Source organism: Nicotiana tabacum, chromosome 16 (assembly GCF_000715075.1).
Source record: "Nicotiana tabacum cultivar K326 chromosome 16, ASM71507v2, whole genome shotgun sequence".
Classification (NCBI taxonomy): domain Eukaryota; kingdom Viridiplantae; phylum Streptophyta; class Magnoliopsida; order Solanales; family Solanaceae; genus Nicotiana; species Nicotiana tabacum.
In genome coordinates, this window is record NC_134095.1 from 77,167,345 (window position 1) to 77,239,433 (window position 72,089).

Below are 72,089 nucleotides of genomic sequence, written 5' to 3' on the forward strand. Positions count from 1 at the left end.
ATGGTAGAAGAAGGGCTCAAGACAAACAAAATCATGAGTTATTCGGCTATTAAGGCAACCATCCAGGCCATTCAAAGCGGAACTGGAGGAGTAATTGGAAAGAAGAAGAAAGAGGATGTAGCAACGATTGATTCAGGAGCTTGGTTCGGACCCAGGGGCTCATCACATTACTATGACCAGCCTTGACCTCACCACCAAACCTCCCCTCATACCCCATATAATCCACCCCAACACTACTACCCACTACCAGACCCCCATTTTTCTGTCCACAATGCCCAAACATACAGCCAACCTCCGGCCCACGCACAATGGCATGCGCCAGTCTCACAAAATACATACCCAACTCCACAAAATACCTATCCACTCCCAAGAGCCTACCGGAACCCTCCTAGATCAGGTTTCCGGCCCAACCAAGCATTTAAGAACGAGAGGTTGCAAAAGAAGAAAACCTTCACTCCATTGGGAGAATCATATACCAGTTTGTTCCATAGGTTGCGACAATTAGGTATGCTGAGTCCGATCGAGCCAAAACTGCCAAATCCTCCCCCGAGGAACCTTGATCACTCTATGAGTTGCGAATATTGTTCTGGTGCTCCGGGGCACGACGCAGAGAAGTGCTGGCAATTGAAAATAGCTATTCAAGAGCTCATTGATACTAATCAGATTAAGGTCCAAGCTTCGGAGACACCCAATATCAACCAGAATCCGTTGCCAGCCCATCGTGAGACAAATATGATCGAGGTAGTGCATAGGGGAGGGGAGCCCAAAAAACCTTCACAGACTGTCATGATGATTCGGTCCAGTGAAGTCAGGCCGGTTGAAAAGCCAACAAGTGAGAAATCAGTGATCCGGTTGAGCGGGGCAAATAGTGAACCATTTGTAGTAGCCAAGAAGGGGACCCCAAGTGATATGGCAATAAAACAAGAAAGAGCAAAAGTGATTGTGTCAGGAGTGGCGAACAAGCCTATTGTAATTGTGGAGGGTGCCCGCACAGACCCTATCATTATCAAGCTAGTAACTCAATTACCAATAGTCAATAGCAAGGCAGTCCCGTGGAATTATGAACGAGTGACAGTGACTTACAAGGGGAAAGAGGTTAAAGAAGAAGTTTGTGAGACCCATGGTTTGACTCGATTGGGGAGTTGCTTTGCCCCCGAAGAGTTGAGAAAAGCTAAGAGCTCCAAAGACAACCCGGTGCTAGTGAAGAAAGTTGTGACCGAGGAAGAAGTAGAGGAATTCTTGAGAAAGATGAAAGTGTAGGACTATTCCATTGTGGAGCATTTAAGGAAGACACCGGCTCAGATTTCACTATTGTCATTATTGATCCATTCAGACGAGCATCATCAGGCTTTGATGAAGATATTGAATGAGGCCCACGTCCCTGACAAAATCTCAGTAAACCACTTGGAAAAGATAGCTAAGAAGATATTTGAGGTAAATATAGTCACTTTTTCTGATGATGAGTTGCCCATGGAGGGTACTGAGCACAATAGAGCCCTCTTCTCATGGTGAAATGCGAAGATTCTGTGGTTATCCGGGTACTGGTCGACAACGTTTCCAATGCGAACACTTGCCCTTTCTCCACTCTGAACAAATTGAAAGTGGATGACGAAATAATTCACAAGAACAGTATCTGTGTTCGGGGATTCGACGGTGGAGGGAAAGATTCAGTCGGGGACATAGTGCTTGAGCTTACAATAGGGCCAGTTGAATTTACCATGGAGTTCCAGGTGCTCGATGTGGCTGTTTCTTACAATCTGCTATTAGGTCGACCCTGGATTCATGCTGCAAAAGCGGTCCTGTCTACTCTGCATCAAATGGTCAAGTTTGAATGGGATAGACAGGAAATTGTTGTGCACAGCGAGGATAATTTGTGTGCCCACAATGATGCCATTATTCCATTCATAGAGTTTGAAGACGACGAGGGGCCATGGGTTTATCAGGTTTTTGACACGATATTGGTAGAGAAAATTCCAGAAGGGAAATGCGTTCCAACGCCGAGGGTAGCTACTGCATCAGTCATGGTAGCCGTTGAAATGTTGAAAAATGGTTTTGTACCGGGCAAAGGTTTGGGTACACTCTGCAAGGTATCGTACAGCCGGTGTCTCTCCCAAAAAACTTGGATACATTTGGTATGGGGTTCAAGCCCACAGTTGCGGACATAAAATGAGCTAGAAAGTTGAAACAGAGGGCAAGGGTCCTCCCAAAGCTCATACCACGTCTCTCCAGATCATTTGTCAGGGCCGGTACCAAGAAACGCCCAGCAACAACAATTCCCAGTTCTGTGGTTGGTCCTGATAAGGAGTTACTTGAAAGGTTTGAGAAATTATTCGACGAGGTGAACATGGTGGAAGCTTGAGAGGGTTCTAGCAAGGCGGATGTGCAATTTGTTGGGCCCAGTGCAAAGATTAACAATTGGGAAGCTACTCCTCTCCACACCAGGAAGGAGTTTTGGTAGTTTGCTTTGATTTTCTTTCAGTTTATCTGGATTATTCCAGAGTTGTAATTCAGATTCTATGTTTCGTCCGTTTGGATGTATAAACCTTGTTATCTTTCAATTTTAATGAAATGCAATTCCCCTTTTTCCTCATTCCTGACAGTTTTATTTTTGTTTACTTTTCTTCCTTGTACAACTCTTTTTATGCTGGTTTCAATAACATGACATGCATGAGGAATATCCGGCCCAGTCTTAAAAGCCAATCTAATTCTGAAATAGTAATTCAAGAAATAGAGTGTGATGATGAATCAGAATACGATAAGGATGAGGCATTTGAAGAGATTAGTAAGGAACTAAGTCATTTTGAAGAAAAACCCAAGCCTAACCTGAGCGATACAGAAACAATCAATTTAGGGGACCCAGATAATATCAGAGAAACTAAGATAAGTGTCCATCTTGAACCTCAACTCAGGGAAGAGATAATTAAAGTGTTACTTGAGTACAAAGACATCTTTGCATGGTCATATGACAACATGCCGGGTTTAAGCACTGACTTGGTGGTTCACAAATTGCCCACTGACCCGGCATCTCTCATGTCAAGCAGAAGCTGAGGAAATTTAAGAATGATATGAGTGTGAAGATCAAAGAAGAGGTCACCAAGCAGTTTGATGCAAAAGTCATTCAGGTCACTCGATATCCCACTTGGTTAGCCAATGTAGTACCTGTGCCAAAGAAGGATGGCAAGACCAGGGTGTGTGTTGATTACCGTGATCTCAACAAGGCGAGCCCTAAGGACAACTTTCCACTGCCAAATATCCACATTTTGATTGACAATTGCGCCAAACATGAGATTGGGTCCTTTGTGGATTGCTATGCGGGCTATTATCATATCCTAATGGATGAGGAAGATGCAGAGAAGACCATTTATCACGCCATGGGGAACATACTGCTACAAGGTCATGCCTTTCGGTTTGAAAAATGTTGGGGCAACTTACATGAGGGCAATGACAACCATATTCCACGACATGATACACAAGGAGATCGAGGTTTATATGGATGATGTGATCATAAAGTCTAGAAAGTAGTCTGACCATGTCAAGGATTTGATAAAGTTCTTCCAAAGGCTTCGCAGGTACAATCTTAAGCTCAATCCTGCAAAATGCGCATTTGGTGTGCCATTTGAAAAATTGTTAGGATTCATAGTCAGCCGTCGAGGTATTGAATTGGACCCGTCAAAGATCAAAGCTATCCAAGAATTGCCACCCCAAGGAACAAAACTGAGGTGATGAGTTTGTTAGGGAGGTTGAATTACATCAGCAGGTTTATTGCTCAACTTACGACAACCTGTGAGCCTATCTTCAAATTGTTGAAGAAAGATGTTGCGGTCAAGTGGACAGATGAGTGTCAAGAAGCATTTGATAAGATAAAGGGGTATTTGTCAAACCCACCTATGTTGGTGCCACCAGAACTGGGGAGACCGTTGATTCTATATTTGACGGTTTTGGATAATTTGTTTGGTTGTGTGTTGGGTCAGCATGACATCACCGGCAGGAAAGAGCAGTCCATCTATTATCTCAGCAAGAAGTTCACATCTTACAAGGTTAAGTACACTCACCTGGAACGGACATATTGCGCCCTAAGTTGGGTGGCACAGAAGGTGAAGCATTATTTGTCATGTTACACTACTAACCTCATCTCTCGTTTGGATCCGTTAAAGCATATCTTTTAGAAGATTATGCCTACAGGGAGGCTCGCAAAGTGGCAGATCTTGCTTACAGAATTTGACATCGTCTATGTGACCAGGACCGCGATGAAAGCCCAGGCATTGGCCGATCATTTGGCTGAGAACCCAGTGGATGAAGAATATGAGCCTTTGAAGACTTACTTCCTTGATGAAGAGGTAATACATATTGATGAGTTGGAACAAGTTGGAGAGCCAGGTTGGAAACTCTTCTTTGATGGAGCTGCTAACATGAAAGGCGTTGGGATAGGAGCGGTGTTGATTTCTGAAACAGGACATCACTACCCTGTTACTGCTCAGCTTCGCTTCTACTGTACTAAGTATGAGGCATGCATTTTAGGCTTGAGGTTAGCTGCAAACATGGGTGTCCAGGAGGTTTTGGTCTTTGGGGACTCGGACCTTCTGGTACACCAGATTCAAGGGGAATAGGAAACACGAGATTTGAAACTCATACCGTACCAGCAATGTTTGCATGATCTTCGTCAATGTTTTCGATCAGTAGAGTTCAGGCATATTCCAAGGATCCATAACGAAGTTGTTGATGCTTTGGATACCTTGGCGTCAATGCTACATCATCTGGATAAGGCTTATGTTGACCCGTTGCATATTCAGGTCCATGATCAACATGATTACTATAATGTGGTAGAAGAAGAACTTGATGGTGAGCCCTGGTTTCATGATATCAAGGAATATATCAGGATGTGGGTGTATCCAGTACAAGCCACAGTTGATCAAAAGAGAGCAATTCGACGGTTAGCGAGCGGATTTTTCTTCAGCGGAGGGGTTTTGTACAAAAGGACTCTGGATCTTGGATTGTTGAGATGTGTAGATGCTAGACAAGCCACAACTATCATGACCAAAGTATATTTTGGAGTCTGTGGACCACACATGAGTGGGTCATGCTGGCAAAGAAGATTCTCCGAACAGGTTATTATTGGCTCACTATGGGGCGAGATTGTATCAGTTTTGTGCGCAAGTGTCATCAATGTCAGGTGCACGGAGATTTGATTCATTCTCCACCATCTGAATTGCACATAATGTCTGCACCATGGCCTTTTGTTGCATGGGGCATGGATGTCATTGGACCAATCGAGCCAGAAACATCCAATGGGCACAGGTTCGTTCTGGTGGCCATTGATTATTTCACCAAGTGGGTCGAAGCTATAACTTTCAAGTCTGTGACCAAGAAAGCGGTGGTCGATTTTGTGCACTCAAATATCATCTGTCGGTTCGGGATCCCGAAGGTAATCATCACAGATAATGGTGCTAATCTCAATAGTCATCTGATAAAAGAGGTATGTCAGCAGTTTAAGATTACACATCGCAATTCCACCCCATACTACCCCAAGGCGAATGGAGCAGTCGAGGCAGCTAAAAAGAACATAAAGAAGATACTTCGGAAAATGGTGGAGGGTTCTAGACAGTGACATGAAAAGCTGCCTTTTGCATTGCTGGGTTATCGCACTACTGTTCGTAATTCAGTAGGGGCAACTCTTTATTTGTTGGTATATGGCACTGAGGCGGTGATACATGCAGAAGTTGAAATCCCATCCCTTCGGATTGACGTTGAGGCCGAAATGGATGACAATGAATGGGTCAAAACTTGATTGGAACAGTTGAGTTTAATTGATGAGAAGAGATTGGTAGCAGTTTGTCATGGTCAGTTGTATCAACAGAGAATGGAAAGAGCATACAACAAGAAGGTGCATCCATGGAAGTTTGAAGTGGGTCAGTTAGTATTGAAGCGTATCCTTCCTCATCAGGCTGAAGAAAAAGGCAAGTTCGCCAAAAATTGGCAGGGGTCGTTCATCGTAACGAGAGTGTTATCCAATGGTGCTTTGTATTTAACCAACATAGAAGGCAAATGTGTAGAAATGGCCATCAATTCCGATGCGGTCAAGAGATATTATGTATGATTTCTTGATTTAAATTGTATTTGTTTCTACTTGGCATATTTTGAAGATTGGAAAGACGAAGGCATTTTGTTCTGCTATCTAGACATTTTATCCTTTGTTCTCCCTTTGAACCTTGTTTATTTTCTTTCATACCCCTCTTTTGGAATCTGTAGCAAAGATCAGAAATGCAAGCATGAAAGACAAATAAAAGAAAAGAGAGAAAGGAAAAGAATGAAAAGAGAAAGAAAAGGAAGAAAAGAAAAAGAGAAAAAAAAGAGAAAAACAAGAAGAAAAGAAGATAACAAAACAACAAGAAGAGAAAAAGAAAACAAAAAGAGAAAGAAAAGAAAGAGAAAATCACAACACCAAAGCAGTTCTACGACATGAACTACGTTCGACCTGATTCCTTTTAAGGATACGTAGGCAGCCTCACGGTTCGGTCCCATCAAAACAAAAATCCAAAAGTCCCCAAGCAAAGAAACTGGGGTAGAAGTTGTAGTTGTTGCAAGAAATTTGATTCTGAAAGTTGTAATTTTGAACCCATTCGAATTGTTTCAAGCCTTTTGATACCCTTTCTTTCTAACCCTATCCAAAAGTCTACGTTATGGTCTAAAAAAAGACCTTCTGATCAGTCTTTGAGAGATGCCAAGTCGAGCAAGTAGAGGTGATTCATATCAGGGGCAACACTCTGGTCCAAGCAAGAAAATGAAAAATAAGAGAGTCTTATTGGTGAAAACCCTCACGGGCACGTAAGGCGACGGGAGCTGAGAGAAATAATAATGAGAGTGTCTTATTGGTGAAAATCTTCACGGGCACCTTGAGGCGAAAGTAAGTTGAGAGATGAACGAATGAGAGAGGTCTGTCGGTGAAAACCCTTCAGGGCACCGCAGGTCAAACAAGGTCAGGGTTTTGGCAAAGAAATTGGGTTTTGAAGATCTCAGAACAAAGTATGGCAACTGAAAGTTGATTGGTGGGACAGATTGGGCCGATTAATCCGAAATGCATGTCATGATCATTGGTGCCAGCTGCCCCACTCATATAAGTCTCTTTTCTTTTTCCCCTTCAGATAGTGTTCCAGTTTTGAATTTTTCTTACCCTTAACTCTACGAGTCATTGCATTTCATTTCTTTTGGGTTTATTTCTCTAAGATGTTCCCAATGTCAGTTCTGTTTAAGCAAATAAGAAGGAATTTCAAAGCTTACTCCCAACTTCCAAAGTTGCACAAGGCACAGGGCGGTCAAGGCATTGCTAGAGATAGTATGATGTGAAATGGGGTATAAAGGTCAGAGGAAGTTTCATCGGTGAAATGGTGTGGTAATTTTGTGGGAAATGCAGAGGTTCAAACAGAGATGTAACACAATGGTTTGGGTATAGAACACTCGGGTCATCCAATGTCATGGGGTTTGAAAGTCAGTCGAAAAGTCAAGTGGTTCTTGGCCAATTTAGGAGAAGTCAGCCAATACAAAGCACGACAGTGGAGAGGTCATTTTCAGCAAGAATGCCACAAACTAACCACCACATTTTAAACTGACAAGATTTTCATTTGATTGAAACAGGGGCAGGAAATTTCGATTGTTTCGGAGAAACCTACCGTAAGGAAAGGCAAGCACCAGACAGGTTTGACTATAAATTTTTAGGACCCTCCTAGAAAATGGGACCTAGTTTAAAATTCAAAACAATCATGAGTAGCAAAATCTAGCATGAATATACCCCAAGGAATATAAGATGGCTTTAAAGTTTGCATGTTGGAGATAAGATTCAATTAGGAGTTGTCAGGACCCTCCTGAGTAATGGGACCTAGCTTTAAGATTTCCATTAGATAACAAGATTTAGCATAAATATGTTATAGGGAAGTATAATTCAGCTGTAAAAGTTGTCACTCTTAAGATAAGACTTGAGTTTTGATTTTCAGGACCCTCCTGGATAATGGGATGTAATTGTAAGACCTTCTTAGATAACAAGATTTAGCGGAAGTCATACCTTTGGAAAACATAATTCTGCTTTTAAAAACTGTCATTTAACTAGGAGTTTTTAGGACCCTCCTGGATAATGGGATCTAGATTTCAAATTTTTAGTAATATTTGGTAACATGATTCAGTTTAAAACTCACAGATGTGCCCAGCTACCAAACTGGGGCAGAAAACTTTCTTTGTTTTGTCTATTTTTGTTGAAATCAGGCACCCACTTGGATAATAGGGAATACAGTTCAAGTTCAGCAATCAGGCGCCCACCTGGAGAGCACGGGAATACATTTCAAGTTCAGCAATCATAGCAGTCAGGCGCCCACCTGGAGAGCACAAGAATACATTTCAAGCTCAGCAATCAGGCGCCCACCTGGAGAGCATGGGAATACAATTCAAGTTCAGCAGTCATGCGCCCACTTGAGAGAACGAGAATACAGTTCAAGTTTGGCAGTCAGGCGCCCACCTAGAGAGCGCGGGAATACAATTCAAAGTTCAGCAATCAGCCGTCCACCTGGAGAAAAGGGAAAGCATATCAGATTACAATTCAAGTCAGCAACAAAGGAATTTCACGCGGAGAGTAAGGGTCGACAAAGCAACAGGAACTACAAGATCAAGTTCGAAGATATAGATAGGACTCTTGTAATTCATAGATCATAGTTTAGTCTAGCTTCTTTTATTTTGCCATGGTGTAATAAGGGGTTCAGTAAGTAGTTGCAACAGTAGCAGCAACAGTAAAATCATAGCTTCATGGTAGTCCCAGCTACCAAAACTTTCTGAACTACACTGACCTGATTCCTTTATAGCCAAAGATATGTAGGCAACCTCAAAAGCAGGGTGCGGTCAAATCTTTCAAAAATGCTTTCCACGGAGTATTCAAACGGGCAAAAATCGCTCGTATCCGCTCACTTTATCTTTGCACGAAAACTCTTCGTGTTTCCGAGCAAAGAGGGGCAGCTGTGAACACGTGATTTTTGCCCTATATGAATTATTCCCACAAATTCAAGATAAAATAATTTTTCCATTGTTTGCATTTTTGTAGATGTTTGTGGCATTTTCCGCCAATTGTTCGCATTTGTCTGTTCATGTTTATTTTATTTAATTAATGAAAAGATACAAAAATATGTTTCATTTGCATTAAGGATTTAATTTTACATTTTTGAATTAAGTAGTAAATCAGTTATTTTATAAGAATTGGAAAAATCACAAAAATAGTTATTTTTGCACTTTTAATTTTAATTTTTGAATTTCGGTAGTTTTTCTTTTAATTAGTTTCTTAATTATTTGTGGTAATTATTATTTGGATTTAATTAATTCACTTTGATAGGTCAATTTGATTTTTTATTTTAATTTAGGTTTTTATTTTTAATTGTGAAAAAAAGAAAAGAAAAAAGAAGAAGGATTTAAAAAAAGAGAAACGAATTAAAAGAGCAAATTGAAATAAGAGAAGGAAGTCTGGTGGCTAAATCCAATCAAGACCCCCAAGACCAATTGTTGAACACCCAAAAACTGACCAAAGCCAGCCCAAACCCGCCTTCACCCGGTCCGGTTCCCCCATACAAACCAAACGACGCCGTTTTGTTAGCTTTGAATCAGAGCCATCGATCTCCCCTTGATCAAACGGTTCGGAACTGACTCTTCCCATATATAAATATGTCTGAACTGTTGCCCCCCTCTCACTCACCTCGTCTCTTCAGAGACTCCTGCCAGAACCCTAACCCGCCGCCCTTTTCTCCACCACCTTAGACCCGGCGGCGCCACCTGCTCTCACCCCCAAATCAACACCACGCCATCTCCAAGCCCCCCCCCCCCCCCCCATTCCGAATCCCCACTTAGTTTCTTTCAAATACCCCCAAAACCTCTCGAATCTTAAATCTAGGGTTCGAGTTCTTGAGGTCAAAGTCAAGTTCATCCATGCAAGGTCATCCCCCAGTTCCTCCGAGTGTTCAAAGCCTGGTTCATCTCAGAATGGTGTTATTCGTGTGTTCTTAACAAAGAACAGGCGATTTATACCATTTTGGGATTAAATCAGAACTACCCGGTGATTTCAAGTTTAAATCGGTAAGTTTCTTGTCTTTCTTCGCCTTTTTGTTCATCTTTCTGCCCCGCCTCTTCTTCTCCTTTTCTTCTCTAGCATGCCCCGACTAAAATCAGCTTCGAGTTTAGTTCTCTTGTTGAGGAAGTTTGCTTTCGTGTGTGGCTGTGTATTTATTTCCGTTTCATTTCCTCAGTTTTTCTTTTAAAAATCTTAACCAATATCCTCTATTTCTCTTGATTTTATGATAACCATTAATGGTAAAATAGCTTAGGTTAGATTGTTAGTAAACTGGTAATTTAGTGTTAATTTCAATTTAGTATTTTTAGCTTAGGAAAAATCATCACTCGTAGCTTAGGTTCCATGTTCTGAAATCACTCAAATATTTCATTGTTCTGCTTATCATTAATTTGGTTGGGTTTCTAACTCCTTTTGGTTTGGGCCCGAGGTTCATTTGATTCGTTCATTTGGACCTGAACATATGAGTCATTGACCCATGACCTATACCCATAGGTTTCAGCAGTAAAAACAGGGTCAGTAAGGGGTAATTTGGGTAGTCCAGTCTAAGGAATCTTTGTATAACTGAAATGGAAGCTTCTTGGAAGCTGACTTTGGGATTGTTTTGAAAATCTGAAAACTAAATAGGGATATCTAGGCAAAAATGAAAACATGAAAAGGGCTTAAAGGAAAATTTGAGTCTCTATTAGCTGCCCTATTTTCTTGCTTATAAAGGTACATTGTCTTGCCTTTCAAGGCAGAGATCAGAGAGATAAAAGTCAGAAAAACAAAACGGCTGAAATTTTTTTAAAAAAACTGTTCCATTGAATTCTTTTGGTGTTTTCTGAAGTTTCTCTAGTTCTGAAGCAATTTCAGGTTAGCTGGGATTAAGATGGTTTGAGATCGAGTCTGGTTTGAAGTTTGCTGGGTCTTTGTTTGATTGAAACTGGTTTCTAGACAATTGTACAACATTTTCTGTGTTTAAATTGGTGCTGATTACTTCTTACTGGATTCTGTTGTTGTTGTTGTCTATTGCTCCTCATCTCTTTTTCTTCTTTGCAAATTTCAGGTATTATTCAGCCCTATGGACATCAGTTGATATATAATTTGAAGTATGGATTTGAAAAAATGAAGTTTGATGCCATGTTATCTAAATCGTCTGTTTTTCTTTTAAATTCATGATTCACATGTAATACGTGTTTTGAGAGATTCTGATGGGTGTATTCATTGAGGAATGGGTTGTAATTGAGTGTTTAAATCCTGTTAGTTAGCAAATGTGGCCCTCTTATGGTTTTGACATCATATTCTGCTAAGTGGTATTAGATCTAGGCCTGGGTGCTTGTCCTTGTTTTGCCCTTGAGTTTGGTTCTGTACTAGTGGAGTAAAGCAATAGTTTAGCTTCTTTTTTTGGTTTGTATGAGTTAGTCTTTGGCTCAGCAAGAGTGTGTCATTCTGAATTGTCAATTTGTTAGTTGGACTTTTGGATAGATTCTGAACAGATCATGTTAGCACATGAATATTTTTTCGAGATTGAGTTGTATTAGAAGTCAAGATGTTATGAATGTTTTGTTATGAAATTCAATGTTGATTTGAATGTCGATTAGGACAGAGATTTAAACAGGAAACTGGGATAGGGAGGAACATGTATTAAGTCATGTATGTTAAATGTGGGGATTGTGCTAATGCTTAGTTTATTGGTTAATATGCATGTATGTTGAATTTGAGGGAATCATCTTGCTATGTGAGTGAAATAATTATGCAGCAATTTCTGAAAATGCTCAATCAAATGGTTGCTTCAATTTATATGTTGAGAATTTCCAGTAGCTTGTGGCTCACTGTTTCACCGCATGACCAAGTGAATTGCTTAAGGATTGTACTATCATCCATAGCTAAGGGCCCTTGACGTCTAAGACGGATTTAGGTGTTACCCAGACTCGATCTTGAGTCCCGTTTTGCTCAAATTTCGGACTGGCCCCAGGCCCAATTCAATGGACAATCACAAAAGGGGGCCTTCGTTAATTGGGCTCAACATTTCTTTAGAATAATTAGCATCCTCCTTAGCTTTCAACAAGTCATTTAAGCAATATTTGAGTAATTAGAAATTCTGCAAATTTTTTTAACTAATTGGGATTTCACATAGTAGAAGTGTTCCATATTGGACAACATCAATAGTTCATGGCCCTCTTAAACCCAGTTTGAACTATCCTTTTAAAATAAATTGAGGTGCGCCGTGCCAAATAAAAATGACAATTGCATGGCCCTCTTTTAATTAATATTCTTTAAAATCCTTAGAAATCGAGGTATGCCGTTTAGCCAATTTCCATGGCCCTCGCGAAGTTGCAAACACATAGCTGCTTTAGGCGCGTCATTTTAATAATTTACTTTCCTAAACTCAGGGGTGCATTTCATGTGACCCAAATCCAAATCTCAACAACGTTAAATAAAATGTGTCGTGGACCGCTGGTGTATTTCATGTGACGTGGTTCAAGGCGTATTTTAAATAATGTTGAATTTTCCTTATAATTAATTAAAGCAGTTATAAAGTTAAAATTGAACCATAGGTTAAAACATGTATTAAAATCAGATAATAGGCCAATTATAATAGTTGAGCGACCGTGCTAGAACCACGGAACTCGGGAATGCCTAACACCTTCTCCCGGGTTAACAGAATTCCTTACCCGGATTTCTGTGTTCACGGACTGTAATACAGAGTCAATCTTTTCCTCGATTCGGAACTTAAAACCGGTGACTTGGGACACCATAAATTATCCCAAGTGGCGACTCTGAATTTTAATAAAATAATCTCGTTTCGATTGTCACTTTAAGTTGAAAAAAACTCCCTTATATACACCCTCCCGGGGTATAGGAAAAAGGGAGGTGTGACAAGTAATATGCGTGAAATTTTTTAAAAAAGCCTTTTGGAGTTTTTCAAAATTTCGAAAATTTCCAAAATGCATATTCAAGTGAAAATTGAAATTTTAAGAACAAATATGTATTTCGAAAAAAATGATTTTTTTGAAGAAAAAAAAGGAGAAAAATTTCTTATGTCCAAATGGGCTCTAATTAATTGTTAGTCAATTATTCAGTTATTAGTAATTTGAGTATCAGATTCAGTTTCCTTTTTCAAATTAATCAGTCACTAATAAACTCACCATAATATCTTTCCATATACTTATTACGTAATCCAAATGTACTTTTGAGGTGTGATAAGCCAGTGATTCTTGGTTTGACTGTATTTAAGGCCTTGTTGGATGATGAGTTGGATAGATAGGAATAGGTTGAAAGCGTTTTGGTTGAATTTTGGAGTTGATTTAGAACATCTTAAAGTAAGAAAATGGGTTAAAATAAATTTACTATTTTTATGTTGAACATGGATATGTATGTGAAAAATATCTAAAATTTCTTTAAATACTATATCATGTAGTCATAATTTAAACAGCCCATAAGTTTAATGTTAAGAACTTTAAAAGTCGAATCTATCAAATTTAAATTTTTAATCCTCCTCGAATTACAATGAACTGTCCGTCCACCAAGGTCATAAGTTGAAAGATCCAACAATGTTTGTCCTACAACATTTCAAGTAATGCTGGAGAACTAGGAGTCGAATATTGTAAGAACGAAATCATAAAGAAAGTATAGAATAGAAAGTAGAGGAAAGAATTCGCTAAAAAAAATTAAAATGGAGTTCCAATGCACAAATGCAAAATACTAAAATAGTCAAAATAAATAAACACGTTCAATCCAATACGCTACTTCATTGGAGAACAAAATCTGAGGCGAATCCAAAATTTGTGGGACAAACTACATATACTAAATTCTCTACCAGTTCAGAGACGGATTCAAAATTTAAAGTTTATGGATTCTTATAATGATCTCAAGTTAATAATTGGATTTACAATCTAATATATATATATATATATATGGTCAGGCCAAAAGTTAATGAATTCGCAAAAACTCACTAATTAACCTCTAAATTCGCCATGCCACAATGTACTTGTGGTTGCATATGTCGAGTAGGAAAGAATTGCGAGCAATTCCAAGAAAGCAAGCAAATGTGAGAATTTCTTATGGTAAGATGAAGGATTCACACACATGGATAATTGACTTGAGAGTGCAGCCGATCATATTATTTGTACCAAAGAATGGTTAAAGAATAAAATTACTGACCTCATATTTGCCTCCAATTCGAATCCCAAAATAAGAAGACAGTTCGAGCAGAGGCAATTAAGCTCCATTCACCCAGGCTTTCAACTCTCTGAAGTTGTATTCGCGTTCACGGTTGAAATTTTGCGGTCCGCGTTACTCTTTCGTGGCCGCGCTTGTTTTTTCGCTCTCAGCGGTTTAGTCTTTGCAACAGCTCTTCATCAGGTATAAAATGCGGTCCAGGGTAGGATTTTACGGTCGCGTTCAGGTAAGTGAGTGGGGTCTTCATCAGGTATATGTCGCAGTGCCAACCTATGACCCCACAGATTTCCAGGGGAAATACCAATTGAGAGATGAAACTACATCTCCTTCAATCTCAATTATTCAAGAGTTAGTCTTCTTCTACACATCTCACAACTGGTATGCTCAAATACTTGTATTAATTTTATTCCTTTCTTTTCTTTCATTTTTCTTACTATTTTTTTGTAATTAGGGTTAACTAGCTGCAATTTTCTTTTGAGTTGATGCTAAAATTTCATGAGGATAGTTGTGATGCATGCCTAATGGGGGATAGGATTGTTCATTATACCTGTCAATTGCAAAAAAAAAAGTGAAACCCTAGGTCTACGAGAAGTCAAAAATGCCCGTCTGGTTTTAAATTTCGCGGACAGTGGTCCAAATTACGCTGTCCGCGTTCATGCTTTGTGAGAACTAAGTTACTTGTAAGTTCGCGGACGCTGTACGTTTTCCATGGTCTGTGGTTGCCTTTACGCGATCGCATCCATAATTTTGCGGTCAGCATTAATGAGTTTCAGAGAGTTGGCAAATTGGTTCCGCAGCAACCTTCACTTTTACACTGTCCGCGTTGCATGTTTCGCGGCCGCGCCCCCTTTTTTTTGCTGTCAGCGGTACCTTAACTTTAGATAATGGGTAGTCTGATCTCTAGTCTTTCGCAGTCGCGTTCCTTTTTACGAGGATCGCGGTGCCCTTTTCGCGGCCGCGCCTATTTTTTCGCGGTCCGCGGTGCCTGATTTTGAGAGGCAGTATATGCAAGTCATCTGCAATGTTTTATTCCCATCTTTAATGTTTTAGTTTCATCTACAATGCTTAGCCATATGATTTTTACCTTGTTTTTGACTTTGTTTCATGGCTTGTTCTCTGCAGATAATGGTCTGATCTAGAGGCGGAAGTGATAAACCAAAAGAGAGAGCAAAGTCCTCCCAAGGTCAGGGTAAAGGGAAGGTTAAATTACCCCTCGTCGTGCAAAAATCAATTGGTAAAATGAGAGCTACAAGAAAAGCTGCGGACAAAGCCGCATCCCATTCTGACGATTGTGAATATGTCCTTTCCCGGGAAGTTTCGAAAGAAGACTCGGTGCCAACCCATGTTCCTGCAGACTTTCAAGGGAAATTATAGTTGCGAGACGAGCCTGCACCCTCTTCTACTTTTGAGTCGTCTGATGGCTTAGAGGAAAGTAGTGAGGCTTCGACATCAGCTTCCCCACCTGCTATAACTTTGGCCTCACCAGCGGCCCCTATTGATGTTGATACTGAGATACTAGATGATGGGAGAGGGGGTGACACCAATGTCTGGGGGTTTGCATGATCTAGAAAAGCTGTAGTTTGGGAGGATAGATTTGTTAGTGAAAAAGCCTATCACAAATTCCGGAAATGGTGGCCGCAGAGGTCACTCACCCTCGAGAGGCAATTCATAGAAAGTGATCTTCTACCCCACGATCCCAATATGAAGAGGCAATTTGATGAAAGAGTGGGGTGGAAATTCTTCATGAGCAAGCTACCGGAGGCCAATGAATATTTAATAAAATAATTCTACGCCAACGTGGCCTACATCAAAAAGGGCACCTATGTGACCAAGGTGTGGAACAGGAAGATCAGATTTGATGTCAAGACGCTGAATGCATATGTCGGGTTCGATGATGTGGATGAATCCTTGTACTTGGAGAAGGTGGCATTAGATGAGGCAGCTCGTCCATGGCTTGCAGAGGTAATAGGCATTCCCGGGACAACACCGGCTTGGCTTAACATCTGGGGTCCAAATAGCTAGAAACACTCTAAGCTTTAAAGCGAAAGGGTGGTGTACATTTGTCTGTAGCCGGCTAGACCCATCCCAGCATGACAGTGATATCCCAGTCTCCCGGGCAATTGTTGTGGCTTCTATTATGGCGGGGTACCCGATAAATGTGGGAAATCTCATGTCAAGAATCATCACCAAGGCTATCGGGAAGGATGAAAGATCATACCCCTATCCCAACATCCTCACCATGTATTTGGAGGATCAAGAGGTAGAAGGGAGGAGTTTCGACACAAAGATGAAGCCAAAAAGGCCCTTCTCTTGGTATAGCCTTCAGGGAGTAGGCAACCCCAAGTCCAAAGGCAAAACCACTACCTCTACTGGCCAGTCTGAAGAGCCAAGGGTAGTGTCCACTGGTTCTGAGCCTTCCACAGCGGAAGGTTCTTCTGCTGCTATGCCACCTCCATCATCTGACCCTTCTGTCACAGCCCCATTGTCTGTTCCCTCCACCTCAACTTACCCTCTGACGACACTACGGGTTAATCAAACTTTATCCAGCATCAACAACTGGATGTAGGTAGCTACATCAAAGCTATCTGCCTTATCTAATGTAGTCACATCTCAGGCAGCTCCAGCACAACTTCAGGTACCTTTATCACTGGAGGATTCATCGAAGGAGCTTCTGGACAACCAGAAAAAGCTCCTGGGCAACTAGGAGATGATCCTGAAGGCTTTAAATGCACAGGGAAAAGCAATCAAGGACCTGAGCAAACAAATGAAGAAGATGAAGAAGACTCGGGCCTCAAAGGAGTCAGTAAAGCTGCTGAGGAAGGAGGTAGAGAGGATTACATCAGCTGGAGACATCCCACTGGACTTACTCTTGGAGGAGCATGTTCCAGCAGCTCAGGCAGCACAGGCACCAGAGCAGGAGGCTGACAGAGAGCCTATGAGAGGATTTGTGGTACCCCAATCCGAGGACTTAGAGATACAGTTAGAGGATCCGGAGGGAGTTGACCCCAGTGATGTGCAGGACCCGATGCAGACCACATAGGGAGTTTTCTCTACTCTCTATCCCTTCTTGATCTTATTTTTGCTATTAGCATTGAGGACAATGCTAATTTTTGTTTGGCGGGGTGGTCCTATTTTGATTGATACTGGATTGTAATTATGATATTGATTTTTTTTATTATTATTTTTTACTTTTGGTATGTATATAACTTTACCATTTATTTTTCACTTTCATTATTTTTCACGTTCGATATGTATATAAATTTACTATTCCATGTATATATTCATTCCCATTTTGTATATATTTGTTTCTTTCCGCTATTGTACATATTTATTTTACTTTTCGTAGCTTATTTTATAACTTTTTGTGTTCTTTTTCCTTAATAGCTTAGCTTTTTTTACTTCCGTTAGTAGTTTCTTTTTGAGTACTTAGCTTCATGATTAATAAGCCTTTGGTTTTCTTAATGTCACGGTTCTTTCCAAAGGTAGAGGTTGTGTGAACCGGGTGGCTCTTCCCGATGATGGATGGCGTGACAACCTTCTTAAGGTTTGAGTCCAATTTCTTTATGTTTTTGTATAGATAGTAGTAATGAATAAAAGTGTCTCAGGCAAGCTTCACTTAGGCCTAGAACATTTACCTTTGACGTTATGGTTAGAAACAAGTTGATTTGAAAAGAATGGTGCTAATTGTGACCTTTAGACTCTTGTGTTGACTAAACAATCATTGAGTGGCTTCTCGGAGCCATTTGTGTTGCTCAATCTTAGCTAGAGTTGTTGTGCGCCCTCGACTCTGTTCTCTTTAGCAATCCAATAGCTTGTGAGGTGAGGTATTGATTTGCAAGTCCAAGTCTCTTGCCAAGAAGTTTAGTACTTGCCCTGAATATTTGTCTAGGCGAAATTCTAAGTGTAGCTCGACTTGAGAAATAATTATAGGCTCTCCTTGATCCAATTTGAAACTTGAAATCATCCATAGCCCACCAAATATGATATCCCTAGTCAACTTCGTTGAGCCGAAGCCCTTGTTCTTTTAATAACCATGATGCAAGCCTTTATCCATTCTAAAATGACCCTCTCTTGGCACCTGATCTTTCTTTAGCACAATTGGAAAAACCATAAGTTTGGGGGGAAAGACGAGGAATGTGAAAGTGATAAAAGGTACAAAATTAAAAAATGGGGGGAAGGCAAAAGAAAAGAAAGAAAATCCAAAAAGTCAAAAAGAAAGTGAATAATATAGAAAAATGAAGGGATTCAATGAAAGCAATGATGAAAGGCTTGGAATGATTAGAAAGAAGAAAAATGATTGTCAAGAACAAAAACGAGTGACAGTGTATCTCTTTAGTCCCCTAAGGAAGAAAAAATGACTCAAAGAGTCAAGAAAGTATGAGCCGAAATGAGAAAATGAAGTGCTTAAGGAAAGATGAAACCTTCATAGACCGATATATACTACCTTGATCCAAAAGCCTTCATTACATTCTCGCAAAAGCCCTATATGATTTCGAGTTGAGTGAGCTTACAGTAGTGGTGATTTACATAAGGTGCAAGCTTATGGTACTTAAAATCAGACTTGAGACATTCCCTTGAGAGAGATGAGTTACTTTTCTGCAATCCTTGTGTTTGAGTGCTACAATCTAAAGTGAGATTTGCTTATGGAGAGTAGAGGAGAAAGAGTTTGGGTTCCACAATGACCTACGTAGTAGAGCGAGCTTCCTTGGTGAGTTATGTCAACTCTTGATGCTTTTGTGCCGCACTAGAGTTATGGTACTAAAAAGATTGTGTGTTATTGATAATGCATTTGTGTTGAGGGTAATTGTTAGTCCCAATTGATGCTTGATGAAGTCACCTTAGGACAGCTGAAATTTTCCTTTTTCTTTCTTGTGGAGGTGGGAGGTACGTTGTTTGCTTGAGGACAAGCAAAAGCTTAAGTTTGGGGGAGTTGATAACTATGGATTTTAACCTATCTTATGCTCTCTTTTGCTTAGGTTTTGGATAAAGAATGTGTAAAAGTATTCTCGATAACTAACTTACTGTGCTTACTTGCAGGGTTTGGTCAAAATAAGGCATAGAAGCCAAAATAAACTCATGAACGAGTAAACTTGCACAGGTTAAAGACAGGGAACTGGAGTGGAGAGAGCGGACAAAATACGTGACCGTGTGAGGACCACCGCTGAGGCGTCCACAAATACACGGCCCGCAAAATTCAGAGAGGCAAATTTAAGAAAAAGGTCTACCACCGACCGCGGTGGAAAAATGTGGCCACGGAATATCTGACGCGTCCGCGGTGGTATTTTTGCTGAGAGCTATGATTGAAGTTCGGAGACTCTACAAGTTGAGCTTGACTAAGGAACGTGGTCTACGTCCAAATTACGCGGTCATGGTTGAAGCTAACTCGGAGGTGGTGGCTTTTACGCTGTCCGCAAAACCAAGCTCAAACTAAGCCCAGAATTTAAGAAACGCAGACTGTGCTCATTATTACGCGACCGCGATAGCTCAAGTGCGGACGTGGTCAAAATTATGCCTCCGCGTAACTTTCGCAGGGGCATTTTTGTCCTGGAATTTCAGCCTAGTATAAATAGATCTTTTTCAGATTTTTAGATTAAGTTTTGTTTAGAAGAACACGTGAACGACTGGTTTTTACCTCTTTGAGTAATTTTAGAGTAGATCCATCTTCAATCTTTAGATTTTCATCTTGTATTTGAATATTATAGCTTATATTTCATCTTCAGCTTTGATTTCTGCTAGTTTCATGAGTAGCTAAATCCATAGCTAGGATTGTGACCTAACCCTAGTATGGATATTTAATGGGTCTTGAATTTTAGGGCTTAATTATTTATGGGTTAGTGATGTTTAGCTTGATTCATGCTTTAACTATAGAATTGGTGGTTGCAAACCTTGATTCATGCCTTTATGACTTAGACTCTTCTTAAGAAAGAGGGACTAAGTTAGGAAAATTAGGCTTATAAGGAATTGTGGTGCATTCAAGAGATCGATAGACCCCAATTAAAGGGTTAAACCTAGAGATAGTAATACCCGACTTGAGCCAATATCATTTGTTATGCATGAACACCCATTTGGACTTGAGAAAGCCAAATTGGGCAAAGTCACTCAAACTACCGAGAGGTATAGAGTGAGAACTTATGTGTGATGGATATATCACGACCCCAATCATAACAAGCTTGCCCTGAATTCTCGATACCCGTTAGATATCCACCTAGGTGGAAGTCACTACCCTAGTCCCTTTTAATCCTTGAAAACAACCAACAAAAATATTATACTTAGCTTTAATTATTGCATGTTATAGAAGTAGAAGTAGATAACAAAATCAACCATTTCTGGAAGTACAATTAAGAGCAAAACTCGCATCTCTACTTGGATATAAACCTAACTCCAAAATCATTAACTCCCCATGGATTTGATCCCGTCCTTTGTTGGGTAAAACTGCATCGACCATCCTTGCTACTCTATAGTATTGCAGGTTTGGAACCGATCAAGGATAAGACGGATGATTCAAGTTCACTGTACCACGAGGGTAAGGTGTCGGGTGTGAGTCCTAATGCACCGTGCTTATAAGAGTTGGGTGTCACGACCCAAACTGGATGGCCATGACTAGCACCCGACCACACTTGCCGAGCACCAATGTACATTTCATCTAACCTTCATTATAATCTTTTAGGGCTGACGAGATCAATTTAAATGGTAGACCTGGATCATGGACAACCAGCAATAAAATATGACGGCATGAACATACATAGCAGGGGATGACCAGACAATCAAGAAACTACATATAAGGTATGAGCTACCACGCTACTATGAAAGACTATACAAAAAAACTAGCCGACAAGGCATACCAAACTATACATGAGTCGACACCTGTCTATGAGCCTCTAAAGGAACATAAGTGCTGCAACATAGTCGGAACAGGGCCCCGCCATACCCATAATGTCTATAACAAAAATGCATACCAAGACCAAGGCAAGTCCGGAGAAGGGATCTCGCCAATCACCGCTGAACTGGATAGCCTACTGTGGTGGGGGAGCTGCACCTGCATGTCTATCAGGACCTGCAGCACGACATGCAGCGTCCACAAATAAAATGACGTCAGTACGAATAAAGTACTGAGTATGTAAGGCAAGGAACCATAAATACGATCAGTAATGTAAGCAAGGATAGAGAATATACAACCTGTAACATCTTAGTACCTCTGAGGGATACTTACATGAAATGCATGATACATATGTATAAATACATAAACCTTTAAAGCATTCGCCTCTGTGGGCATCATCATCATCATATCGTACCCGGCCATAATAGGCTCGGTAGAATCGTACCCGGCCACGTGGAGCTCGGTAAAACCCAACTGATCAGTGGTTGCACAATAGAAACCCAACTGATCAGTGGTTGCACAATAGGTGCCGTACCCGGCCAACTATAGCGTGGCTCGGTAGAGTAAAATAGATACATATATATAATGCATGCTCGACTCATGGAATCACATTCTAAACCTTTCGGAGTGACGTAAGGTCGGTATCCTCTGTACACGTTATTAGGACTAACTCTTCACTATGAACCTTATAAGAATCAGGAAGTACCAACAACATTGATAACATAAGAATAAGAGAAGCAACATTAACATCAATCGTTCCATAAGAGGGAAAACAATGTAAGTACTGCTAGCTTCTAAGAGTAGAGTATCTTGGAAGCTCGTTCATTACATTATGTACAATCGGAGTCGTGTAAAAGAAGGAAAGGGATAGCCTCACATACCTTGTATATACTGCCCCAATCTCAAGCTATGCAATTGTCAAAACTCCTTAGTCTACAATAAGAGAAACGATACTATCGTTATCATTTAAGCGTCATAACTATTATGTATCGACCACAACCTATTTTACGATGAAACGGAAAACACCTCCCCTATATATATGACCTCACACCATTCAAAACATTCACCAAACAGCCCAAACAACATCAATAATAAACATATTGAGCCTCCCAAAATAGTCCACACACAATCTAATCACTCCATACCTACGACGACCATCGTAGTCGTGTCAAACAACCTGGAAATGTTACGAATAACGATAAGCCCATAACCCTACATATATATGGTGTTTCTTCACACCCTTCCTCCTCCAAAACTCCACAAAACAGTAGTAAAATACGCAGCCCAACAGCAACGCAAAACAGTCCACAAAACAATAACATTACTACCAAGCCTTTCGATATATATTTCACAAGTTCTAGCTTCAATGGCTTAGCCACAACTTGGATAATCCTAAATACATATAGAGTAAGAGGTTCCTTAACTTTATACAGAAATAAAAACTCCAATTTGACCTTAAATTTCCATGAAATATCCCTCCAATGCTGCCACAACAACAAAAAAGCGAAACTAGCGATCAATTAGTGTTTTTCGGCACTAGAATCACTTTAGAAGGCTTGAAATCACCTAGGATTGATATTAATAACATGAGGGAGTATTTACAGAACATAAACCCTTTAAAAAAACCTCCCACATGAGCTGGAACGACACAAAAATGAGCAACAACAAGAAGAACAAGAGACTTACTAGTGCCACGGAATTCCCGACACTTGATTTGTGTTGTTTGCCCCTTTTTTGGGTCTTGAATCTTGAGAGAACCTTGAGAGGATGTTCCTAGGGTTCTAAGGTCTGAAAATAGTGAGAATAAATGACTTAAAATGGGTTGGAGGCATCCTATATAGGTCCAAATATCTTAAACCGCCTTAGTGGGCCCCATAGAGAGGTGCTTGGCGCAGTCTTGCGAAAATGCGAATATCTCTCTACTCCGAGATCGTATCGATGAACGGTTTAATGCGTTGGAAGCTAGACTCATAGATATATAATTTGGTTGGTAGATCACCCCGTAATTCCTTGTAAATTAGAAGAAAAGATTAGAAACATTTGACCTAATATTTAAGTAAAATTATGAACCTAAGTTGCGACAACTTTTGTCGACTTTTGTTTCATAACTCGTTTGACTTTAAGACTTATGATACGGATATTATATGATTAAAATACCTTAATAAATGAACTCTTGAGTGTATTAAGCACCGCTAGATTACTTGAAAATACGAGTTACGACATCCTTGATTCATTTAACTTCTAATACTTGTTAATCACCCTTATACACTCTTGTATCACTTAAGACCAATAGGATTGGCTTCTTATCATCTCAAAGATAATTCTTTCTTGGATTTATGTTAACTAATATATGGCATGAACTAACACATGTGGATATGGGTTGTAACATTGGGTTTGAGTCCCAACTCATTATAACCTAGCATGCCTTTATATGGGTAAGGCATTGTGTTTGAGTTCCAATGCACCATATTGATGATAGAATAATGGCTAAAGAAAAATAATATATTTTTCATGAAAAAGCATGCATCTTGTCCCACTTGATTTGCTCCATTCTTGAAGTGAATTTGGTAGCGGTGTATAATATGTCTAAATAAAGACTAGTGGCTGACCAATGAACGTGGCATGCCAAAGACCAAAATAATAATAGTCATCATTAGTAATCGCAAAAAAGAGAACAATAAAGGTTCTTAAAATAATCCTTCAAAAGTGAAGGAAGTATGTATCAAAGTGGTCTGATAATACGAGATACATTTGTCTGCCCCGACCTCGGGGAGCGCGACCAGCGCTTAACCGAGATACCTCGGTCAAGCAAGCCTACTTGATGACTTCTATCTAACCTTACCCATGAATAATATAAAGTCAATACAAGAGATCTACATGAACAGAGTAAAATGTCCCACATTTTTTCCCCATTATTCAAAAGATATCCATTTATGATTTTCAAAATATTACAAGTTTATAGATATGATGAAAAACAATTTTGCCAAATACCAACACATACTAGCCCAATTCCCAATATCAGACGCCACCCACAACCTGTCAACGGGGCCTCTAAGTACAATGAAAGAGTAGAATGAAAGTGCCAGCGACAAGGCCTCAACTATACCTCAAAGCACAAAATACAAAGTCAGATGACGCAAAGCCCGGAAAAAAGTAGGGATCACCAAAACTGCTGAGTAGAGAGTATATGCTAACGAAGATCACAATCACCCGCTGATAAACCGCCTATATCCATTGAAGATGCAGTGCCCCAGACAAAGGGAACGTTAGTATATATGGAATAGTTTAGTATGTAAAGCTAAATGTCCACTTTTGAAACAGAATGCCAATATAAGACAGGCAAAACCATGGAAGAAGCAAGCAACAATCAATGACATCCAAATGCCAAGTTTAAAACATAATAATTTTCAAAATACAGATATAATGTATATTTTTAGTTGGGAGATTATTAGTACCGATATAAATATACCACTGTGTATTTAGCATGGAATTCAATCACAGCCCGATCAGCTAGGCTGTCTCATCAGAAGACATCAACCATCACACAATCACTATATAAAGCGGCCCTGCTATCTCATCCCAATATGTACAGGTGGAGGTGTTTTCATAATCACAATTTTAATTTCCACAACAATCACCACTATGCTTGCGGCTTGATGTCCGATCGCGACCCGACCAGCTAGGCCGTCTCACCACAATGCCGATGGCTATCTTGGATAGACAGGTCCGAAAGTTAAGGTCAAAGAACATTGCTTCAATGAAGGTTCAATGGAGAGGTCAACCAATCGAGGAGGCAACCTGGGAGACCAAACATGACATGCGTAGCCATTATCCTCAACTTTTTGGCACTTCAGATATGTCTCTATACTCGTTCGAGGACGAACATCTGTTAAGAGGGGGAGAATGCAACGACTCGATCGGTCATTTTGAGTATTTTAGCCTCTTTTACCCTATTTAATGCTTTACATATGTGTAATTATGGTTACATGACTTACTAGGGGGATTGGTTTGGTTTCGGGAGAGTTTTTGATTGATTTGGGATACTTAGTCCCTTGGTTGGAGGCTTAAGTTATTAGAGTTGACTGGAGTTTGACTTTTGTGTAAACGACTCTAGAACAATGTTTTGATGGTTCTAATAGCGTCATATAGTGATTTTGGACTTAGGTTTATGTCCCGATTTTGGATTTGGAGGTTTGTAGTTGGTTTGACTTGAATTGGCGAAAGTTAGAAAGTTGAAATTTTTGGAAGGTTGATAGGTTTGATCGAGGGTTGACTTTGTTGATATCAGGTCCAGATTGTAGTTCTGGGAGTTGCTCTAGGTCCTTTATGTCATTTGGGACTTGCATGCAAAATATGAGGTTATTCAGAGTTGATTTGATATGGTTCGGCATGTGTTTTGTAAGTTGGACATTCATTAGGCTTAAATTAAAGTGCGGTTCGTAGTTTCGATGTTGTTTGATGTTATTTGAGATCTCAAGTAGGTCCGTATTATGTTTTGGGATTGATTGGTATGTTTGGGTGGTATCCTGGGGCCTCAGGTGTATTTCAGGTTGAGTTCGGGTCAATTGGGGACTTAGAGGAATTGCTAAAAGTGTGCTAAGATCTGGTGCTTTCGCACCTGCATTGTTTGGGACGCAGGTGCGGCGCCGCAAAAGTGGCTAGATGGTCGCAAATTTGGCGATTATCTGGGGAAGCCGGGTTCACAGGTGCGGACATGGAAGCACAAATGCACAATCGCAGAAGCAAAATGTCTCCACAGAAATGAATTTGACCTGGTTGAGCTGGGACCGCAGGTGCGGTCCGCAAAAACGGAAGCGCAGGTGTGCATTTGGATCCATAAAAGCAGAATTTTTGGGTCTTAAGTGAAGTTCGCATTTGTGATACATTTCCCGCAGATGCGACTGAAGGACGATAGAGTCGGGCAACATATAACTTGGATGATAGTTTTATTTCATTTATCATATTTTAAGTTAGAGAGCTCGATTATGGGCGATTTTGGAGGAGATTTTCATGATTTGGATTGGGTAAATATTTTTACTCGAATTTGTTATTATTTCATAATTCCAACCCCAATTTTAATGTTTGATTCGTGATTGAATTGAAGAAATTGTGGATTTTTGTCAAAACTTTTCTTAAATATAAATTGATGATTTGAAGGCCGATTTGAGGCCGAAATTGGACGATTTTGGTATGGTTGGACTCGTATCAAAATGGTTGTTCAGAATTTACGAGTTTGGTTGAGTTTCGAAGTGCGATGACAGGGTTGACTTTTTGATTTGACTTTTTGATTTTCATTAAAGATCGAATCTTTATTATCCGAAATTGCTTCCTATGACTTTTATTTATGATATTAAGTTATTTTGGCTAGATTCAAGCCGTTCAGAGTTGGATATGCGCGGGAAAGCCTTGGTAGTGGACTGATTTTGCTTGTTTGGGATAAATATCTTGCCTAACCTTGTATGAGAAAAATACCCTTTACGTGCTAGCCTTGATTGTTGATTTCTATGATATGTTAAGTGACATGTATATTATGTGACGAGCGTGTATACAGGAACTATATGTGATTTTGACTGGAATAGACTGCAGGCTATCAATATGTTTTAATGTGATAATGAACTTTATATGAAATTTGTGAAATCACTTTATGACTATTTGATCATGTTTATTTTATTGACTTATCTATTGAACATCCCTCTGCTTATATAATTATTTATAATGCCATCGTGCCTTGTTGTTGAAAGTTGTGAACTTATACTTTGATGACAGTTTGGTACTATTGTTGTGATATTGTGGCATCTTGACATTTATTATTTTATGGTACCGTAGAATTTGTGGATATGTTGAGCGGATTGATTAGGGGTGTCAGTACGAGGTTTTGTCGTGTGATTTCTTTGTCTATGGTTGTGCGCGTGGGGCAAAATATATATGGCGTTATCTCGGACTGTCCACGTGGCATAGTAAAGGTGGATATAAGTGCATTTGATGAAATAGGGTGGCATATCATGTTTATGTGCACATTCGGCGTAATAAGGGTGGTATTTGATGATATTATGTGATATTTCGATGTGTCTTGTTGTTGTTATTGTTGTGATTGTGTTGAGACGAGGTTGATGTTTCATTCTTATAATCGTTTATGAAAGCTTACGTGTTGCATTTACCTAAGTTAATGATAAAATATTTGATATTTTATCTCATGCCTTACCTATATTTGACATTTCATGATCAAAGATGGGTTTTACTACACTAAGTCGTTATTACATGTTCTAAAAGGGATTGTGATTAATGTTTTCAGTTATATTTCAATTATCAGTGTTCTTCGATATGTTCATTGAATAGGTTATTTGTTTAGTGAGTATCACTCTATTGAACCTCGTCACTACTCTACCGAGGTTAGTCTTGATACTTACTGGGTACCGATTGTGGTGTACTCATGTTACACTTCTGCACATCTTTTTGTGCAGGTCCAGGCACCTCAGACCAGACTAATTGATTGAGGCTTAGCACACCAGAGACTTTCAGGTATTCCTGCATGATCTGATCGCAGGCCTCAGAGTCACCCTCTTATTTCATTTCTACTGTTTATGTATTTCCAACAGTACTGTAGTCGAGATTCATCTCGTGTATTCAGTTAGAGCTTGTGACTCTATACTACCTAGTTCTAGGATATTAGGTTGAGTACTTGTCACTTTGGCCTGTATTACTCTTATTTCCACATTTATGTTAAACTCCGTTTTTTGTTTTCATGTTTTCATTGTTTAAAATAATATTGAGCGACTGACTTACCTAGTTTGGAGACTAGGTGCCATCACGACTCTTAAAAAGGGATTTTGGGTCGTGACAACTTCCTACATTTCTAGTGCCATTACCTGTTCCCATAGTGCGAGAATCGAACTCTGATACTACTAATACAGGCTATAATCGATTGATTAGCTAAGAAGGAAAAAAAGAAGAAAAAAGCTAACCGAAGAAGAAAAATAAGATACTGTTGTATTCCATAACATTCTCACTCCTCTCTACAGGCTATATAGGTGCTGGAGTTATGTGTAAAACTCCAGACTTCAAGAGCTTACTTATAACTATATTACTTATTTACTAAATATAGACTAAACTAGGAGTGTTCGTCGGTCGGTACGGTACGGTATTTAGACATTTCGATTCAGTGTTTTCGGTATTCGGTTTCTTAAAATGCTATACCAATACAATACCTAATTAAATTCGGTATGGTTCGATTTTTCTCTTTTCGGTTTATTCGGTTCGATAACTTCGGTATGCAGTTTGAATACTAACAAGTGCATAGAGTCATAGACTATAATATTCTTAATTAAAGTACTCAAAAGTACAAAACATAAAACGTTTGTTGGCAAAAGTTTTGTCCAAAACCACCAAATATCAACCTAGAGAGAGAAAACTACACATAAAGGAATAAATTCGATCATTAGAAATATATTCTTACTTGCTTAGAGTAAATTGATGAACTTAGACAATAAAGGAAATTAAAACTTCAATTTTTTATATTTATGTTATAATTAATAATATATGTTTTGTGTAATATAATATATATTTCGGTACGGTATCAGTATTTCATTAAAAAATACCAAATACCATATTTTTGTAAAACTTAAACCAAAAATCATACCGAATATCAAAATATGGAATACCAAATATCAAAATTTTCTATTTCGATACGGTAATTCGGTAAACCGTAAAAACGAGAACTATAGGTGACTACAGGGGTATTATTCTATCTCATTTCAGCTCAATTGCAACATTTAAGAAACCTCAATTTCCCTAATTTTGTCCCCTTCCGACACCCAACAAAGAGAACCCCGCATTTTCAAATTACGCTCGAGTCTTCTTTGCTTCGGTCCAGCATTTTTCCCCATATCACTTCCTCAGGCGAAATCTAATCGTAAGTAACCCTTTTCGTCCTTATCGCTACCTCTCTCAGTTCCTACCTTTAGATTTTCCTCCTATACTTGTCGTTTCACATGTGCCAATTCATTAATCTAGTTCTTCGAAAATTAATTTTAATTTGCAATTTAATCTGCAGTCTTCTGCTTACCCCGAAATTCTTCAGTTTTTGTGTTGCAATCCATGATAGTTTGAAAAATATCGTAAGAAGGTCAATGTATATGAAAGTTAGGGGATTCAAGGTGTTGAGGGCAATAAATAAAAGTTGAAATTTCCAAAACCTTTAATTCTCTTTTTTTTTTTTGGGTTGTTTGTTAAGTTACTAGATGTTGCATTCATTATCATGGGGCAGCAAGTTTTCGGTTAGGTTAGCTCTTCTGTGTAGGCAATTAGTGGGCTTTTACGTGGTGCTCACAATGAGACAGAAGCATCCTATGTTACCAATTAAAAAGTTTGCTAAGATTGATCTTGATGTTAGAAGCATGAACGGATGAGAAAAATCTATTATTTTGCTGTACAATCTGTCAAACTGATAAAAGCTTAAGTTGAGAGTGGATATTCTCTTCTTTGGTTACTCTATTTCTTGCTCTTTCTCCAGTGAAAGTGACTTGAGCTGTCCCTTCTTGCGGCAGGGCCGAGTAGAAGTGATCTCTCCCAAGTCCATTCTGATATGACCTCCTACACTTGATGGGTTGTACCGCTCTGATACATAAAATTGTCCTTTTCTAAAAGTACATTTTTTCAACCAGGAGAGGATATGCTTCGTTAGGTCTTTTTGAGATCACGGGATCTAATTTCTGCTTCTAGTTATGCTTCCTCCACGCTTTGTTCTGATCAAGTTTCACCTACTGGCTACTGCCAAGCTTTGCTTAGTGAATCACTGCCTCTACACCAAATTAAAGTACTCAATTTCTCTAAAATCCAATTTTAGATCCTTGACTTTATTGGTCACCAGCTTAAACTGCTGCACTAGTTGTAAACAACCCAGGCATATCCACTCATTGTGGTAGTCCGGTTGATTTGGTTTCCAGAGATAAAGGCCTGCGCTACAGTTGGTGACTCTTCATTTAGCAATATTGTCCATTATCATGTCATAAAAAATGGGTTGGGTCTATGTTACAATACTCTAAACTGAGTAACACAGTTCATTATAATGCCATACTAATACCACAATGATACCTTAAGTCCAAGCTTGTTGGGGTCGGCTACATGATCCTCTGTTTTCATTCCACTTCTTTTGGACTCATCATTTGAATACTCAGTAATGTACTTTAAGATAAACTAGGGGTCCTCCATCACTAGATTTTTCAGATTTCTCTACATTTTCTACTTATCTCACACTGATGTTTAATCTAAACAAACTAAAAGAACTCCTATTGAGCAGAGGATCTAATATAAGTGTATGTGAGTAAGCCTTGATCTCGACTAGTTTGTTTCGCCTAAGTGGATCTTTTGCTTCCTAGTGTTGTATTTGTTTTTAGGTTTGTATGGGTTTCCAAGAAATTGTAGGTTTTTCAAAGATAAATTCCCTGTATGTGATTGTAATTTTACTCATCTTTATTACCTTTCATTATCATAGTGTCATATGGACCAATGAGCTTGGAGGGTCTACATAGACCTGGACAAACCATTTAGGCCATCTTTATTCACATTCTTTTTTGTTGATAAGAAGGTCATCTTCTTTCACTTTATTCTCTATGTGTGCTATTTTTACCCTCTATCAAATTTGATCATTTTGCTTGTGTAATCTCGTATGAGTTATGACCGTAAATCCATCTTATTATCTTAATATCCGTATTTTACGACACTCATCTTATGAAAATTTCTGGGCGTTAGGAGCCCAACACTCATCTAACATTGCTATTCTTACAACCAAGCCCATAGAATCTGCCTTTCACATTGGTAGGTGTCGTCCTATGCATAGCACTCCATAAAGCTGACCCATTTTAGTCATTTTTCCTTAGTTTTATGTGTTGCATTTTCATCTATCATACCAGTATTTTGGAACACTAAGATTTGGATATCTGAACTGTCTGCTTTTATGCACCATACATCCATCTAAATCTCACCTCAACTTTATTCTTCTTATGTGGAGCTAATTTGTTGACTCCTTCATTAGTTTCGTTAATGGTCACAATATCACCTACAAATAACATGTTCCACGACTTAGTGTAAATTCCTAATGTAGACCCACGGATTTACAGTTGATCATGTCCTTAACTTGTCATGTCTTACAACAACAAAGACTAAGTCTCATTCACCAACTAGCTAGGTTGGCCAGATGAATCCTCAGTCCACCCTGCTCCATTTGGGCCTTTTCATTCCAATACCAATAACTGTCCTTTTGGACGAATTAAGGGCACATGAGTTTGACCAACCTAAATGGCCAAATCCAAGACGAGCACATCAGTCGTGGTCATGTCATACAAATGGGTATAGGGAATCATCTTCACATTCTAAATGGATTGATGAATACCAGTGGAACGGCTCAACGAATTAATGATGTGGATAAAGAGAGTGTGATAAGGAGTATTAGATTTATTTGGAAGTACATGCCAGTGGTGGAATGAAGGCTAATTATTATTCTAGTGTTCCTAGTTTTCTTCCTTTTGTCTTGGTATGGAAACATATGGTTCTGTAGTAGGGTTCTAACGGATGAAAATAAGTACTTCGTGTAACAGTATTATTTATGACCACAGAATGCATGGATGTAGTGATAAGCCAGAGGAATGTAGGTCTTTTTGCTGCAGTCGGTCCAGGGTTGGTGGTGAGAGTTGAAAGCTTTTTGATTAGATAAAGGAACTATTTTGAACTACTGACGGAGCATTCTGCTTGTATGATCTTTGTGGTCGTGCCATGTTCTTGCAGCATGCTAGTGACATGGTGCAAGACATGCCAACATGATCCAACACCTGTTTATTTGGAAGGGTACCTAACACCTGTAGAATTCATATAGAGACACTGCTCAAATTGTCATAGCTGACTCTATGAGCGCAGGGATATCTATGTTGCTTTGTGGTTTTTTGTTGGGAAGATTCTGCTTATGTGATGCTTTCCATACCGACATGATATTTTTGAGATAAAAGCAAAGTTTGATTGACTTGAAGAAGTCTGTTCACACGTTCTTAGGTAGAAAAGCTATGGAGCCAGGGACAGAAGATTTATATTGGACACCAATGCTTAGTATCCTGGTGTTCTTTTAAATAGGAATCACTGCTTTAGAATCTGCAGAAGAAGAATATCTGTAATGGTTGTCATGAAGAATTTTGCCATTTGTAATGGTCATCATGAATAATTTTGCCTTTGGTTCTAGTGCTGGGACACTAGGATTTCTCTCTCCAAAACTCGTGTAAAATTTAAATCCATTTGTGAAACTGCTGAACTCCATTTCGGCCTTTCTACCACACCTTAGCCATTTACAAAGTTGTTGCAGCAGTTACTGCATTGGTCCAATCTGTAAATTGTCTGTTCTAGGAAATGAAGGAACCCATCTTTATGGTGCACAGTAGCTGAAAATAGTAGCATAGGGATTTTATCAAGTTCTTATCTGTTATATTCTATTTTAAATTTTAGGAATATGCCAGTTCGGCTCTTTATTGTCTTACCCAAGCATCTGCGTCTCAGAGAACATTGTGTTGATATCTTTCTTTGATACGTACGCCAATGTGATCTTTGTATTTAGGTGATCTCGGGCGATACAGCTCTGATCTTTTCCTTTTCAGGTAGACAAATATGAGTATAAAACCAACAGTTGCATTGAGAGCCATTCTTGTAGGAGGAATAGCTGCCTTTGCAAAAATTGGTGGTGCTGTTAAAGCTGCAGGAGGTGTAAAATTAGGTGCAGCTGCTGCTGCCATGACTGCTGCAGCAACAGCAGCTATTTCAGGACCTAAACAAGAAGAAAAGAAGGATGTTTCTCAGCAGTTGTCCAAGTGATGCACACAGCTTATGTTTTATTTGTTTTTTTCAATGTACTTATAACTGTCAATAAAAGTTGTAGGTTTGGTGGAATTTGCTAGTCAAATGGTTTCCCGAGATGATCTTAAATTAGCTCAGATATATGGGTCCTTACATTGCGGGATTCGCTAGAGCTGTACTAATGGAAGAAGGAACTTGTTGAAGTGAAGCATTTGTCATCACTTAAATTCTCTGGTAGATGCAGATTTTTCGCTCTCCAGAATCTGAGGTATGTAATTGCTGTGTACTTTCAAAAGCAAAATGTATGTCTTTGTAAGGTTTTAAAACATGGGATTTTTTAATAAACCCAGTTGGAATTCCCTGATCATCAAATCACCTCAGCTGAGTCTTTTCACTGCTTGAGACTCTCTTGCTTAATATGATGAGAATATCTTGCTTAATATGATGAGAACTGTTTAGAAAATCATCTGGGCATGTCGAACGGAGCAACTCCTTTACAATTACTAGCTTTTGGATATATATATATATATATATATATATATATATATATATAAAATTCATTATCTTTAACATATTTCTCCCGGTCACTCTTCCTCTCTTGTTTTATAATAGTAGTTAACATGTAAGATAGTTAAAGACAGTTTCGTTTTAAATTTGCTTTAGCGCACAATAGACAAGTCTGTTCTTGGAAATATGAGATAATTCGAGTGTTTATCTAATCAAATTGTACTCGAGTTTGAACGATTGGGTTTTCGTGGGTCAATTACTTGTTTGATTCTGTGCTAATATACTCTGTCCAAGATCAATGAAATTCTGCTAGGAGTAATCTTCCTTTAAGATATTCTATGCATGTACCATCAGGTAAAAAATAAGAGAGAAAGGAAGAAAAGAACAAGCATAAGAATCAAACTGCAAATTAACAATTAATTATGTCAAAACTGTTAATCAAGCATAATAAATCATGTCATAAAAAAACATCTAAGACAACCATATTATGACATAATAACCAAAGCTGATGAAGACTGCTTGTTTTTCATCTTTCCTATTATTAATTCTCATAATTATTATCCATTGAAAAGGTCAAATACATAGAGAAATTTTTCGGTACAAACGATATTACAAATGGGGCTAATCTCTGAGTAGAAAGAAGTTCCATTTTCCCCTTGTTCTGTGAAGGAACAGAAGATGAAGGAACAGAAGATGAACTCTAATACATATACCAGAAGATACAAGTCAAATTAATTTAAACTTCATAACCCTCCATTTGAACATCTTTGGACTTCAAAGGTTCATACTCACCCAAATAAACTTCAAGATGATCAGAAAGTGCAGATTTGTCAATGTTCTCATGGTGATAGGACTTGCAAACAAAGTAAATAATTGTTTGTATCACCAAACCAAGTAACACCAACTTGAACATCATAAGAAGACAAAGCAACCCAAATCCTGTCCTATACAACATCCCTAGATGCATATGCTTCCCATGTCCATGTACCACAAACTTCTTGAAAATAAAGTTTAGGATACCAAGTGAAAGATTGAACTTGAAAAAGAAAACTAAGGCTATTGTCATCTTCCCCTTTAACAATTCCTTGCTTTTAAGCATGGCTTTCACCCCATATGAATCCTCCAACACAGTTACCACACTAGCTAAATGCCATATAACTGAAAGGTACACGGATCCAAGGACATAAACAATCGCCATGATCACGAGAACAAACTTAACAAGACCATCATTTTCTCCCTGCATACCGAAAGCCCATATTGACACTATAACTAGGGCCAAGAAGGCAACAAGGTTGTAGATGAAGAAACAAACAAAAGCACACAAGAAAGTGACCATAACTCTCTTCCAAACTTTAGGCAGAACACTCATAACTTTCATGAAATTGACTTCACGTGAAGTGTATATGCATGCGATTGTGTAAACCACAGCAGAGGTTGAAAGAAGGGAGAAGATGATGAGGAAAGTGATGTAGACAATTATGAAAAGCCATAGAGAGGCTAGCTCTGAGTTTATGTGATCAGAGATCTTGTTGTATTTCGCCGTGCCGGTGTGAGTGTGTAGGAGCTGAAACTCAGAGTGTTTAAGGTCAGAGAAGAAAAGATGGTAAATTTCCATGTGAGCTAAGATGATGAAGCACATAGGAAGGATCAAAGATAGGGTGATTTGGCTGAATATTTTCCTCCATCTGTAGATAAGTTTGTAGGCTTCTATGTAGATATCAAAGAGGCCTAAGAATTGCATCTCTTCTTGTTCTCTATCCATGGATAGTACTATACAGAGGATATATGGAAATGAAGGATTAATTTGTTCTATGGAAATGAAGGAGAAGAGATTAATATATGATAGGAAATTGTTGTGGATATCTATATCGGCAAAACTGCTCTCCCCCTCTCTCTCATATAGGTCAACTGGTCAAGTCAACACGTATGTGTGAGATTTTTCCTTATTATTATAGGACAAGCTATTCAATACAATTACTTGACTTCAACTTTTGACCGGCTACCAAGGATTGTGGTGGGCTGATAGAATCGCTTCACTCTTAAACGGAGAAAAGATACTAGTAGGGAGAGCTTTCCCCTTTAGTGGGCCTTAAGTGATTAGACGGGTTCCTGTGTGGATACTGAACACCGGGTTCTTTATCCATCTATTTATTGTGATGTCTACACATGCACCAACGGAGACCACTTCTACAAATGAATGTCCTACTTTTCAAATTTTCTCTCTTGTGCCTGTGGCGTATTTGGTTGTTACCGCTGGTATATATGAATGATGAAACGAAATTACTATCGATTGATTATAGTTTTGACAAGCAAAGGGTTGTCGCATTTTACTGGCCTTGAAAAGGGGAAAAAAGGAATTCCAAATAATTTCACAACTTGGATTGATTTCACCAATGGTCATCGCTAAAATCTACTTCAACAAGGTCATAAAACTAAAAGCTGGTAACTAAAAATTGCCAAAAATTCTTCAATACGGCACTAAAAGTTATAGTAATTAAGTTCACAAAGATTAAAGTGATAATAAGCACCACCAAATCATCAACACGAACTTTTCCATTTCTCTGCATTTTTATCCCCGTTTAGCCCCTATTTTTTAACATTTCTTACCCCTAATTGGATTGAAATTTGATGTTTATCCATAGACATACGGATATAGAAGATGAACAAATGATCGTGATAGAGTTTAATTATTTGGCAATTTTTATCTTATGTAGCATCTTAGTTATAATTTTTAATAATTTTCATTTTATACGATATAGAAGATACATTTATTTGTTACAAAGTTTAACATTTCCTTAAATAATGACAATCCTAAATTTAAAGAGATAGTGTATCACCACCATTCACCAATAACTAAGAAAGAGAATAATAATTTTGCAATGAGAGTATCAGCTAATTTAAAACCTTTAAAACTATGGTCTGTGGCCCTCGCTCGTTTACTATAAATACAGCAATATAGAAGAGTGGGGCGAAATAGCTGCCGTCGTTGAGAAATGCCCGATTAAACTTATGAGTGAGACCAATTACATACATTATTATAACGGACAACAATTACTTGAAGTTTGGTTTTAACGTCATTGTCTTCTGTAGTAACAACGAAATAACAAAAGAATATTAGAGGCTAAACAAGTATTGATCACATAAAAAGAATCTGGGGAATAGACTTTGAAAAACTAGCAAGTGATAAGAAACTTGTTCGATCATCAAAGGTTGTGGTGAGATAAATATATTCCTGTCGCTCTTAAATCTTAATTCAAGTATTGGACCAAAAATAATCTGGTAGACAAATATTTTTTTTTTAATATGCTTTATACAGTACGGATCCGGATTAGTGAGAACCCTAATACAAATACCGAACTTTGGGTGAGAAAAAAAGAAGATAAGAAACTTCTTGGTAGCAAAGAGAAAGACTAATTCAGCGGGTCTTATACGTTGGGGCGAATTTTCTTAGGCGTCCGTCTTCAGCTTCCACTCAAACCAATCTCCACCAACTATTCAACTTTCATGTGGTCAAGTTCAATTTTCATTTCATTTTCCCTTTTACTCATCTCTTCTTTTTTTTTTCTTTCTTTTTTGGGTTAAACTCGTCTCATGTCCAATAGCAAAGATAATTTTAATAATTGTCGTCAAAGTTTATAATGTAGTAGTAGCAGTGAAAATTTACCATATAATAGTTGTGAATTTGATTCATACTAATTCATTTTCTGTCTCCTTCTCAGATCCCCTTGTAACAAAAAGAAGAAGTTATTTAGTAGCTTGTCGCCTGACTCTTATGAGTTGCATTTTAGTCAAGAATTAGAAGTTGATATATCGATCTGACACGGGACATGTTCCATTCAAGTGTTACTAGAAGAGAAACAATTTTAGATTAGTTTTTGCTATTGCTATCTTGCGCCATGTAAGTCGAGTAGTTGGCAAGGTGACCTCTTTTCAAATTTAAATTGGTCAAGTGACCTTCAAGTTTTAATTATTGTAGGATTGACCTTCCGCAACAACAACAACAACAACAACCCAATATAATCCTACATAGTTGGGTCTGGGGAGGGTAGTGTGTACGCAGACCTTACCCCTACCCTGGGGTAGAGAGGCTGTTTCCAAATAGACCCCCGGCATCCTTCCTTCCAAGAACTTCCCACCTTGTTCTTGGGGAGACTCAAACTCACAACCTTTCGGTTGGAAGTGGGGGTTGCTTACCATCAGAGCAAGTAGGAAGTATGATTGACCTTCATGCTTAATTAATGGTTAAGTGAGATTATAAAATGAAGGGGGAAATTTGAGTCTTTATCCCTAAAGTTTCAGTTATTACACTTTGGCCCCAACCTATATAAATATAATATTACCAGATTTTAAAAAAGAAAAAGCAAATCCATTCCTTACCGCCTCATCTGCCGCCCCAATCCCTATTTCCTACAGATGATTCCTCCATTGCAGCTTGTTTTTCTTGCATTCAACACGCATAGGTGGTCTCCCTTCTTCCACTACTAGAAAATGGTTGAATTTCGACCGTTAAAACGGTCGCGAATTAGTCGAAAATTATGGATTTCCGACTACTTTCCGACCAAAATTGGTCGTTCAGAAAACAGTTGGCCGGAAAATAATTTCTGACCGAATTCATCGGTGATTTCCGACCAAAGTAGTCGAAATGTTCAAAAGGTCAGACAGCCAAATTATTTTCAAATTTCCGACCAAATAAGTCGTAATAATTTAAATAACAATAAATATTTATTTAAAATTAAATAATAAAAATAAATATTTACAGACCGATTTAGTTGGAAATTAATAATTAAAAATTAAAATTTCTTTAAATTTTCGATGGAATTCGTCGAAAACTGTTTAAAAATAATTATTTTTTAAAATCATTTTCGACTAAATTGGTCGGAAATTTTGGTGTTTTTTTTGAAAAAAATTGGGCAACTGTCCGATTGTTTCCGTCGGAAATCAGTTGGAATACCACCTGTCAAACAGTTACAATACTATAACGCCAACAACCAATCAACAAGTATCAACAAATATAACATCTAAACCAACAAACCCAATCATTAACACAATCTAAACCAACAAATCTATTAAACCTAAATATTTTGGGCATAAAAACATCCAAATAGTAGCCCAAATTCAAGCTTGAAAACAAAACATAAACTTGCCTCTCACAATCAAGTTTACCCATCAACCAATACCATACACCTAAACTACTACAAAATCAGATTCAGTTTGTTCATCCTCATCATCACATAGATTATGCCCATGTTTTCTCATGAATTTCTGCATCTTAACAAATATTCCGAATTGTAAGTCCAATTGTTGCTTCAAATCACAAATTTCTTTTCTCATATCTTCCATTTGTTCTTGATTTTGCGAAGAAGAAGAATTCGCTAAGAGTGGGTTTGGATGACCTATAGGTCGGCGTACTCCAAGTCCGTAGACTCTGCCTTTGTTTACTCCACTTGATGCCTCTGTCCACAATGAATTCGTATCATCAGGTGTTGGTTGAGTTGAAGGAGGTTGAGTTTGTTGCCATTTTCCCACCCTTTTATGATAATCTTCCTGAAATGAAAATATAACTATTATGTAAACAAACTAATATTAATAAATCATAAATAATTATGAAGTTAGTATTTAACATATGTGTTCGACGCACGCGTCTCCACCCAGTGTTCTCTTGTACCATCCTTATTCTTTTTCTTATGCTTCTCCTCGAAGACCTCATCATGACTCATATCTTGCCCTCTTTCCTTTTCCTTAAGAAAAAGTATGAGTTATACGTTACAATCGTAAAATTCTACATATAAAATTAAGAATTTTTTTATAAGTAATTACCAATCTTAGTTTATGGGCCGTAAAATTAATCGAACCTCCTGTGTGCAACGAGCCACCTTTACTGGAGGTGCAGTTTGCCTTTGCTTGTTCAGTCTTCTTCTTCCATTCATCGATATTCCATTTCGCAAGAAGTTTCTTCCAAACATCTTCTCTTAACCATTCCGGCATTTTACTAGCATTCCAAGCAGCGAACGTGGTATCTTTAATCCGCTCAGCAGCCTTCTTCTCGAAAATAGCATTTATTTCATTTTGATGCTGAGGATGCCATGTACATTTTGTCTACAATATAAAAAAGTAACATTAGATGAAGACGATAATTATTAAATAAATTTAATCAATTTTTACCCTAAATTGATTCCACATGTGCTCTCTGATGTTATACGATATCTGTCTCCAAGAATTTTATGACTCATGATAAAATGGCTTCATAGAATCCACAACCAAATGTGTAGACTGAAAGGATGGCAAAAACCTGCATTAAAGTTAACATATATAATTAATAAACATCTTAAAATTTCAAAAGTTTTAATTATAAATAAATATTTCTTAATTTTAACATATCTAAAAGTACATTCAAAACTTTAAAAATATAAGAATTACTTACCCATCCTCGTAGGGGACGATTATTAACCGATTATAACTATCATATTGTACATCCCCTCCAAGATTTTACCTGCATCTACTAGAAGGTCTAAAAGTACCACTAGATGTAACTGGGCGAGAGCCTCCAATATCCAACCTAGATATGGACGAATCATCATGCTGACTACCATAAAAGCTCGAGGGTGTAGCAGCTGGTGAGCCACTATGCTGTCTACTATGAAAGCTCGGGGGTGCTGCAGCTGGTGAGCCACTATGCTGACTACCATGAAAGCTCGGGGGTGCAGCAGCTGGTGAGCTACCATGCTGACTACTATGAAAGCTCGGGGATGCAGCAACTAGTGAGCCACTATGTTGACTACCATGAAAGTTCAAGGGTACAACATTGGTGAGCCACCATGCTGACTACCATGAAAGCCTGTCACGACCCAATCCCCGAACCCGGTCGTGATGACGCCTCTCGTGAAGACAAGGCCAGCCAATAACATATAATATAACACTCATAAATTGCGGAATTTTAACATTAACAACAGCAGGAACCATCCCGACACAGCCCAAACCAGGGTGTCACAAGTCATGAGCAACTAAGAAGTCCGGATACAAGTCTACTGAACACAAAATCCGATATAATAGTTCAGAAAAAAAAAACATGGAAATGATAGGATAAGGGAGGCACGGGGTTGCGAACGCCAACAGCTACCTCGTAGTCTCCAAATCACTGCCTGGACTGGGAGAAATCAGCACTCAGGAGCGGACTCTGCGATGCCTGAATCTGTACACATGGTGCAGGGAGTAATGTGAGTACTCCGACTCAGTGAGTAACAATTATAAATAATGGCTGAAAGTATGAAAACACGTAAAGACACAAAGCAATTTCATATTAAGCAGTAAATTCACTTAATAAATCAGTGAAGAATCAAATGATATTCCCTTTTAAAACAAGTAAAACAGGTAATTTAACATGTAAATAACAAGTAGAAATCCGCCCCTCGGGCACAGTATCAATCGCTTAGCATAGTATTAGCCCCTCAGGCTCACTCTCAGTACAGTCTCAGCCCCTCGGGCTCACTCTCGGAATAGTATCATCCCCTCGGGCTACCTCACAATCACTCATATCAGCCCCTCGAGCATAGCATCAATCACTCAGAACAATGGGTACCCGCGCTCACTGTGGGTGTGCAGACTCCGGAGGGCCCCCTTACGGCCCAAGTGCTATATCAAGCCACCTCGTGGCATCATCACTCGGCACTCAACCTCACATCACTCAAGCCACCTCGTGGCATATAAAGTATCTCAGGCCCTCGGCCTCATATCACTCAGCATATCCTCACATATGGCCCTTGGCCTCACTCAGTCCAAAATCATCACAAGCCCCTTGGGCATTAGTAAAACAGTAGTTCTCAGCCCAAAATATGATGTAGAAATATCATTTAAGTTTCAAATCTGAGTAAAAGTGGCTGAGTTTGTAAAACAGTAGATATCAATAGGACTGAGTTCAAATAATAAGTCAAGCAGTGATGAAAACAGTGATAAAAATCCCCGAAGGGTTCAAATAGTTGGCACGAATCCCAAATATGGCAATCAGCCCAAATCATGATGATAACAAATGAATTTCAGTCAAATATTCGGTAAAATCATCAATCGGGATGGACCAAGTCACAATCCCCAGTAGTGAAAGACCCCACGCTCATCATCCAGCGCGTATTTTGCCTCAATATAGCACTACGTTGTGCAATCCGGGGTTTCAAACCCTCAAGACATCATTTACAACCATTACTCACCTCGAACTGGCTAATTCTCTAGCTCGCGATGCCTTTGTCCCTTGAATTGGCCTCCACGCGCGTCAAATCTATCCAAAATCAGAACGAATACGTCACAATATGCTAAGGGGACAAAGCCCAAGCGAAAATATTCGAAAAATATCAAAAATCTAGAAATTAGCAAAACCCGAGACCTGGGCCCACATCTCAGAATCAGGTAAAATTTACATTTTCAGAATCCTCATACCCTCACGAGTCTAACCATACCAAAATTATCCAATTCCGATACCATTTGGACCTTCAAATCATCATTTTACATTTTTGAAAGGTTTCATTCTTCCCAAATTCCATCTCAAATCACGAATTAAATGATGAATTCAGTGATAGATTCATGTATTCTAGCCAAATCTGAGTTAAAATCACTTATCCCAATGAATTTCTTGAAAAACCTTCGAAATATTGCCAAAATCCGAGCTCTCTAGGTTAAAATATTAAATAAAACCCAAGACCTCGTATTTATAAGTACCCCTCAGGTTTCAACTACTGCGGCCGCACCCGCTTTTGTGCAGTCCACGCGACGCCTACTGCGGCCGCGCCCGCCTTTGTACGGTCCGCGCGATGCCTACCGCGCCAAATTTTGTGCGGTCTGCACAGTACTCAACACGGGCGCACTTATTTTTGTGCGGACCGCGTGAGTGAGTTCCGGGGCCTGCAACCCCTGTAGACCTGCTACAACTATGATTTTTGCACTAAAACATTCCGGAACCTACCCCGGAACTCCCAGAACTTCGAACCAATTGCACCAACACATCCCATGACATCGTTCAAACTTGCTCAAAACTTCGGAACGTTCACAGCAACATCAAATCACCAATTTAACATAGGATTCAAGCCTAAGAACTCCAAGAACTCTTAAATTATGCTTTCGATCAAAAGGTCTATCAAATCTCGTCCGAATGGCCTGAAATTTTGCACACACATCCCAAATGACAAAATGAAGCTACTGCAACTCTCGGAATTCTATTCCGACGCCAATATCAAAATCTCGCCTATCAACCGGAATTTGCCGAAATATCAATTTCGCCAATTCAAGCCTAAATCTTCTCTACAACTCCAAAACCCATTCCGATCGCGCTCCTAGGTCACAAATCACCTCCCGAAGATAACAGAACCATCAGAACTCACTTCCGAGTCTTCTAACACATAAGTCACACCCGATTGACTTTTCCAACTTAAGTCTTCTTAAAAGAGACTAAGTGTCTCATTTCTTACCAAATCCTCTCCGAACTCGAACTAATCAACTCGATCACATAAAACACGAATAACGAAGCGTAAAGAAGCTAAAATGGGGGAAACAGAGCGGTAACTCATGAGACGACTAGCCGGGTCGCCACAAAGCCCGACGAAGAAGATGGTATAGAAGGTGTGGTATAACGTTGAAAACAGTGTTACTTTGACTTCCTTTGGCAAACATAGAATAATATTGAATCGAATTATTAGATAGAGGGGGGATAATGAAGATGGTAGATGGCAATGGAGTCGACTGAGGAGGATGAGGAAGAGGATGGAGAGGAAAAGGAGGACTCATATTTGGCATAGTTGAGGCAGTTGGAAAAGATTATTTCTTCTTCTTAGATTTCACCTTTTCCTTCCCCTTAGATGCCATATATGTAATATAATCATAATAAAATATAAAATGAAAAATACAACAAGTGATAGTAAATATAAAATAATTATTCCACAAATTAAATGATTAAAGAAAGAAATAAACAACCTAACAAGTCATAAAAATATAAAATAATTTTACAACATAATAAATAATTAAAGGAATAACATAAAAACCCCAGCATGTCCTAGAAAACATATAACAATTCTTCAAATATATTAAATGATTGAAGGAAGAATAACATAAAAAAGGACAACAAGTTAGTCCTCATCGCTATCTTTATAGTAATCATCTAAGTCTTCATCATCGCCTGTTTCACTTTCATCTAGTAATTCTTCCTCATTACTTATTTCATGTTCAACACCTCTATCTTCGTCCTCATTTGGTCCAAGGACAGAAGGATCAAATTCTTTATATATACCTTCATTATGCTGCAATTCATCTGCTAATTCACCATCCACTATTGCTTCAACACTTGAAATGTCATTCTGGTACACCACATCTAATGCATCTTTGACTTCCACTCTACCCACAGGTTTTGTTTTTAAAACTACCCGCCATGCAAACTTATTCTTTCTCAAAGGATTAGGAGCATAATACACTTGTTTCACTTTTTGTGCAATGATAAAGGGATCATAAAGTCTATACTGCCCCGTGTGTTTAATTTTAACTATTTTGTACTGAGCGTGCACCTCCTTACCTCTATTCGATGTTGGATCATACCACTTACATCGAAGGAGTAACAAGTTTTTATTTGGCCAACCTACAGTATACTCCACTTCCAAAATCTTTTGAAGCATACCATAATAATCAACATCTCCATCACCTTTCACCCACAACTCACTGTTGTTGGTTTTCTTTCCCTTAGACCATTCTTCTGTATGAAACTTGTACCCATTGACCAAGTATTTAGACATCATTATGACTCTAGGGTTAGGTCCACAAGCTATATCACGTAACAATGGGTCATTAATGCCATCTGGTATCTTAGATGGTGGAGACTTTGTTACTTTAGGTAGATCCCTTACTCTATTCCAAATTTCTTATAAACACAAATAGGCCGGTGTCTCCTCAAAATTAGTTCGACTCTTCATAAATGCACTTGTATTTCGCCTAAATTCATGATTCATTGACAAGAATCTACGGTGGCAGTCGAACCATGTATTTTTACCTTCATGTTTCAAAGTAAATGCTTTTGTGGATTCCATACAACAAGGGCAAGCTAACTTTCCATCAGTCAACCACCTGAACAACATTCCATAAGAAAGAAAATCATTAATAGTCCACATCAAAGCAGCATCTAATCTAAAGTTTTGTTTAGTTGATATATCAAATATTTCCACACCTTGATGCCACAATAATTGTAACTCATCAATCAAAGGCTACAAGCATACATCAATCAAACTTTTCAAATTGTGTGGACCTGGAACAATAAAAGTTAGGAACAGATATGGACTTGTCATACACAACTTGGGCGGAAGGTTATACGGGGTGACAAACACTGGCCAACATGAATATGGTGCAGTAGAGACAACAAATGAAGTGAATCCATCTGCACATAATCCTAACCTAATGTTTTTTGGTTCACTAGTAAACTCGGGGAATACCCTATCAAAATGCTTCCACACATATCCATCTGACGGATGGCATAGAATACCGGGTGTCTTTCTATGTTTATAGTGATATCTCATATGAGGAGAATATCTCATTGATGCATACAACCTCTTTAACCTAGGTATAAGAAGTAAGTAATGTATCGCTTTAATTGAATCTTCCTTTTTGTATTGGAATTTGTGACTTCCTTAAAATGAGACTGATTACAAAATTTACAGTTTTCTAAAGATGCGCCATCCTTATAAAATAACATACAACCTTTCTCAGAACAGTCAATTCTCTCTAATGAAAGGCCCAACTTAGGAACCAATTTCTTAGTAGTGTAAAAATATTTTGGTAAGTCAATGTTACTCGTATTAAGTTTATTCATAAGCCCAATAATAGAACCCATGTCCGCTTAGAAAATAGAACTATCCGATTTACTACTTTGCAATCTAACTGCAATAGACAACTTGGAATGTACCGAGCCTTCATACAATGGATAACTAGCTTCCTCTAACTGTTCATAGAAATGCTTAGTCTCATCATTTGGTTCGGATTGAGCCCCAGGAAGCATCCCAAAAGCATCTCTCATCATTTTATTGTATCGAGAATTTTCAACATTATGCTCCGCTATGGGGCTATCCTCACCACCAAAAGAATTATGAAAGTTAACATCATCTAAACTAGCATGATTCTCCCCATGAACAGTCCATATATAATAATTTTTTACAAATCTATTTTCAATAACTTAACACACTTACATTTCACACAAGGGCACCTAATCCTTCCTCCAATAAGAAATTCATCAAGTGTTTGAGCCTTAGCAATAAATTCAGAAACCCCTTCAATAAATTCATCCCTCAACCCCGTACGATTAGGATGATTCCTATTATACATCCATCTACGATGCACAAATTCCATCGACACAAATAGAAATCTAGAAATGAGATATTTAAAATAATTTGATTTATCTAAACTGATTACAAAGTTATACTCTTTCAAAGGTGTGTATATATATATATATGTGTGTATATATATATATATATATATATATATATATATATATATATATATATATATATTTGTCACTCCATATTTGAAAACCTCACCATCCCAAAGCAGCTTAACACTACCTTTCTTTGTTTGATACCCAATTTCCCTAATGCCAACAAGCTGAAAAATTTCAGGCCAATTGAGCTTTGTAACACAACTTACAAAGTCATTACCAAAATTATTGTCAACTGTCTAAAACCTTTTCTAGACACCCTCATAGGCCCTTTTCAATCAAGCTTTCTCAAAGGAAGACGGGCGGCTGATAATGCCATTCTCATTCAAGAAATTATCCACCACTACAAGAAAATAAAAGGAAACAAAGGGAAAATGCTCATTAAAATTGATTTGGAAAAGTCGTTTGACCGCCTTGAATGGTCTTTTATTCGTAGAGCCCTCCACTATTTTCACTTCCCACCCAGAATCACTAAACTCATCATGTCTTGCATTACTACCTCTAGTATTGCTGTCCTGGTCAACGGATCTCAAACAGAGTTCTTCAAGCCATCTAGGGGCATTAGACAAGGTGACCCACTTATGTCACCCTACATTTTTATCCTATGTATTGAACTACTGTCTACCTTTATCAATCACCAAGTCGATTTAACTCTTTGGGACCCTATTAAACTTAGCTCAAATGGGCCATCCCTTTTCCATTTATTCTTTGCGGATGATTTAACCTTAATGGCAGTAGCCAATGAGAAATCTGCCTACACAATCAAGTGTTGTCTTGACTGCTTTAGTAGATTATCAGGGCAACAAATAAATCACTCAAAGTCTAAATTACTCTTCTCAAATAACTGCTCTACTACTCAAAAAAATACATTGTCTGCCATCCTTAATATCAAAGTTAGTGAAACCTTTGGGAGATACCTAGGCTTTCCAATTCTGAGTAACAAACCTAAACCAACAGATTACAATTTCATCCTTGACAATCTTAATAAACGACTAACTAGTTGGAAAACTCAATTCCTATCACTAGCAGGGAGAGCTATTCTTATTCAAACGACTCTCAATGCCCTCCCTAACCACATTATGCAATACACCATGCTACCAAAAAAAATACACCATCAAATAGACAATATTCAACGAGATTTCCTGTGGGGTAGCAATCAAACATCCAGGAAGATTCATTATATAAAATGGGACACTGTCTCATTACCCAAACATGATGGGGGTCTAGGGATAGGAAAATCCTTGGATAAACATAAAGCGTCTATTACAAGCCTCACTTGGTGTTTCTTTAGTCACCCTACTACTATCTGGGTAACAGTTCTTAATTTCAAATACGCTGGTCAATACTCAAATACTTCTCTCTCCTTCATATGGAAAAACATCATCACAGGGTGGACCATCTGTAAAGATGCTATTGCATGGCATATTGGAGATGGTTCCCACGTAGATTTTTGGCATGCAAGCTGGTTACCATGTATAAAAAGCATACGAAGCATGATCCAAGGTCCCCTAACATACAAAGAGTCAACTCTCAAGATTTCAAATGTCTTCTCTAATAGGACATGAGACATATCACAACTATCATTTAAACTTTCATCCCATATTCTAATTGAAATCCATTCTTTCCAATCTATAAATATTCTACAACCACACGGATACTCCAATATGGGCACTAACCAATAATGGTATCTTCACCACAAAATCTGTGTACCCTCTTATCACCTCTAATGCAGCTCACACCTAAAATAAAATTTTTCATTGGCTATGGAAATTAAAAATATGGAATAAGCTTAATATTTCCTGTGGCAATGCTACCATGATCGATTACCTATAAAAACCTTTCTGAATCACATTGGGATTGTCACTCCCTTGTACTACCCAGTCTGCCCCACCACTAAGGAAACATCTCAGTATATTTTTCTATTATTCCCAATAGCAAAACAATTATGGGAGGCTCTAGGTGTGAGCATTCAAACAATTGACACCCAATCTACCCGTTGGTTGGACAACCTTTACAAACAAAAACCATATATCGTCTGCCATTCCTTGACATGGGATTGTCTTTTCTCTTCCACTCTTTGGCTTCCTTGGCTAAATAGAAATAGGAACACCTTCCATAACCTGTGCAGCTCAGTTGATAGCAATCATGTTATCTCAAGAGCTATGGAATATTTGCATTGTAGTAACATCAACTGCAACAAACTAGACAGACCTTTACAAGTCATTACCAAATGGGAACCCCCCACCATCCACCAATTGAAGTTAAATATAGATGGAGCCTTTAAGGGTAGATTTAAATAAGGAGGGATAGGTGGGGTGTTCAGAGACTCGACTGGGAATTGGATTCTAGGCTTTACTAAAACAATTACTGGTCTATCTCCTCTCTATATCGAACTTGAGGCATTATGCTATGGCTTACAACTAGCAGTAACTTACCATTTCACAAATTTTCAAATAGAGACAGACTCTGCCTCTATACCATCACTAATTGAATCTAATTATTCCCCACCCTATAATGCACTTCTTTCTAAATGTAGGTACTGGCTGAAGATGTTGGGGAATCCACCAATCCTACACAATTTCAGAGAAGGCAACAAGATAGCACATGAGCTGGCACAACATGGAACTCAGCAAGCCAATGTCTACTATATTCAGATATATTTGGAAGTCCCTGACTACCTTAGAGATGCTATGCGGGCTGATAAAGAAGGAATTAATGTTACTAGGACTACCACCACTAATATTGTCGTATTAAATAATTTGGCTATGCTGGGAAACCCTGTAATGTCCTCTTTTGGTTGTAATATTGCTTCTACTAGTATGCCTAAGTCTATTCCCAATGGGAGGACCAGACCATGTAACCATGCTACTTAGTAATGAATAAAAAAATTTCTTTCTTGCCAAAAAAAGCACTTTATCATTGTGTCAAAGCAGTTTATCATGGTGTCATCTAGAACTAAAGAAGCTTCAGGTAAATTTGAGATTTAAGCTTGATGTATTTGAATTGGAAATTTATGACAACCTATTTAATTTACTAGATTCAAAATTTGTTATTTATAATTATTAAAAGTGAAATTCTTAGCACATATAGAATATAAGCTACAATTATTATATTTGAATGTACTCATACGTTCTATACTACCTAATTTTGATTTAAGATAATAAAAGCTCAATAAATTAAAAAGTTAATAGTAAATTCCTAATCAATAATTTTAAAAGTGTGACAAAATCTAATGGTAAAATTTATAAAAATTAAATTCTCAAATATAATAATAACAAAATTGAAACATAGTTAGACACTGCCTATGAGAAGTGTATAAGATTTTCATAATCGTCAAATCCTAGAAATTGACCTTCAATCTTCTCACTCCCACCTCCAAACACTGAATACATATATAAATACACTTATTGGACTTGTCTTTCATATTCTCATAAAACTTTTTAAATTTCATATATAAATACACTTGTTAGACATTATTTTTTAAATTAATATTTCAAAGAGAAATCTATTATTAAATTTTACATAATGCCAATTCAACCATACCTAAATCAAATAAACCTACAAAAACTAAAATCCCTACAAATTCAACCATACCTAATTCAACTAGCTAGGATGTTATACATAGAAAATTCAATAATCCTACAACAACTAAAATTACTATAGTTTTAACAATGAAAACAAGATATATGTCAACAAAGTACTTACCTCGCTGGAAAAAATACCGGAGAAGAGAGATGGTGGAGCTGCTGCCGCGACGCCACTACTGCAAAATGAAAAAAAGAGTTAAAAAATTAAGGAGAAAAAGGAGGAGGAGGGAGAGGGAGAAGGGAGGAGGAAACGAGAGATAACGAGCGAAAATATATTACCTAGAAGGAGGAGGATGGTGAAAATGAACGAGAGGAAGAGATGGGGAGGATGAGAGAAGAAGGAGGAAGAGTGAAAAATGAGTTCTGTTTTTTGGGAACGGGGGTTGGGTAGGGTTTAAAAAAATATTTTCAACCTATTCGGTCAGAAATATAATTAAGATTTTCTTTAAAAAAACTACCAACCGATTTGGTCGCTATTTAAGTCAAATGCGTCAACCGGTCAAATTTTAAAAATTCAATACTGACGAATACAGTTGAAAATAACTTTTCGGACTTTTGCGCCAAAAATTACGACCGATTTGTTTGGAAATTTCCAACAATTTTTTTCTGTCGGAAATTTATGATTTTCTAATAATATTTCCCATTTCTCTCAAAGCTTCATTCTTTTGATTTATCATTATACTTTGAAGAAATCGGCAACTTGGTGATTTTTTGGATATGTCGAATTTGGGGAAGAAATTAGTGGTACATTGGATTGATAATTCATTCCAGGTGGTATATTGTGTACCTTTCATCTGGTAAGTGTTTTCATCTCATCTTCTTCGCCATTGTTAATTTGGGTTTGTGCAAATTTTTTATGTACAATCCTTGACCATTAGTGTACAATAGACCACTGTCAGAATAGACCACTGGTTCACAATAGACTAGTGGAAGATTATACATTAGTATGCGGTCTATGTTCTGGTGAATGGGTTGAGGGGCCAACTAGTTGAAATTGGAATTCCTATACAAAGGTTATAGTACTTACCCGTATACCTAGCAATTGTACATTTGACGAATTTGTTGATGCTATCGTTAAACGTGGAAAATTGACATGTTCCCCGAAGAATTTGAATATTACATATATGCTTAGCTCTGCATCGAAGAGGGACAAGATTCCTCCTTCCTTCATTAATAATGACAATGATTTACAATCGTACCTCCTTGATGTTACAATTGATGGTATGAGGCCTTGTTTGAAGATATTTGTGGCTGATAATGAGTTTGACAAGTTCTTATTGAAAGGTCTCATCAAAGTTCAAATGCAGTAGCTACAACATCACCATCACCAACACAACCACCAATTTTAGAAGTAGAGGAGGAAAGAATGGTGATGTCACGACCCGAATTGTCCACCGTCGGGACCGTAATGACGCCTAATATTGAACCGCTAGGCAAGCCAACATTATTGATAATTCACCCCTTTTGCCTTTATATGTAACAATTTACCAAATTAATGCAAATATACATCGGAATTAGAAGTACGGAAGAACAAAATTTAACATTTAAGCTAATACCAATACGAATCCTTAATAATAATCCACCCAACTCACAGACTATCTAAGAAAACTACAAATATGGTCTGAATAAAGAAAATATATGTCTGTCTCTGAAATAGAAAAGAACAGAAAGAAACAAGATAGGAAGGGGATGACAAGGCTTGCGGACACCTCTAAAACTATCTCGGATCTCCGATGGACTAAAGGCAGCAACCCCTAGCTAAGGTCTGTATGCTCTAGTACCAGGATCTGCACGAAAGAGTGCAGAGTGTAGTATTAGTACAACCGATCCCATGTACTGAGTAAGTATCGAGCCTAGCCTCGGCAAAGTAGTGACAAGGCTAGGACATAATAAACAACATAACCTGCAGTTAAACAATATCTAACAGAATAACAGTAATAGAAGCAAATCAAAAGTAACGAGAATGGGAAACATGCTTTAGGGGATAATAACATAAGGGAACAAGGAAATAACGTAATGAAATATAAGGCGCTTGAATCAATAACAACGAGACATCACAACAAATAGGCAAATAATGCACGACATCACCCTTCGTGCTTTTACTTTCAATCCTTAATGTGCAATCAATAAAGAAAATGTGCACGACATCACCCTTCGTGCTTTACTGCTCTTCCTCACCAAATGAATATTAGAAATATGCACGACATAACCCTTCATTCTTTATCTCTCTTCCTCACCATATGCATCATTATCAATGTAAATGTGCACGTCATCACCCTTCGTGCTTTATCACTCTTTCCTCACCCAAACAATAATAACAATCAATATCCCGGCAAGGGAATCAACAATAAGAATTAAATACGTCCCGGCAAGGGAATCAACAATAAGAATTAAATACGTCCCAGTAAGGGAATCAGTTGTGACCCATCTTTTTCCAACAATTAACTTCACAACTAGAGCCAATGCTCAACAATAGACAAATATTACGAAAAATGATCACCAGTCTTACTCAACATGTGTAATCAACAATTTAGGCCTTTATAGTACTTATGAAGAATCACAACGATCACAATTTAAGACTTACGGGCATGCTTGACACCAACGTATAGATACTCGTCACCACACCTATACTTCATACACTACACTAGCACATAGCAAACAAGTCACAACACCTATTCCCTCAAGCTAAGGTTAGACCAAGCACTTACCTCGATTCCACTGCCACAAATCAAGACTCAACTATCGCTTTCCCTCTAGAATTCACCTTTAATTCACTTGTATCTAGCCATAATTAGTGTAATAATATCAATAAGTGCTAAAGAACTCAAACCCAATGCTTAATTATAAATTTCCCAACATTTTCCCCAAAAACCCAAAAATCAACCTCGGGCCCGCTTGGTCAAAACTCGAGGTTCGGACCAAAACACGATTACCCATTCACCCCCGAGCTCAGATATGTAGTTGGTTTTGGAATCCGACCTCAATTGAGGTCTAAATCCCTGAATTTCGAAATTACCAATTTTTACCCAAAAACACCCAAATTCCCATATCCTTAGATTTTGTGATGAAATCTTGTAAAATGATGATGTAGATTGAAAGAAATGAGTTAAAAGTTGTTTACCTATGATTTGGGGAAGAACCTTTCTTTGAAAAATCATCCAAGAGAGCTTAGGGTTTGAAAGAGTTTGAAAAATAAGGAAAATCCCGTCTAAGTTTCAACTTACCCAGGCACAGTTATCGCATTTGTGATGCCAGGTTCGCAAATGCGGCCACGGATTTGCAATTGCAAAGGTTGGCCTGGCCTGATTTCTTCGCAAATGCGAACCATCGTTCGCAATTGCGATTACTATTGGAGTCGCATTTGCAATATGGAGTTTCGCAAATGCGAAGGTCCCCCCTCCCAGTCATCCAAATGCGATGGTTATTCGCAAATGCGAGCTCGCATTTGCGATCCAGGCTTCGCAATTGCGAAGCCTGCGGACCTATAACACACCAGCTGCTGCTTCTAAGTTCAAAACACTCAGCGGCCTATCCAAAACTCACCCGAGCCCTCGGGGCTCCAAACCAAACATGCACGCAAGTCCGAAAACATCATACGAACTTGATCGTGCGATCAAATCATCAAAATAACATAAAAAAACTATGAATTTTGCCTCAAAATCAATGAAATTCTCTAGAACACCTAAAGTTACTATTTTCACCACCGATGATCCAATTTATATCAAATCAAGTTCGTCTCCTACCAAATTTCACAGATTAGACTTAAACATTATTTTAGAGCTGTACGGGCTCCGGAACCAACATACGGGCCCGATACCATCACAGTCAAGCATTATTCAATTTCGAAATTTCCTATATTTTTCAGTTAAATAATTTTTTTCAAAAATTCATTTCTCGGGCTAGGGACCTCGGATTTCAATTTCGAGCATACGCCCAAGTCACATATTTTTCTACGGACCTTCCGGGTCCATCAAATCACGGTTTCGGGCGCGTTTATCCAAAATGTTGACCAAAGTCAACTTAATTTAATTTTAAAGGCAAAATTTAGCATTTTCTCAAATTTTTCACCTAAGGGCTTTCCGGATATTCGCTCGAACTACGCACGCAGATCGAGGTATGACAAAAGGAGGTTTTTAAGGCCTCGGAACAAAGAATTGACTTTTAAAATCAAGTCCATATCCTCCACCTATAAAACAACTGTTCGTCCTCGAACGGACGTAGAAAAGAAGTACCTGAGTCGGGGAAAAGATGGGGATATCGGCTCTGCATAACAGACTCGGATTCCTAGGTAGCTGCCTCGGTAGGCTGACCTCTCCACTGCACATGAAATTAAGGGAAATTCTCTAATCTTAACTAATGAACCTGCCGGTCTAGAATAGCCTCCTCCTCAAAGGTCGAGTCCTTGTCCAACTGGACAGCGCTGAAATCTAACACATGGGATGGATCGCCGTGATACTTCCGAAGCATGGACACATGAAACACGGGGTGCCTAACTGCTAAACTCGGCGGCAACGCAAGTCTGTAAGCCACCTCTCCCACTCAATCAAGAATCTCAAAAGGACCATTGAATCTAGGGCTTAGATTGCCCTTCTTCCCAAATCTCATCACGCCCTTCATGGGTGACACCAGAAGTAACACTCGCTCTCCGACCATGAATGCCACATCACGAACCTTACGGTTGGCATAACTCTTCTACCTGGACTGAGCTGTACGAAGCCTATCTTGAATGATCTTAACCTTATCCAAGACATCCTGAACTAAATCTGTACCCAACAGCTGAGAGCCTCTCCCGGCTCAAACCACCCAACTGGCGACGGACACCACCTACCATATGATGCCTTATAGGGAGCCATCTAAATGCTTGAATGGTAGCTGTTGTTGTAGGCAAACTTTGCTAACAACAAGAACTGATCCCAAGAACCTCCAAAGTCAATTACATATGCTCAGAGCATATCCTCCAAAATCTGAATAGTACGCTCAGACTATCCATCCATTTGAGGATGAAATGCTGTGCTCGACTAGACCCGCGTACCCATCTCACGCTGCACTGCCCTCCAAAAATACAAGGTAAACTGTGTACCTCGGTCAGAAATGATAGACACATGCACACCATGAAGACGAACAATCTCTGGGATATAGATCTCAGACAACCGCTCCGAAGAATAGGAAACCGCCAGAGGAATGAAATTCGCTGACTTGGTCAGCCTATCTACAATAACCCATACTGCGTCGAACTTCCTCTGAGTCCGTGGGAGTCCAACAACGAAGTCCATGGTGATATGCTCCCACTTCCACTCAGGAATCTCAATCTTCTGAAACAAACCACCAGGTCTTTGATGCTCGTACTTTACCTGCTGACAATTCAAACACCGAGCTACATACGCAACAATATCCTTCTTCATTCTCCTCCACCAATAATGCTGCTGCAAGTCCTGATACATTTTAGCAGAGCTCGGATGAATAGAATAGTGGGAAATATGGGCTTCCTCTAGAATCAACTCACGAAGTCCATCTACATAGGCGCACAAACACGACCCTACATCCTCAAAACTTCATCATCTCCGACTGTAGCCTACTTGGAACCTCCATGCCGCACTGTATCTCTAAGGACAAGAAAATGAGGATCGTTATACTGCCGATATCGGATACGCTCAAATAATGAAGAACAAGCGACTGTGCAAACTGAAACACGACTGGGCTCAAAAACATCCAACCTCACAAACTGATTGGCTAACGCCTGAACATCCAAAGCAAGCGATCTCTCACCGATTGGAATATACGCAAACCTGCCCATAATGGCTGACTTCCTACTCAAAGTATTGGCCACTACATTGGCCTTCCCCGGATGATACAAGATGGTGATATCATAGTCTTTCAACAGCTGCCTTAAATTTAGCTCCTTCTGCTTGAACAAGTATTCTAAACTCTTGTGATCCATGAACACCTCACATGACACTCTATATAGATAATGCCTCCAATTCTGCAGTGCTTGAACAATGGCTGCTAGCTCCAAATTATGAACTAGATAATTATTCTTGTGAATCTTCAACTGTTGCGAAGCATATGCAATAACCTTGCCATTCTGCATCAACACCGCACCAAGTCTAATACAAGATGCATCACAATATACCATATATGGCCCTGAACCTGTGGACAAAATCAACACCGACACTATAGTCAAAGCTATATTGAGCTTCCTAAAGCTCGCCTCACACTCATCCGATCACCTGAACTGGGCACCCTTCTGGGTCAACCTAGTAATCGGGGCTGCAATAGATGAAAACCCCTCCATAAATCGACGGTAATAGCCCGCCAAACCCAAGAAACTCCGGATCTCTATAGTCGATGTGGGTCTAGGCCAGTCCTTGACTGCCGCAATCTTCTTAGGATCCACCTGAATACCCTCTGCTGATATAACGTGACCCAGGAATGCTACTGAACTTAACCAAAACTCACACTTTGAAAACTTTGCATATAGTATTGACTATCCCTCAGAGTCTGAAGAACGACTCGAAGGTGGTGCTCGTGCTCCTCCCAGCTGTGGGAATAGATCAAAATATCATCAATGAAGACAATCACAAAGAAATACAAATAAGGCTTAAACACTTGGTTCAACAAATTCATGAAAGCTACTGGGGCATTGGTCAACCTGAACGACATTACTAAGAACTCATAATGCCCGTACTGAGTGCGGAAAGCTGTCTTAGGGACATCGGATGCCCTAATCCTCAACTGATGGTAGCCAGATCTCAAATCAATCTTTGAAAATACCTTGGCACCCTGAAGCTAATCAAACAAATCATCAATCTTCAACAATGTATAATTGTTCTTGATGGTGACTTTGTTTAACTGCTGATAATCTATGCACATCCTCATCGACCCATCCTTCTTTTTAACAAACATCGACGCACCCCAAGGCGAGACACTCGATCTAATAAAGCCTTTATCTAGCAAGTCGTACAACTATTCTTTTAATTCTTTCAACTCTGGCGGGGACATTCAATATGACAGAATAGAAATAGGCTGAGTGCCCGAAGCTAAGTCAATGCAAAAATCAATGTCCCTGTTGGGTGGCATCCCCAGCAGGTATGAAGGAAATACCTCTGGAAACTCACAAACAACGGGTAGAAAATCCATAGAAGGAACCTCAGCACTAGAATCACGAACATACGCCAAATAGGCCAAACATCCCTTATCAACCATACGTCGAGCCTTCATATATGAGATAACCCTGCTAGTAAAGTGACCAGGAGTCTCTCTCCACTTCAAACGAGTCAATCCCGGTAATGCTAAGGTCACGGTCTTGGCATACCAGTCCAATATAGCATGATAAGGGGATAACCAATCCATACCTAGAATGATAGCGAAATCTACCATATCGAGACGTAGGAGATTTACACGGGTCTCAAGACCCCCAATAACGACCACACAACCACGATAAACACGATTTACTACAATAGAATCACCCACCAGTGTAGACACATACACAGGAGCACTCAAAGAATCACGAGGCACAACCAGATAAGGGGCAAAATAAGATGATACATAACAATATATGGACCTTGGATGAAATAGAACTGAGGCATCTCTACTGCAAACTGAAACCGTACTTGTGATAACTGTATCAGAGGCCTCAACCTCAGGTCTGGATGGAATATCATAACATTAGGGCTGGGCCCCACCACTCTGAACTACATCTCTAGGATGACCTCCTGCTGGGTGGCCTCTACCTCTAGCTGCCTGGCCTCCACCTCTAACAGCCTAACCTCCACTTGTAACACCTCTACCCCTACCTCTGGCTGGCTGAGCGAGCGGTGGAACACCCGGTGTTGGAACCATAGCACGAGAACCCTGGTGCTGAGAACTGCTCGAGGGAAAAACCTAGCAATGTGCCTCGTATCGCCACAAGTATAGCATGATTTTGGCTACTGCGATTGCTGATCCTGAAACTGACCCTGATGGCCCGGATAACCACCCTGAAAACTCAAGAGTAGAGGTGCACTGATAGGAGCTAGTGGTGCACTATAGGGCAACTGATCAGAATACTGCATATGAGAACCACGACCCCTTTGAGAACTATGAGAAGCCTGAAATGCTGACTTAAACGGCCTAGGAGGATGGACTCTACCAAAAGGCTCCCTGCCTCCAGAAAAGGCACCACTGAATCTGCCAGAATGACGAGGCCTCTTATCAGAACCCTGACCTCTCCCCTAAACTAGAACCATCTCAACCCGCCTGGCCACATTGGCTATATCCTAGAAAGAAATCTCGCTCCCTGTCTCCTTAGCCATATGCAATCTAATAGGCTGAGCGAGTCCCTCAATAAACCTCCTCACCCTCTATCTCTCTCTCGGTGGGGAGTATTAGAAGAGCATGACGAGCCAAAACAATAAACCTCATCTTGTACTGGATGACAGTCATAGAACCCTGCCAAAGATGCTCGAACCGTCTGCGGTACTCCTCTCTCTAAGTGACGGGAAGGAACTTCTCGAGAAATAGTTGCGAGAACTTGTCCCAAGTGAGAGCTGGTGACCCAGCTGGTCTGGTCAGACAATAATCTCTCCGCCATTTCTTGGGGGAACTTGACAGACGGAAAGTAGCAAAGTCGACCCCATTATTCTCCACTATCCCCATGTTTTGAAGAACCTTATGACAACTGTCTAAGTAATCCTGGGGATCCTCTGAAGATATACCACCATAAGTAGTAGTGAACAACTTGGTAAACCTGTCCAACCTCCATAAAACATTGGCATACATAGCTGCTCCATCACCGGTCTGAGCTACTATACGCGGCTGAACTACTCCAACTGGCTAAGCTGCTGGAGTCTAAAAATGGGGAGCCATCTACTCCGGAGTGTGGGTAGCGGGAGTCTGTGCTCCTCCCCCAGCCTGAGAGACGGCTGGTGCTACAGGAAATAACCCTGCCTTGGGTGACACTCTCCATAAGGCCCACTAGACGGAAAAAAGCATCCTGGAGTACCGGGGTAGCAATGAACCCTTCTAGGACCTGAGCTGGGCCCACTGGAACTATTTGAGCCGGAACCTCATCATCAAACTCTACCTGAGGCTCCGCCGCTGGTGCTACTGCTCAGGGATGAGCTCTGCCCCTATATCGGCCCTTAGCACGACTTTGGCCTCGTCCTATGCCCCTCGTAGGAGCGGCTGCTGGGGGCTCGGACTGCTGATCGGCTGCTGAAGCGGTACATGTTCTCACCATCTGCGAAAGAACAGAGTAGAAGTTCAATTAGCATTGAGAAACCAAACTGCATGATAGAGATGAATAGAAGTGAAACTGTTCCTAACTCTGTAGCCTTTGAGGGATAAGCACAGATGTCTCCGTACCGATCCCTCTGACTTTACGAAGCATGTCCGTGAAATGTAAGACCTAAGCAACCTAGAGCTCTGATACCAACTTGTCACGACCCGAATTTCCCAATGTCGGGACCATGATGGTGCCTAACATTAAACCCACTAGGCAAGCCAACATTATTGATTATTCACCCCTTTTGCCTTTATATGTAATAATTTACCAAATTAATGCAAGTATACAACGCAATTAGAAGTGCGGAAGAAAAGAATTTAACATTTAAGCTAATACCAATACGAATCCATAATAATAATCTACCCAGAACTGGTGTCACAATCTCACAGATTATCTAAGAAAACTACAAGTAGGGTCTGAACAAAGAAAAACATGTCTATCTCTGAAATAGAAAAGAACACAAAGAAATAAGATAGGAAGGGGAGGCCAAGGCGTGCGGATGCCTGCAGAACTACCTTGAGTCTCCGATGGACTGAAGGACGCAACCCCTAGTTAAGGTCCGTATGCTCCAGTACCGGGATCTGCACAAAAGATTGCAGAATGTAGTATTAGTACAACCGACCCCATGTACTGAGTAAGTGTCGAGCCTAACCTCGGCGAAGTAGTGACGAGGCTAGGACACAACAAACAACATAAATTGCAGTTAAACAATATCTAATAGAATAACAGTAATAGAAGCAAATCAAAAGTAATAGGAATGGGCAACATGCTTTAGGGGATAACAAGATAAGGGAACACGAAAATAACAGAATGAAACAATTAAGGCACTTGAATCAATAGACTTAGGAGTCTGTGCTCCTCCCCTAGCCAGAGAGACGGTTGGTGCTACAGGAAGTAACCCTGCCTGGGTGACACTCTCCATAAGGCCCACTAGACAGACCAGAGCATCCTGGAGTACCGGGGTAGCAATGAACCCCTCTGGGACTTGAGCTGGGCCCGCTGGAACTGTCTGAGCCGGAACCTCATCATCAAACTCTACTTGAGGCATCGCCACTGGTGCTGCTGCTCTAGGCTGAGCTTTGTCCGTGCCTCGGCCCTTAGCACCACCTCGGCCTCGCCCTCTGCCCCTCGTAGGAGCGACTGCTGGGGGCTCGGATTGCTGATCGACTACTGAAGCAGTACGTGTTCTCTCCATCTACGATAGAACATAATAGAAGTTCAACTAGCATTAAGAAACCAAACCGCATGACAGAGATGAATAGAAGTGAAACTGTTCCTAACTCTGTAGCCTTTGGGGGATAGGTACAGACGTCTCCGTACCGATCCCTCAGACTCTACGAAGTTTGTCTGTGAATTGTGAGACCTAAGCAACCTAGAGCTCTGATACCAACTTGTCATGACCCGAATTGCCCACCGTCGGGACCGTGATGGCGCCTAACATTGAGCTCACTAGGCAAGCCAACATTGTTCACCCCTTTTGGCTTTATATGTAACAATTTACCTAATTAATACAAGTATAAAACAGAATTAGAAATGCAGAAGAATAGAATTTAATATTTAAGCTAATACCAATTTGAATCCATAATAATAATTCACCCAGAACTGGGCTCATAATTTCACAGATTATCTAAGAAAACTACAAACATGGTATGAACAAAGAAAGTACATGTCTGTCTCTAAAATATAAAAGAATAGAAAGAAACAAGATAGGAAGGGGACACCAAGGCCTGCGTACGCCTGCAGAACTACCTCGGGTCTCCGATGGACTGAAGGCCACAACCCCTAGCTAAGGTCCGTATGCTCCAGTACCGGGATCTGCAAAACAGAGTGCAGAGTGTAGTATCAGTACAACCAACCCCATGTACTGAGTAAGTGTCGAGCCTAACCTCGGCAAAGTAGTGATGAGGCTAGGACACAACAAGCAACATAACCTGCAGTTAAACAATATCTAACAGAATAACAGTAATAGAAGTAAATCAAAAGTAACGGGAAAGGGCAACATGCTTTAGGGGATAACAACATAAGGGAACACGAAAATAATTGAATGAAACAACTAAGGCGCTTGAATCAACAACAACATGAAATCACAACAAATAGGGAAATAATGCACGACATCACCCTTCGTGCTTTTACGCTCAATCCTCACTATGCAGTCAATAAAGAAAATGTACACGACATCATCCTTTGTGCTTTATCGTTCTTCCTCACCAAATGAATATTAGAAATGTGCATGGCATCACCCTTTGTTCTTTATCTCTCTTCCTAACCATATGCATCAATATCAACGTAAATGTGCCCGACATTACCCTTCGTGCTTTATCACTCTTTCCTTACCATATGCATAAGTATAACGACATCACCCTTCCTGCTTTATCACTCTTTCCCCACCCAAACAATAGTAACAATTAACATCCCGGCAAGGGAATCAACAATAAGAATTAAATATATCCCGACAAGGGAATCAACAATAAGAATTAAATACGTCCCGACAAGGGAATCAACTATGACCCATCTTTTTCCAACAATTGACTTCACAAATGAACCTCAACTAGAGCCAGTGCTCAACAATAGACAAATATTACGAAAAATGATCATAAGTCTTACTCAACATGTGTAATCAATAATTTGGGCTTTATAGTACTTATCAAGAATCACAACGATCACAGTTTAAGACTCACGGGCATGCTTGACACCAATGTATAGATACTTGTCACCATACCTATACGTCGTACACTACAGTAGGACATAACAAATAAGGCACAACACCTATTCCCTCAAGCTAAGGTTAGACCAAACACTTACCTCGATTCCACGGCCATAAATCAAGCCTCAACTATCGCTTTCCCTCTAGAATTCACCTCCAATTCACTTGTATCTAGCCATAATTCGTGTAATAATATCAATAAGTGCTAAAGAACTCACACCCAATGCTTAATTATAGTTTTCCCAACATTTTCCCCAAAACCCAAATATTGACCTCGGGCCCGCTTAGTCAAAACTCGAGGTTGGGACAAAAACTCGATTACCCATTCACCCCTGAGCCCGGATATGCAATTGGTTTTGGGATCGGACCTCAATTGAGGTCTAAATCTCCAAATTTCAAAATTCCCAATTTTCACCCAAAAACACCCAAATTCCCATGAAAATCCCTAGATTTTATGATGAAATTTTGTAAAATGATGATGTAGATTGAAACAAATGAGTTAAAAGTTGTTTACCTATGATTTGGTGAAGAACCTTTCTTTGAAAAATCGCTCAAGAGAGTTTAGGGTTTGAAAGAGTTTGAAAAATGAGTCAAATCTCGTCTATGTTTCAATTTACCCAGGTACAGTTATCGTATTTGCGATGCCAGGTTCGCAAATGCGGCCACGGCTTCGTAATTGCGAAGGTTGGCCTGGCCTGATTTCTTTGCAAACACAAACCATCGTTCGCAATTGCGATTACTGTTGGAGTCACATTTGTGACACAGACTTTGCAAATGTGAAGGCCCCCCTCCCCCCCGCACAGTCATCGCAAATGCGAGCTCGCATTTGCGAGCCAGGCTTCGCAATTGCAGACATACAACACACCAGCTGCTGCTCCTAAGTTCTAAACACTCAGCGGCCCATCCAAAACTCACCCAAGCCCTTGAGGCTCCAAACCAAACATGCACGCAAGTACGAAAGTATCATACGGACTTGCTCGTGCGATCAAATCATCAAAATAACATCAACAACTATGAATTTAGCCTCAAAATTAATGAAATTATCAAGAACACCTAAAAATACTATTTTCACCACCGAGGGTCCAATTTATGTCAAATCAAGTCCGTTTCCTACCACATTTCATAGATTAGACTTAAACATTATTTTAGACCTGTACCGAGCTCAGAAACAACTTACGGGCCCGATACCTTCACATTCAAGCATTATTCAATTTCCAAACTTCCTATATTTTTCAGTTCAACAATTTTCTTCAAAAATTCATTTCTCGGGCTAGGGACCTCGGAATTCTATTTCGGGCATATGGCCAAGTCTCATATTTGTCTATGGACCTTTCGGGACCGTCAAATCATGGGTACGGGTCCATTTATTCAAAATGTTGATCGAAGTCAATTTAATTTAATTTTAAAGGCAAAATTTAGCATTTTCTCAATTTTTTCACATAAGGGCTTTCCGAATATACTGCCCGGACTGCGCATGCAAATCGAGGTAAGACAAAAGGAGTTTTTTAAGACCTCGAAACACAAAATTGATTTTTAAATCAAGTGATGACCTTTTGGGTCATCACATCTTCCACCTTTAAAATAACCGTTCGTCCTCGACCGGACAGAGAAAAGAAGTACCTGAGTCGGGGAAAAGATGGGGATATCGACTCCGCATATCAGACTCGGACTCCCAGGTAGCTACCTCGGCAGGCTGACCTCTCCACTGCACACGAAATGAAGGGCAATTCTTCGATCTTAACTTACGAACCTGCCGATGTAGAATAGCCATCGGTTCCTCCTCAAAGGTCAAGTCCTTGTCCAACTAGACAGTGCTGAAGTATAACATGTGGGATGGATCATCATGATACTTCCGAAGCATGGATACATGAAACACGGGATGCACAACTAATAAACTCGGCGGCAACGCAAGTTTGTAAGCCACCTCTTCCACTCAATCAAGAATCTCAAAAGAATCAATGAATCTTGGGCTTAGCTTACCTTTCTTCCCAAATCTCATCACGCCCTTCATAGGCGACACCCGAAGCAACACTCGCTCTCCGTCCATAAATGCCACATCACGAACCTTACGGTCAGTATAAATATTCTGCCTCGACTGAGCTGTGTGAAGTCTATCCTTAATGGTCTTAACCTTATTTAAGGCATCCTGAATTAAATCTGTACCCAATAGCCGAGCCTCTCCCGGCTCAAACTACCCAACCGGTGACCGACACTACCTACCATATAATGTGTCCTACGGAGCCATCTGAATGCTCGACTGGTAGATGTTGTTGTAGGCAAATTCTTCTAATGGCAAGAATTGATCCCAAGAACCTCCAAAGTCAATAACACATGCTCGGAGCATATCCTCCAAAATCTGAATAGCACGCTCGGACTGTCCGTCCGTCTAAGGATGAAATGATGTGCTCAACTAGACCCGCGTACCTAACTTACGCTGTATTGCCCTCCAGAACTGTGAGGTAAACTGTGTATCTCGGTTAGAAATGATAGACATGGGCAGACCATGAAGACAAAAAATCTCCCGGATATAGATCTCAGCCAACTGCTCCTAAGAATAGGAAACCACCACAAGAATGAAATGCGCTGACTTGGTTAGCCTATCCACAATAACCCATACTGAATCGAACATCCTCTGAGTTCGTGGGAGCCCAACAACAAAGTTCATGGTGATACGCTCCCACTTCCACTCATGAGTCTCAATCTTCTGAAAAAAACCACCAGGTCTTTGATGTTCATACTTTACCTATTGACAATTCAAACACCGAGCTACATACGCAATAATTTCCTTCTTCATTCTTCTCCAACAATAATGCTGCCGCAAGTCCTGATACATCTTAGCAGCGCCCGAATGAATAGAATATCGGGAACTATGGGCCTCCTCTAGAATCAACTCATGAAGTCTATCTACATTAGGCACACAAACATGACCATGAATCCTCAAAACTCCATAATCTCTGACTACAACCTGCTTGGCACCTCCATGCCGCACTATGTCTCTAAGGACAAGCAAATGAGGATCGTCATACTGCCGATCTCGGATACGCTCAAATAATGAAGAACGAGCAACTGAGCAAGCTAGAACACGACTGGTCTTAGAAACATCCAACCTTACAAACTGATTGGCTAACACCTGAACATCCAAAGCAAGCGGTCTCTCACCGATCGGAATATACGCAAGGCTGCCCATACTGGCTGACTTCCTACTCAAAGCATCGGCCACTACATTGGCCTTCCCCAGGTGATACAAGATGGTGATATCATAGTCTTCCAACAGCTTCAACCACCTCCTCTACCTCAAATTTAGCTCCTTCTGCTTGAACAAGTATTGCAAACTCTTGTGATCCGTGAATACCTCACATGACACGCCATATAGATAATGCCTCTAAATCTTCAGCGCGTGAATAATGGCTGCTAGCTCCAAATTATGAACTGGATAGTTGTTCTTGTAAATCTTCAACTACCGCGAAGAATATGCAATAACCTTGCCATTCTTCATCAACACCTCACCAGGTCCAATATGACATGTATCACAATATTCTGTATATGACCCTGAACCTGTGGGCAATACCAACACCGGCGCTGTAGTCAAAGCTGTCTTGAGCTTTTGAAAGCTTGCCTCACACTCGTTCGACCACCTGAATTGGGCACCCTTTTGGGTTAACCTGGTCATCGGGGCTGCAATAGATGAAAACCCCTCCACAAACCGATGGTAATAGCCCACCAAACCCAATAAACTCCGAATCTCTATAGCCAATGTGGGTCTAGGCCAGTCCTTGACTGAGACAATCTTCTTAGGACCCACTTGAATACCCTCTATTGATACAATGTGACCCAGGAATGATACTGAACTCAACAAAAACTCACACTTTGAAAATTTCGCATACAACTGACTATCCCTCAGAGTCTGAAGAACGACTCGAAAGTGCTGCTCGTGCTCCTCCCGGCTGTGGGAATAGAAAAAAATATCATCAATGAAGACAATCACGAAGGAATCCAAATAAGTCTAGAACATTCGGTTAATCAAATTCATGAAAGCTGTTGGGGCATTGCTCAACCCGAACGACATCACTGAGAACTCATAATGCCCGTACCGAGTGCAGAAAGCTATCTTAGGGATATCGGATGCCCTAATCCTCAACTGATGGTAGCCAGATCTCAAATAAATCTTCGAAAATACCTTGGCACCCTGAAGCTGATCAAACAAATCATCAATCTTCGGCAATGGATACTTGTTCTTGATGGTGACTTTGTTTAACTGCTGATAATCTATGCACATCCTCATCGACCTATCCTTCTTCTTAACAAACAACACCAATGCACCCCAAGGCGAGACACTCGGTCTAATAAAGCCTTTATCCAGCAAGTCCTGCAACTGTTCTTTTAATTTTTTCAACTCTGGCGGGGCCATTCGATACGGCAAAATAGAAATGGGCTGAGTACCCAGAGCCAAGTCAATGCAAAAATCAATGTCCCTGTCGGGTGGCATTCCCGGCAGGTCTGAAGGAAATAGCTCTGGAAACTCATGAACAACGGGCACATAATCCATAGAAGGAACCTCAGCACTAGAATCACGAACATATGCCAAATAGGCCAAACATCCCTTATCAACCATATGCCGAGCCTTTTTATATGAGATAATCCTACTGGTAGAGTGACCAAGAGTCCCTCTATACTCCAAATGAGGCAACCCTGGTAATGCTAAGGTCATGGTTTTGGCATGCCAGTCCAATATAGCATGATAATGGGATAACCAATCCATACCCAAAATGACATTAAAATCTACCATATCGAGACATAGGAGATTTACATGGGTCTCAAGACCCCTAATAATGACCACGCAAGCACGATAAGCATGATCTACCACAATAGAATCACCCACCGGTATAGATACATATACAAGAGAACTCAAAGAATCACGAGGCACAACCAGATAAGGGGCAAAATAAGATGATACATAAGAATATGTGGACCTTGGATCAAATAGAACTGAGGCATCTCTACTGCAAACTAAAACCGTACTTGTGATAACTGCATCGGAGGCCTCAACCTTAAGTCTTGTTGGAATAGCATAACATCGGGGCTGGTCCCCACTACTCTAAAGTACATCCCTAGGACGACCTCCTGCTGGGTGGCCTCAACCTCTAGCTGCCTGGCCTCTACCTATAACAACCTGACCTCCACCTTTAACACCTTTACCTCTACCTCTGGCTGGCTGAGTGGGCGGTGGAACACCCGGTGCTAGAACCATAGCACGAGAACCCTGGTGCTGAGAACTGCTCAAGGCTCTAGGGCAAAACCTAGCAATATGCCTCGTATCACCACAAGTATAGCAAGACTTTGACTATTGAGACTCCTGACCCTGAAACTGACCTTGACGGCCTGGATAACCACCTTGAAAAATTTGGAGTGAAGGTACACTGATAGGAGCTGGTGGTGCACTGTAGGGAAACTGATCATAATACTACATATGAGAACCACGACCCCTTGGAGCATTGTGAGAAACCTGAAGTGTTGACTGAAACGGCCTAGGAGGATGGCCTCTACCAAAAGGCTCCCTAAATCCATACGAGGCACCACTGAATCTTCCATAATGACGAGGCCTCTTATCAGACCCCTGATCGCTCCCCTGAGCTAGAACCATCTCAACCCGCCTGGTCACGTTGGCAACATCTTGGAAAGAAATATCGCTCTCTATCTCCTTAGCCATCTACAGTCTAAAAGGCTGAGCGAGTCCTTCAATAAACCTCGTTACCCTCTCTCTCGGTGGGGAGTATCAGAAGAGCATGACAAGACAAATCAATAAACCTCGTCTCGTACTGGGTGACAGTCATAGAACCCTGCTGAAGGTGCTCGAACCGCCTGCGGTACTCATTTCTCTGAGTGACAGGAAGGAACTTCACGAGAAATAGCTGCGAGAACTAGTCCAAGTGAGAGCTGGTGACCCAGCTAGTATGGACAAACAATAATCTCTCCACCATTTTTTGGCGGAACCTGACATATGGAAAGTAGCAAAGTTGACCCCATTGTTCTCTACTATCCCTATGTTCCGAAGAACTTCATGACAGTTGTCTAAGTAATACTGGGGATCCTACGAAGATGTACCACCATAAGTAGTAGTGAACAACTTGGTGAACTTGTCAAACCTCCATAAAGCATCGGTAAACATAGCTGCTCCATCACCGGTCTAAGCTACTACACCTGGCTGAACTACTCCAACTGGATGAGCTGCTGGAGTCTGAAACTAGGAAACCATCTACTTTGGAGTGCGGGTAGTGGGAGTTTGTGCTCCTCCCCCAGACTGAGAGATGGCTGGTGCTACAAGAAGTAACCCTGCCTGGGTGACACTCTCCATAAGGCCCACTAGACAAACCAGAGCATCCTGGAGTATCAGGGTAGCAATGAACCCCTCTGGGACCTAAGCTGGGCCCGTTGGAACTGTCTGAGCCGGAACCTCATCATCAAACTCTACCTAAGGCTCCACCGCTGGTGCTGCTGCTCTAGGCTGAGCTCTGACCCTGCCTCAGCCCTTAGCACGGCCTAGGCCTCTGCCCCTCGTACGAGCTGCTACTGGGGGGTGGACTATTGATTAACTGCTGAAGCAGTACGTGTTCTTGTCATCTGCGAAAGAACAGAGTAGAAGTTCAATTAGCATTGAGAAACCAAACTGCATGACAGAGATAAATAGAAGTGAAACTGTTCCTAACTCTGTAGCCTCTAGGGGATAAGCACAGACGTCTTCGTAATGATCCCTCAGTCTTTACGAAACTTGTCTATGAATTGTGAGACCTAAGCAACCTAGAGATCTGATACCAACTTGTCACGACCTGAATTGCCCACCATCAGGACCGTGATGGCGTCTAACATTGAACCTGCAAGGCAAGCCAACATGATTGATTATTCACCCTTTTTGCCTTTATATGTAACAATTTACCAAATTAATGCAAATATAAAGCAGAATTAGAAGTGTGGAAGAACAAAATTTAACATTTAAGCTAATACTAATATGAATCCATAATAATAATCCACCCAGAACTGGTGTCACAATCTCACGGACTATCTAAGAAAACAACAAATAGGGTCTGAACAAAGAAAATACATGTCTGTCTCTAAAATAGAAAATAATAGAAAGAAACAAGATAGGAAGGGGACGCCAAGGCCTGCGGGCGCCTGCAGAACTACCTAGGGTCTCCGATGGACTAAAGGCCACAACCCCTAGCTATGGTCCGTATGCTTCAGTACCGGGATCTGCCCAAAAGATTGCAGAGTATAGTATTAGTACAGCCGACCCCATGTACTAAGTAAGTGTCGAGTCTAACCTCGGTGAAGTAGTGATGAGGCTAGGACACAATAAATAACATAACATGCAGTTAAACAATAGCTAACAGAATAAGAGTAATAGAAGCAAATCAAAAGTAACAGGAAGGGGCAACATGTTTTAGGGGATAACAACATAAGGGAACACAGAAATAACAGAATGAAACAATTAAGGCGCTTGAATCAATAGCAACGAGAAATCACAACAAATAGACGAATAATGCACGACATCACCCTTCTTGATTTTACTCTCAATCCTCATTATGCAATCAATAAAGAAAATGTGCACGACATCGCTCTTCATAATTTATTGCTGTTCCTCACCAAATGAATATTAGAAATGTGCACGGCATCACCCTTCGTCCTTTATCTATCTTTCTCACCATATGCGTCAATATCAATGTAAATGTGCACGGCATCACCCTTTGTGCTTTATCACTCTTTCCTCACCATATGCATAAGTATGAATGTGCACGGCATCACCCTTCGTGCTTTATCACTCTTTCCTCACCCAAAAAATAGTAACAATCAACATCACGGTAAGGGAATCAACAATAAGAATTAAATACATCCCGGCAAGGGAATCAACAATAAGAATTAAATATATCCCGGCAAGGGAATCAGCTATGACCCATCTTTTTCCAACAATTAACTTCACAAATAAACCTCAACTAGATCCAATGCTCAACAATAGGCAAATATTACGAAAAATGATCATAAGTCATACTCAACATGTGTAATCAACAATTTAGGCCTTTATAGTACTTATCAAGAATCATAACGATCATAACTTAAGACTCACATGGATGCTTGACACCAACGTATAGATACTCGTTACCACACCTATACGTCGTACACCACACTAGCACATAGCAAATAAGGCACAACACCTATTCCCTCAAGCTAAGGTTAGACCAAACACTTACCTCGATTCCACGACCACAAATCAAGGCTCAACTATTGCTTTCCCTCTAGAATTCACCTCCAATTCACTTGTATCTAGCCATAATTAGTGTAACAATATCAATAAGTGCTAAAGAACTCACACCTAATGCTTAATTATAGCTTTCCCAACATTTTCCCCAAAAACCCAAAAATCGACCCCAGACCCACTTAGACAAAACCCGATGTTCGGACCAAAACTCGATTACCCATTCATCCCCAAGCCCGGATATGCAATTGGTTTTTGAATCTGACCTCAATTGAGGTCTAAATCCTCAAATTTTAAAATTCTCAATTTTTACCCAAAACACCCAAATTCCCATGAATATCCCTAAATTTTGTGATAAAATCTTGTAAAATGATGATGTAGATTGAAAGAAATGGGTTAAAAGTTGTTTATCGATGATTTGAGGAAGAACCTTTCTTTGAAAAATCGCCCAAGAGAGCTTAAGGTTTGAAAGAGTTTGAAAAATGAGGAAAATCCCATCTAAGTTTCAATTTACCCAGTCGTAGTTATCACATTTGCTATGCCAGGTTCGCAAATGCGGCCAAGGCTTCGCAATTGTGAAGGTTGGCGTGGCGTGATTTCTTTGAAAATGTGAACCAATATTCGCAATTGCGATTCCTGTTGGAGTTGCAAATTTCCGCCTAGTCATCGCAAATGCCAGCTCGCATTTGCCAACCAGGCTTCACAATTGTAACACACCAGCTACTGCTCCTAAGTTCAAAACACTCTGCGGCCTATCCAAAACTAACCCGAGCCCTCAGGGCTCCAAACCAAACATGCATCAAGTCCAAAAATATCGTACGGACTTGCTCGTGTGATAAAATCATCAAAATAACATCAACAACTATGAATTTAGCTCAAAATTAATGAAATTCTCAAGAACACCTAAAGTTACTATTTTCACCACCGAGGATCCAATTTATATCAAATCAAGTCCGTTTCCTATCAAATTTTACAGATTAGACTTAAATATTATTTTAGACCTGTACCGGGCTCTGGAACCAACACACGGGCCCGATACCATCACATTCAAGCATTATTCAATTTCTAAACTTCCTATATTTTTCAGTTGAATAATTTTCTTCAAAAATTTATTTCTCGGGCTGGGGACCTCGGAATTCAATTTGAAAGGCAAATTTTAGCATTGTTTCAAATTTTTCACATAAGAGCTTTCGGATATACGTCGGACATTACACGCAAATCGAGGTGAGACAAAAGGATGTTTTAAGGTCTCGGAATATAGAATTGACTTTTAAATCAAGTGATTACCTTTTGGGTCATCACATGTGAAAGATGGTTTCAGTGGATTTAGTGATGACTTGCATGATTTTGGTGACAATGAAATGAACTCCTATGGTCCGGAAGATGCAGATGGAGCGAAAGAGCTCCCAGATGTTGTCAGTCGGGTAGCTGGAGATGAATCCTTGGTGGACTCATTAGCTACACAATACAGCCACCCTAATGGTACAAGTTTTTCCTTGGGAAATATTTTGACAACAAATTGGATCTAATAAAATAGTTAGAGACTGCTTATGTGAAAATGCATTTTACATTTCGTATGAGGAATAGTAGCAGTAAATTAACTTCAGTGGCATGCCGAAATGTGAGTTGGCCGTGGAAGTTACTGGCTTTAAAGTATGAGAGTTCCGATTAGTTATATATTATCAAGTACCATGGCAAGCACACATACGGGGTACAAAACATATCAAACCGTCAGCCTAGCACGTCGTCGAATTTGGGTGCATATTACCAGTAACAGTATGTTAATAGGAAAGACCCATCCACATCAGATCTAAAAGATGTTATTTTTGCAGATTTTAATCACAATATTACCTATTGGAGGAGATGGAAGGTATATTAAATAGCTAAGGCTATGATCAGGGGTACTCAGAAAGAGGGGTATGCTTTGTTGGAAGCGTATTGCCATGTTATATTGTCCTATAATAAAGGAAGTATTATTGATTTGAAGGTTGATCATAAATTACATTTTCAATATTTTTTCTTATTTGTTGGAGCTTTTATTAAGGGATGCACGCATATGAGAAAAGTTATTGCTATCGATGGGACATTTCTGAGTGGCAGGTATGAAGGCTGCTTGTTGTCTGCTTTAGCACAAGATACTGAGAATCACATTTTTCTAATTGCATTTTGTGTAGTCGATAAAGAGTGCAATAATTATTGGACCTACTTTTTTGAACAGTTGCGGCACATTATTGACGACAGTGATAAATTGTGCATTATCTCTGATCGACATCTGTCTAGTAGGAATGGCTTTAAAAAAGTTTTTACTGCCGCTCATCGTAGTTTTTGCACGCGTCACATTGCTGAAAATATGCACAAGAGGTTTCATCGTCGAATTTTTAT

General features: G+C 39.7%; 2 protein-coding genes and 1 long non-coding RNA gene across 3 annotated transcripts; 1 reads left to right on the plus strand and 2 right to left on the minus strand.

The window, feature by feature from the left end:
* The first annotated feature begins 28,888 nt into the window (after window positions 1-28,888).
* Window positions 28,889-33,329, plus strand: LOC142170712 (uncharacterized). The gene is made up of 2 exons (XR_012700106.1): window positions 28,889-29,037; window positions 32,762-33,329. It is a non-coding gene; the product is annotated as an uncharacterized LOC142170712 (long non-coding RNA).
* A 654-nt stretch (window positions 33,330-33,983) lies between these two features.
* Window positions 33,984-35,346, minus strand: LOC107828713 (uncharacterized). The gene has a single exon (XM_016656078.2). The coding sequence runs from the start codon at window positions 35,224-35,226 to the stop codon at window positions 34,201-34,203; it is 1,026 nt and encodes a 341-aa protein (XP_016511564.2). The 5' UTR covers window positions 35,227-35,346; the 3' UTR covers window positions 33,984-34,200.
* A 3,302-nt stretch (window positions 35,347-38,648) lies between these two features.
* Window positions 38,649-39,960, minus strand: LOC107828714 (uncharacterized). Its single transcript, XM_075232173.1, has 4 exons — window positions 39,955-39,960; window positions 39,282-39,560; window positions 39,113-39,202; window positions 38,649-39,008 (listed from the first exon to the last, which is right to left on the minus strand). Exons 1-4 carry the CDS (start codon window positions 39,958-39,960, stop codon window positions 38,649-38,651), a joined length of 735 nt encoding a protein of 244 aa, XP_075088274.1.
* Window positions 39,961-72,089: the final 32,129 nt, after the last annotated feature.

What these genes read in the sequence shown, in the direction of transcription:
- LOC107828714 (XM_075232173.1), bottom strand. An exon ending in CGGCCCATAAACTAAGATTG is followed by an intron (nt 39,203 to 39,281) that starts GTAATTACTTAT and finishes CTTTTTCTTAAG; the next exon opens with GAAAAGGAAAGAGGGCAAGA. An exon ending in ATGGTACAAGAGAACACTGG is followed by an intron (nt 39,009 to 39,112) that starts GTGGAGACGCGT and finishes TTTTCATTTCAG; the next exon opens with GAAGATTATCATAAAAGGGT.
- LOC107828713 (XM_016656078.2), bottom strand. Translation starts at nt 35,226, where the DNA reads ATGGATAGAGAACAAGAAGAGATGCAATTCTTAGGCCTCTTTGATATC.